This window comes from Oenanthe melanoleuca, chromosome 6, assembly GCF_029582105.1.
Source record: "Oenanthe melanoleuca isolate GR-GAL-2019-014 chromosome 6, OMel1.0, whole genome shotgun sequence".
Lineage (NCBI taxonomy): Eukaryota > Metazoa > Chordata > Aves > Passeriformes > Muscicapidae > Oenanthe > Oenanthe melanoleuca.
The window spans coordinates 5,405,978-5,468,638 of NC_079340.1; the positions used below are offsets into that span (position 1 = coordinate 5,405,978).

The 62,661-nt window shown below is 41.5% G+C and overlaps 1 protein-coding gene across 2 annotated transcripts; it reads left to right on the plus strand.

Annotated features, from left to right (window-relative positions):
• Positions 1-40,783: 40,783 nt before the first annotated feature.
• Positions 40,784-58,589, plus strand: LOC130254968 (solute carrier organic anion transporter family member 1C1-like). 2 transcript variants are annotated; one of them, XM_056495137.1, is made up of 14 exons: positions 40,784-40,927; positions 43,200-43,341; positions 44,143-44,275; positions 44,908-45,029; positions 45,370-45,516; positions 46,631-46,729; positions 47,473-47,718; positions 48,566-48,730; positions 50,339-50,534; positions 51,467-51,632; positions 51,815-51,996; positions 55,172-55,236; positions 56,403-56,520; positions 57,578-58,589. In XM_056495137.1, exons 1-14 carry the CDS (start codon positions 40,799-40,801, stop codon positions 57,798-57,800), a joined length of 2,133 nt encoding a protein of 710 aa, XP_056351112.1. In that variant the 5' UTR covers positions 40,784-40,798; the 3' UTR covers positions 57,801-58,589. The 2 variants fall into 2 exon arrangements, with proteins under 2 accessions (XP_056351112.1, XP_056351113.1); XM_056495138.1 differs by lacking the exon at positions 45,370-45,516 and having other exon boundaries at positions 40,799-40,927; positions 57,578-57,800.
• The last annotated feature ends 4,072 nt before the right edge of the window (positions 58,590-62,661 follow it).

A 62,661-nucleotide genomic window follows, 5' to 3' on the forward strand; every position in this document is an offset into this window, starting at 1 on the left:
TTTTTCAGGCCACGTGCATAAAAGACAATCTCAGCCACATTTGAAACTAGATATGTCTCTGGAACTTCTGATCCATAAGGAGCTTGGAAACACTGGCAATACACACCTGCCAGTTCAGAAAGTATTTTGGAAAAATGATGCATCACTGAGCAGTTTTCTCTTGTTTGTGGTTCTTTCCCAAGAACTGCTGTATGTTTGCAAAGGTTTAAGGCCCAGGTGATGCAAGGAACAGAATTTCATTCTTAAGCACCAGGCCAGTATAAAGAACATGAGGAAATGCTAAGACCCAGCATTTTTTTTGTTCCCAACCAATCCCCATGTCCTTCCTTCAAAGCCATTCAGTCCAAGGAATTAAAACCTCAGTTCTGCTCCTACACACGGGCTCCCACCAACCACACAAAGTGTTCCACTCTGCTGCTTTCTTCTCAGCCTGCTGTAAGTTTAAACAGCCATCAAATAACAGAGGCTGAGTCCTTGCCAGCAGCCACAGCAAGAGCTTGTGCCTGCTACTTGAAGTCAAATTTCTCCCTCCAGCAGGGGTGCCCCAACTTCTCTGCTCTGCTGCATCCTTCCCAAATAGCAGTAAATTGGGGTTATTCTAAGACACTTAAAGCTTTCAAGTAACAAAGCTGAGCTCTGACATTCCCTCTGAGAGCCAGAGATTATCACATAAGGCACTTACCACAGGTCTGTCCAAGCTCATCCCAAAGCAGGAAGCACCAGAGAAACTTCTACTGTGAACTTCCTCAGGACACAGAAATGCACATGATTTTTCTAATCATTACAAGTTTAAAAACCAACAGTTGCCTGATTTCTTGCTGTTTGAAACAGAAGGAGAACTATGTGCACCAAATAAAGTTTTGTGAGCAACCAAATACAGCAGCAGAGTTTAAGAGCGCTCGCTCCTAAGGTGTACAGACAGCACAGGGATCTGATCATCTCTCAGAAATTCTCCTACTCTGCCATCCAGGCCATGAGGTGGCCCTAAAGTTGCCCAACAGGTGCACTTGGGTTCACACATGGATGGACAGAGTTTATGGCTGGTGCAGATACCTCATGAGTTACCCACAACCTCCCTGTGGCTGCAGTGCTGAGCACACATATCACACACAACATCCTGGGGAGCAGCCACACACAGTCCAGACACCAGACAACCCCAGAATCCCACAATTTTGGATGGCTGACCAGGCCCCTTGGTGTAGCTGGGGACAGCCTGCAAAATCAAAAACATTAAATGTATTAAAATGCATCATATGTAACCTGCAGCCATCAGATGACTTTACTTTTATCCTCTATAATCCACAGTAAGAGCAACAAGGATTGAGGTGGTTTTGAAAAAAATGCATTGTTCTATTATGCTACCAAAAACCCCACAAACAGCACAAATCCCAAAATACAGCACTTATTCCCAATATTCCCTGCAAATCCCTGTCTGATCACCTGTTGTCTGCATGATCATAAAGCAGTAAAGAGGAAAAGAGAGATTCCATGTAAATGAGAGAAAGGATGACCTGGCAAACCCTTTCTCATTCATCATACCATTTGTCGATTTTTCAGTTAACAGCCCTTGCCACTGTTGTATTTAAGTTTTTAACCTCTTTTTGTCCTAAAGGTTCCTCCAAGCAACCACTGGATGTTTCATTGGGCCCAGAGTTACAAGGATGTCATCAAGGATGGACTGGGCTGTGCTACACCCAGTGACCAGCTGAAAGGATTTATGTCTGAACAGTGAAATCCTTCAGGCTTTTCCCCTCTGAGCATTTGTAGTTCTCCAACTCTTTCTCCATGCTACAGCCACGTGGGTGGGAAGCAGTGCCTGATCCTTCTCTGCTTTCTCAGCTGTTTTAACTAAATGGACCATGAGGATGCAGTGGTGGCCCTGACAGAGGCATCACAGCCACAGTGTGATGATCACCCTGGGCAATGACCAGGTCTGCTCTCTGGGAGCCCTTTTTGCAGGAGGGACCCAGCAGCACAGACAGACAGGCTGCTGACTGAGAAACGGGGCTGTTTTTTCCCTGTGAATTCATTCTGGTCTTTATTCTGCTGCCTGAAAGCTGGCAAGCTCCATCTCCTGTGCTCAGCTGCCATCTGCAGGCAGCCAGGCTCTGGCTGGGGAGCAGCCTCTCCTGGGGATGGAAAGGAGGATGTGCCTGGCAGAAAGGCTTTTCCTCCCCTTCCACCTCCCTCACCATCTCTCTGCCTCCCATCTGTTAGTCCCTCCTCCCCTCCTGCCCTCTCTGCTTGCTCTGCTAACATCTGTATTCTTCCTCACCTTCCCATATGTCCATCTGCTGATGTGATGGAGCTGCAGTCTAAGCTTCCAGCTACCACCAAGCATCAGAAAGAAATGTAATCCCTAATCCCTCCTTGGATCCTTCAACAGCAGCAAGGAAACCAGCCACCAGTGCTGCCTCTTTAATATTTCACTGGGACACCACCACTTCGCACAAAACCACCAGAAAGACCAAAATCAAAACAGGTGTTTTTCAATTACCTTCCCTCCCTACCACAAAACCCTCCTAAAGAGACATGCAGACCCCAGAGGAAAAGGAGGTATCTCGGCAGGTCATAAAACCAGGGAAATCTTGGCTGTGCTTCATTTCCAACCACCCCCTGCACAACCAGGCACACTGTCTGTGTTTTCATTACACAGCCAGCCTCCCTCCCCAGCAATGTTCAAGCATCAGACAGATCCACAAACCTGCACTGACAACATTTCTCATTTCCTACCAAGCACCTCAAGCCAGCTCTTCTCACAATAAATCCCTGAGAAAAGTGGTGGATGGCAACTTATTGGGAATGAGGAAATAGGAAAACTTTATAAATATGAGTGCTTAGCAAAAGATTTTGAAACTACAAGCAAAATAGAAATGATAGCAGTTTTTGACTGTGGGGCTGAGAGCAGCAAAGTGAATGTTTGAGGCCTTTTTTTTTGTTTAGGGAATGCCAAATGCCACAAATACCAAAGAGCCAGAACATTTTGTTTTAAGTATGGCAGGAAAGGTTTAGAGATCAGGTTTATAGATAAGAAAGCAATAAAACATGGTAATATAGCAATTCCTATAGGCTGCATGCAAAAATTTAAAAGTGTGTATCTTGTAGTAGATTGGTTAGAGAAAATTAAAATATTTAACATAGAAAAAGACTTATTGTATTGCAAATGGGAAAATTGCTCTTTTTCAATTTTTTTTTTTTTTTTACTCTTTCTTTCTTTTTTATTCATACCTCTCTTTGTCCTGCTCTGAGTTGTGGCTGGCAGCTCTTAGCAGGACCCTATATCCACTCCCTAACAATAAACTACAAAACTTAAAACCAGAATATAACGAGCTCCTGAGTTTGTCCTGACGACCATCCCCAACAATAATTCCCACAGCAACTAAACTCAGTTACCTCTGTTTGGTTATGGGAACACCTCTGCTCATCTTCTGGCTTTGAACTGCATTAAGAGCAAAGACTTCTGAGCTGAGGACTGGCAAAGAACAAGAAAGAACATTTTGAAGTGCCTGGTTTTGTACCCAAAACACCACATAACTTGTGTCTTCATTTCCTCTGCCTAAAAATACATTGCTTTAGAGTAACAGAGCTGTTGGTTATTTGTATTAATACATGTGCAGGCTGGAATTGTCAAAGCTACCAAAAAATATTTTAACTCCAGAAAAACAAAGTTGTGATCTTTGATTACAATGAATATTCAGTAGAGGCAATGTAAAACCATGCTCAGAAGTAGCTCTGCTGCTCATACCTTACTCTGTGCATAATTCAAGACTTTCTTCTGATAGCAAAACAAGGCACTGTGTGAGCACTGAGACAAACCTGATACAGCTTGTGAGAGCTAGAAAATCATTACCTAATCTAACCCAGCAGCAGGAAATATTCTTCTTCCTCCTCCTCCATTATCTTAACAACACAAAATCACACAAGGCAAGATCGTGCTGACACAACCACCAAGCAAACAGGGTATCAGAAATGCACCTCTTTGCCATGCCCCCCAGAGGATCCCACCCACAGGAGGATCCAGCAGGCTATAAAAATGAAAAAAGTAAAAACAACCACAGCAGAAAAGGTCCCACAAATCAGCACGGGAAAGGGAGACCCACACAGCTTTAACACCACTCTTTTTAAAGAAAAACACACCAACCATGCTCTGTGCCTTGGCACTGCACTGGGCAAAAGCACCAAAGCTTGGGAGGAGCTCTAATGGAAGAAAATAGAAATTAAGTAAAAAAATATAGACACGTGCTTCCTTAAAACTTCTTTGTAACACAATTCCTGGGGCTCAGCAGCAATTTGGTGAGACACAGGGATACTGGAGCAGAGGGACAGAACGAGCAGAAGTATGAATGGTGCCATTGAATTAAAACAGAAAAGGTACTATATAACAGAGTTAAAAGAAATGACATGTTAAAGCAGGTCAAGTTTGGCAGCTGGGTGCAGTTTTCTTGCATGATCATAGCACTTGTGCATCCATACCTGCATCCTCCAAAAAGCTTAATTCTTCCATGGACAGGGCTCACAAACTGCAGGGAAGCCCTGCAAGGAAGGGAACAGACTTCCACCCTCCTGGCAAAGCATCACCAAGAGGAAATTCCATAGCTGGATTCCCACACAAGCTCATCAAGCCCAGCACAATTAAATGAGCTCCTCGTGGGAAAAGGCTGACAGAGCCAGAGCTGCCAGGAGAGCACTAGAGACAAGTGTCTTCACACATGCAGATCAGGTGAGCCATGCACAGCCTGAACTAACACAGAGAGCTCTAAATAACATGGTGCAGAGCCATAGCTCTTAATATCAAAGCCTCGATGCCTGTTTGCATAATTAAACATTGATCTGCTCTCCCTCTCCACATGTGCCTCTAAGTTTGTGTTAATGATATTAATCCAGTGTCTGCCCCAGGACAGAGGTCCTGCAGGCATGATGTGGTGCCAGTCCCCCATGGAAAAGTCTGTCCATCTTTAGAAAAGCATGCAGAGCTTATTTTGAAACAAAGCCAAGGTGACAGGCCAGGGGCATTTTCCTTTTTATCAGGGAACACAGAAGATAAACAAAGGGACAAGGGGATTAGCTTCCAGTCTGGCACAGAAAAGGGGATATAATTGTGAGACTGCTACTGCAATGCCCATAATCTTCAGCTGTGGCTGTTTGGACAAAACAGCACACCCAGAGCAAGCCACAAAATATAAATGCCAAGCAAGAGCTACTTTTCAAAATGGATTGCAAGCCACTACCAGTGGGCATCACTGAACCCATTTTGTGGCAAGCAGCAATTCAAGAAGTGTAATACTCAAGCAATCCAAAGTGGGTTTTTTTAATGAAGTATTTTGGAGAAATGAGAGGACCCTGTGACAAGAGACCCTGAGACCTGTAACTCAGATATTGGGCTAGTGCTGTCCCCCTGCACACCCTCCATTGGTGACTAAGCCTCAATCAGAACATCAGAGTGAGTCCCCTGCACAAGCAGAACAGGCAGTGGACCCAGAAGATATCTGATATCACCATCAAAATGCAACTGGTCACAGAAGAGAACCTGCAAAATACTGTGGGGGGCACATCCAGTTTTGCATAGGCAGGGTTGGGACAGAGGCTGACTCTCATCCAAAGGAGAATGAGCCTTAGTTTGTCCTTTGGCACAGAAATGACACCAGTGACAAAGCAGTTCCAGTGCTCCTGTAAAAGAGAAGAAATTACAGCCCACTACAGGTGGTGTGAGGAAAACAGCCTAAAAATAGTATTACAGTTAAAACCTGTATGATAGTTCTGCTGCCCAGCCAAAAAGGTTTGCTTTTGCATCCATGCTATTAAAATATTCCAAAGGGAACACACACGCACAGGATTCATGCTGAAAAGACACCTGATGGAGGAAAATTAATGAGAGATCTCTCTAATACATATGGGTGCTCAGGAGAGGCAAAACCAAGGAAATATCCTTGACCAGATTATCTGACAAGGACAGATGCAGGGGAGCACTTGTGGCAATAATACCTGGGCAAATTTTTCTATTCTGGAATAGAGTCATCCCACAGCTGCCAAAGTTTGCCAATATCCATCCTCAGAGGAGCCCTGGCACCCCACTGCAGCAAAGCCTGGCCCCAGCTCAAGTGAATATCCAAGTGCTAAAATTAATGGGAGGCAACCAGTAGATAAATAGCCAATGTGAATAGTTTGAGTCCAAGTTTCTATCTTGGGCTACCATCAGTTATTTTCACATTTAAGTAACAAACTTGTATGTAAGTTAATCAGGGTTTAACAGCTAAGCCACAATTGAAAAATACCAGGGGAATCCTAATTTTGCTGCAAGCACTGATTATTCTGTATTTTCTGAACTGTAATTGGAGGATAGTTTTTTTTTTTTCCCCTCAGTTATCACAGAAGAAAATTGCATTGGGATTTTTTTCTTTCCAAGTCACTTTAGCTGAAATTTTCACTAGGAGATATCAGAATACCTTTTGTCTTCATTAAGTCCTACCTTCCTTGTATGAATAAATACTGAGATCATAACAATTAGTTGGGAGTCTATTCAGCATAACATTGGTAAACATTGTTTTTGCTTTTTGTTTTGGGCCCTTTTTTAAAGGTCAGAAAACATCAACTTAATCTGACTTGTAATTACTCCAGTACACGTGGCTAAACAGATAAATGCCAGCACATTTAAGTGCACTGCTTTCTGTTCCTAATGCACCACATAACAAAAAAAAAAAAAAAAAACACAAGGCAGAACTACAGAACTTTTCCAGAAATGATTTATAAGACAAGGTGAAATGGAGTTGGCATGTCTTTCAATAGGCTTAGATGCCCCTTTTATCCTCCAGAAAATGCTTTGATTATTTCTTCTTCAGGAAATGAAGGACAGAATAAAGCAGCTGTTCTGCACGAAAAAGGAAATAACCTGAGGTGCAACAGGTCAGCCCATAGTGCAATATACCTCCTGTGCCAGCTTCAAGGGCCCACTTGAATTTCATCAGTTCCATTGATCAGGTTACCTGGTGGCAGTGAAATTGGAAGAATTTCAGAAGCTGTGATGGGTGGAGGAAGCCTGGCAAGCCAAGGAAGTGACCAGCATCACATCCAGGACAGAGAGCACAGCCTTGCCCAAGAGCAGGGTGCAACAGGTCCTAGGGAGGGTGCAGCACTCAATAATTTTACTTTTGTGAGTGACAATAAATAAACCAAGGAGTAACTGGAGGTTGTGTGCAGGAAGTGAGACTGCAGAAAGTCAGCAACAGAACATAATCTCTATATTTCAAAATAAGTCTGGCAAAAAGCAGGCAAACCTGACTTCCTCTGTTTTGTGTTTTGGTGGTTTTGTCTGTAATCAACATACAACTTTTCAGCAGCATTTGCATTTCTCCTGTGAGAATGGAGAATAAAAGCAATCCACAGCCCTAACTAAGGGAGCCACAGGTTTCTGAGAAAAACAAATAGCTCTCATTCCACTAAACCCCACAGCTACTGCAAATCACTTGATACAATATTTAACACAAATACCAGACTCCAGTCTCTGACTGTGCCAGGATAAAGAATCTACTCTGAAAAATAACCACCACATATATCACCCCACACATCAATATTAAGTGAAATAACAAAAGAAAAGCATCATTTTCCAGCCACAACTCTTGTCAGAGTACAGCCTAAGAAAATTGTCAGAGTGTATTTGATTAATACATTAAAACATATTTCATTTTAAAACTCTCTTCAGCTGTGTGTGCACTACACCCAACTCATACTTTGTATATAATATGATATTTTCAGATTATTTAAGTTTTCACATATCCATTAGAGCTGAAAAAATTAACACTGATTAATTAGCCATTTACTCATATGCAATTATTTTCTAAATTAATGCATTATTGAAACTTATTCAATAAAATAGCTTCTGGGGTGTTTCCTCTCTGTGTTTATTATAAGTTCTCAAGATCAAACATTCATTATTTGAACTGTGTGACTTTGTAATTGTCAAAGTAAATTACAGGGCAGTCTACTTCTCCCTGGATTTGAGAAGTACAGGACATTCCTGCACACAAGTCAAGCTTGGCACACTGTCAGTAAAGCACTATATGCACACTCCAAGGTTTCCTCAGCCCAAACTATCTGCTGTCTTTCTGGAGCACATCTGAAAAACCACCAACAAAAGCAATCAGCTCCAGAGAAGTGTTTAATTCCCAGCAATACATCCAAGTACTATTGGTTTTTAATTGGGAAATGAACATTCAGAGCAAATTTTGAACTGACCCTGCCTCATCAGCATGCCTCTCTCGGAATTTCACTTATCATGGTATAACACTAACAGCAATTAGTTCTTTTTAAACACTGGTTTGCCTGTACTACACCTCACCTTAGGACTTAGAAATAGCAGTTTTAAAAAAGTTTTTCCAGATTAATCATAAGACAGAACAACTTTACTTAAAACAAACTCACGCACATAACATACCCTGCCACACAGAGCACAATGCCATGTGTCAGTCTGCACAAAAACCAAACTGAGACTGCTAAAATGCCTTAAAATGTATTTAAGTTCTCTGATATATCCAAGGTCTTTCTCTGACATGACTTCAAAGTGCTACAGTTAACTCAGAGCAATTGACCCACTGCTCAAATTCAGAGAGACAATTTTGATTGTGGTAAATGTAAGTAATACACCACTAAGTTAATTTAGTTGGAGCACAGTAAATCACAGCATAGCTCAATGAACATTTATAGAGCACTGCAGATGCTGAGAAATAAACACTAGAAGCTCCTCCACGCTGGGGAAAAGCAGTGCAGGGCATCCCAAAGGGAGCAGGAATTGTCATGCACTCACTGACAGCACTGCACCTGAAAGGCACTGACAGGTCCTTGAAGCCATGGAGTGCTGCCTTTAAGAGGAGGCCCTTGCAGAGACTCCAGTTTTTGCCCTGTGCCAAGTGACTGTGGAGAGCAGCAGATGAAAACGTGTTTTCTGTAAAACTTAGCCTCTAGTGCCACCTGCAGTTTCCACCCCCTGATTTAGTGTTCCCACTTCTGAGCAGAGGCTGCTGCACACCCCTGGGTACCAAACATCTCCAACCAGGCAACAGCAAAGACCATCCTTTCCACAATTAACATACAGCTGCTTTATGTTTAAGTGCAGCTCACATCTGTTCTCACTCACACCAAACTCAGTGGAGATGCAGCCTAGAGTTAAAGCTCTGGACTTGCAGCAGTGTGAGCCAATTGTGCATATTCAAATATATAACCCTCATGGCTAACAGCATCTTGTGGGCTTCTTCCTCTGGCCTTGCCAATCTGGCACGAATTTTGGCAGGGCTGTCATCTCTCTGCTGCAGTTCTCTTCTTCCAGAGGCAGCAAAACACAGATCAAGTCTTCACTAATATGTTCACACTTAAACACCCATTTTATGGTCACTTACTTTGTGTTCTTAATTTTCTTTCATCTTTGAATCAGCCCTTTCTTCAATCATTAAGTGGCTTCACTGGAGTGTCTTCAAGGTTTTCCTGCATTTTCCCATACTTTATTTTTCCTCTCCCTCCACTGTTCTAGTGGACTTTGGGCAAACATGATCTTTAGCTTGCTCCAGCACTGAGCCAGTCCCAGAAACTGGGAAGCCAGTCCCAGAAACTGGGAGGCAAGAGAGCAGTGAGCACCAGCATCCTCACCTTAGCACCAAAGCTTGATAAAACCAGACAGCAGCTTCCCTGGGAGGGAAAGGGGCTGCACACTGTAAACAAGCAGGATATAAAACACCAGCCCAGCTGCCACACACATCACCCAAAGACAAGCCACAAACCTGGGACAGGGAAGAAACCAGGGTGAGGCAGAGCAGGGCTTTCCTTCCCAAAGTAGGGAAGCAGAGCTCAAAGCTGAAGCATGTTTCTAAAGTTTATTTTTTCTCCTCTTCCCATCACATAATCCTTACACAATTTTTCACTGCATTTAATGCAATTAGGGTACAGGGCAAAGCAGACCAAATCCACACTTTGGCAGATGTGCTAATTATAACCCCAAATGACTGCAGCCTGGAGGTGGCAGCCACATCCCCTCTGGAGGCACTGCTGCCAGCACAGCAAGATGGGACCAGCAGCTCAGGGGGAGCACAGAGCCCAGACAGGAAGATCCCTTCCCTCTGGAGCAATTTTTTCCAGGCTAGATAAACAGGCTCCTTGGATGGGTTTTAAAAACTCATGGAGAAAAATCGTGGCTGTCTGGGGAGAGTGTTTTTCTGTGGGGCTTTCAGCAGAGAAAAACCCTCCAAACAAAAACCATCTAATCCTGCTACACACACCAATGCATGTGTATTAACACACATGAAAATCTTGGTGTTGTTAACATCTACAAGTAGTAAACTACCTGAATGCACACAGCCATCCTCACAGCTCAGGGGGGTCATACAAAGGGTCACACTCAGGCTGGGGAGAAGCCCCCACCCACATTACTGACAGAAAAGCAGAAACCACCAGGCTCTTATCTCAGAGCCAGCCAAATCTCCCCTCAGCTGTCCCAAAGCAGAGGTCACCCTTCTCCCTGCCTAGTCTGCTTTAATGTGTCCAGACGTGGGCTGCAGCACTGGGAGAGCCCTGGGGGCCAAAGGGTCCTTTGCATCCCTGGTCATTTGCCAAGAACAAAGTTACAGTGATAGAGTACTTGGTAATAGGGATTAGGAGTTGTTTCTCTTGCAGTTCCATTTAAAGTCTAAGCATTTTAATGCTTCTGCACAAAGCCTTCAAGTTATAGCTCCATATTAACAAGCACAACAAGAGAACCCACCTTTCTGCCCCAACCTCACTCAAATTACCTTCAGCTTTTCTGTAACAAATGCAAGACAAACAGACATCAGCCACTCAAGCAGTAGCCTGAAGACACATAAATACATGAGCTAATGGGCTGTTCACAGCCTGCAATGCTCAATTAAATACAGAGAAAACACCATCCCAGTCATAGCACACCACCCCATCTTAATCCCATCAAGGCGCAGGCAAACAAGTTCTCCACTGCTGGCTTCGAGCCCTGATGTTTTCTTAAAAGCCAGGTAAATTTTTTCCAAGCCCCTCTGAACCAAAAATCTAACATTATTTAGGGCACAAGATTGACTAACTTTCAAGAGCCCTTAAGTAAAAACCAGATACTTAGTCAATATTATTTTGCTTTCCTAAACATGCTAGAGAAAAGAATAAAAACTGCCTGAAAGGCATATGATAAAGCTTCATTTCCATTCTCTCTTATTTCATTGTAGCTTATTATTTACAAAGGACAAAGTAAAAAAATTCAACTCCTGAGTAACCACTACCAACCACCTACAGCTCCCCATAAACACTGACCACAGGGCACCAAAACCCAGAGGAATTTAAGCACCAAACGACCACCAGCTGTTGCCAATCCACACAGGACTCAGACCATTCACTTAAAAACACAGCACATGTGTGGGAAAAAGGCAGTTTCTTACCAGGAGCAGACTTACAAAATCTTACAAAACATTTTAAATACCACATCTATCTTGCATGCTGCATACCATAAAGCCACTATGTGTAATTGCATATAATCAGTTGCATGTTTGTCAACTCAATAGCTTAATCATGTTTAATTAACCAGACTGTAATAGGAACATTTGATAGTTAAAACCTCGTCTTGCTAAACTAATGAACACCTGGAACACACTATTAGTCTCACCATCAATGAATTAACTTTAGCTAAAATCTGTCATTAGTAATTATTTTCCTTCCTTCCTGGTAGACCACTAGGATTAGCAATAATAGCCAAATGAGACCCTTAGCAATTTGTTAAAACCACAACTGCAGGATCCCTCCTGCTGATGCTTTTACTTTTCTCTGGTACATTCTTCAGCATGGATTACCAGCTGTTGCACAGGTCTTTGGTTTTGCTTTGTTTATTTCCAAGCTAAATTCTTACCTGTGTTTGAGTTCTTTTGGTTTTGTTCAGAGGTTTGGTTGTTTTTTGTTTTTTTTTGGCTGTTTGGTTTTAGTTTGGTTTTTTTGGGTGGGGTTTTTTGGTTTTGTTTGTTTGTTTGTGGGTTTTATGGGGGGACAGGGGGCAGAGGGGTATGGCCAGGTAGTTTTTAGTAGCTGCCAGGTTATGTCCAGGTGATGAGCAGGGAGAAGGGATGATTCCCTCACTCTGGCCCCATCCAGAGGCCATGGGTGCTGGTTTATCAGCACAAGTGAAAAGTGTGCACATGCTGAGGGACTTACTCCACCCAGGCACCTGGAGCCACCTGCTTGCCTGTCTCAGGGCACACATGTAATAGTGACAGGCCTTGGAAAAGTGACCACTCAGAAAAATAACTGGTACATTTTCAGAAAATGATAAACCAGCCCATACAAAATACAGAGCATTAACTGCAGGGTGTTTCTGTAGGTCAAGCACTCCTATCCACTGTCATTATTCCCCATCATTGACATCTGCTGTGGAACCAAGAGGTAGCCAATCTAAAAGGATAAAAAGGAAATAAACACAATGAAATGACAGACTGCTGAACTGCCATACCATAGCCTTGAAATCATGGGATCAGGCAGCATTTAAAAAGGCATCTGTACAAACAATACTGTTGTGTAAGGCTTTTTAAAAATGGTTTGAAACAGATGCCACAGCTCTGGAGCTGCAGCAGAAGGCTGGGAGAGGGAGCTGAGTGAACATCACTGCTGCCAGGCTCCTTGCAGCAGCTCTCACTGAATATTGACACCAGCACTTGCAAACCTGGCCAGTCATGAGATTCATAATGGTGAAAAGAAAGAGCGGTTTCTTTCAACCTGGGTATAATGTATGGAGCAGCTTCATTTTGTGCACAAAGGTTCCTTAGCTGAGCTAGAAATAGAAACTGCAGTCCCTTTCTTTTCCTTCACACATTGGTATGCAGGAATGAGAATTCCATCAGGCCCTACATCACTATGGACAGGACAGTAGTGAAAAAAAGGTGCAGGGAGGTAGGAAATGAGGTGAGTGAGGCTGTGACAAAGACATGGGCTCCTGCAAACACAGAATCCTTTTGAGTTTAAAAAAATCCTGCCTACTCACCAGTTTTTCCCAGAGCCTTTCAACACACTGCTGGAAGTACTGCTTCCTAGCAGACAGAGAGGAATTTTCAGTGACTGAAGTTGCTGAGAAAGTCACTTGCAGTCAGCCAGGCTATTCAGCCTTCCTGTTATTAGCATGACAAGGTTGCTGTTCCATGCCTAAGCATTGTTTCGCACACTCCTTCCCAAGATGAAAAAACATAAGCTAGACATTTTCAAGAGTCTTTGGACACTGTAGGAACCCACCCTGCCAAACTGGACCGGGCAGAGCCATACTGTGCTTCCTAAATCTATCAAAATTGCTGCAACATCTTTGTCTTCTGGTTTATTCACCCAGTACCACCTGGTCTCCTAAACCAGGAGACTTCTCAGGGTGTATCAAGTATAGAAAGGACTGTCACTGCTCAATATCAAGAGATAAAAGGGGCCTGACATAATGTAGGATCAAAACACAGGTATGCAGGAGTTTGACTCCCAAATCTCCTCTGCTACTCTTCAACCACATTCTTTTTCTCTCACAAACATCTGCAGCTACTGTGACCCATTAGTCTTGGTGCAAAGCAAGAGGACCACTACAAAATCATCTCAGATTTACATTTTACAGATATGGCCTGTAGCAGAGCATCTGCCCACCATTCCCACAGACTTAACTCTAATGAAAGGCTGGCATCTCCCAAAACCATCTCTAGGAAATTTTACATCTCCAAGTGATACAACGAAAGACAACCTTTCCAGTGAGCTGCTGGTAGCTCACTGCACGAAGAGTTAGATCTCTTGCAAATAACTACACAATAGTTATTTGCCCCAAGCAAACTAAAAACTGAATGTCAGAACTAGCTGCTTACAGATAGAAGTGTGAAAAGTTTGCCTCCTCCTTTCTATACTGCATAGCTGCAAGAGCATTAGTCAACTAAGCAAAGGATTATTTGTACTTCACTCAGATTTAAAAGGATAAAGGCTAAATATGACTCCACAGCCTTCACTTCTAGCAATAACCAAGTGCTCCAACAAAGGAAAAAACAATTCTGATGGAACATCAAATGGGATAATAAAGATCACTGAGATGAGCTTGACATGAATATTAGAAACTGGGGCTTAACCAAGAGTCAAAGGATAAATATTGCCTAATGACAGGCAAGTGACAGTAAAAAGTAGGTGGCCTTAAAGAATGTTGAAGCTTCACCTCTGCTTAGCACCCAAGTCAGGAAAAAGCCAACCCAGCACACCTAAGGGAAAAGGACAGCAATATTAGAGAAGAAACACAGCAAGTGAAAAAGCTGGAATCAGTTCTGACTTCCTTTCTGGACAGTCTGTGAGAACCACAGATGTATTTAATGCAGCCAGGTGTTTTTTGTTTTTTTGGGGGGGTTTTTTTGTTTGTTTGTTTGTTGTTTTTTTAATATATATTTTAAATAACTTTGGATTTTCAGCTGAAACATAAAATCCAGAAAGCAGCAGAATTCTCTCAAATGCTGAAACAAAGACTTCAAACCAGCTTTTAAACAGATTAGGAAAGAAGGGCACTTTCAGAACCAAGTGCTAAAACACTGAAGACATTGTTCTAACACAGAAACAGATGAACAGGGCAGGTGAAACATTGCAATCAAATTTCTACATACACATAAAGCATGGGGAAAGAGCAAGAAGTGATACTTAAGGATGACCTAATGTGTATACTTAAGCCTCACTGAATTGTGAATCAATTCAGCACCCTTTGTTCTTTTCACAGAAAAAAGGAAAGCAATAGGTGATGGTCCCATAGTGAGTAAAGAATTTATTAGGGCATTGCTTTGTCTTCATTAAACCCAGGTGAAGAATAAGTGGCTCTACATGAAGAATTTCCAATTCTACAAAGTCAAAGCTTTAAGAGAAGATACATACTCTGAAAAGCTATTATTTGAATAAACATGCTGCCTCTCCTGATTTTCTGTAACAGACAGCTATGAATGACACACAGTTGTTTTTTAACTTTAGGACCCTTTAAAATTCAGTGCATTGATGACATTACTTCAACTGAAAATATTCCTAATATAGCTGCAAATAATTTCCTTATTTCCAAACTGCAAAAATACTTTCCTCCCCCCAAATACTATTATTTTATACAGCAAGTGCAGCAAGGATATTTAAACAAAAATGCTAAATAATGTGTTAAATGGAATGGAAATCTTAAGAAGCAAAAAAGGGATGTCAATGTTTCTGTCTGTATCTTACTTTTTGTATCTCAGAGATGAAAAAAACAACTTCCATGCTAGCCTAGGCTCATAAAAATAGCTCCAGGTAGCATGAATCATGCCAGGGCTGCTGGGGAGGTTGTTAGCTTCTCTCAGGACACAGAGCTTTCTGGTCATCAATCCACCAAACTCACAAAGTCACCCCAGGCACACAATTCATTCATTGCAGGTCAAATAAAGCAGAAATAAGCATGTTCAAAATACAAATTATATTTGTTTCCCCTTTTTTCACATATTGTTGAGTTAAAGGAAGAGGGAAAATGCACTCCCACTACACAGTGGGATCTTTATGATCCTTCCATTCCAGAGTCTTGTCTCTGCTCTGGGAATACAACTTTATATCATTCTATTTCTTATTAAACTTTATTTCCTGTAATAAAAACCTCGAGTCTACAGTAACAAAACTCAGTCAACCATATCCCCACTGACCCAATTATACCTTTGAAGAGGTGTAATAGTTACTATGGTTATAAATGTTAATGCAAGAGAAGACGTTAATATTAGTCAGGAACAAATGTATCCCAAACTCAGCTCTAATCCTCATGAAACAATAAATGATTAGAAGATAAAAGCTTGCAGCACATTCTGTTGGGTGTCTGTGATCCAGCTTTACAGCTGGAGGTTAAGGACATGCACATATGTAAGAAAACAGAACCTTTTTTTTATCAGTACATTAAAGGACCAAAATCTAAACAATACACAAATTCTTCAAAAACACCTGGGCAAACATCCTAGAAAAAAGCAGTATTCATAACACAGATGTTAAAATTGCTGTTTTGGTTTTTTTTAATAAAATTATGTTGGCCATCAAAAATCTTGTAACCTTTGTGATGCATCTACTCCAACAAAACTTCATTAACTGTTAGTCAAACACTGCTCCCCTTTCAAGAAGAATTTCCAGTTGATTATGTGAAATGTATTGGATGATCCATCACACAATGTATAATTAATGTTCGATTCTTTCTCATTCCAGAGGTACATGTGGAACTTGATAACCTTTCTCTGTAAGGTTACTCATCTCCTTCACATAAACCTCTTCAAGTCCTGCCAGTTTTTCCAATACAATATTATCTCCTGCTCAGGTTTCTTATGCTAGACACAGTAAGGCCAACAATCTCTACAAATCTTTGCTCTCTTTGCAGCATGAGGCATATACTGTAATTTTTGGGCAAAAAGCTGGTAGAGAAAATCAGCATGTACAGGTCACTGTTCCTCTTCACAATCCCAGCACGACACAATATATAAGGCATCTGAATTTTAAATTGCACACATCACTTCAATTACATTATAGCTTCATCTGAAGCTAGCAATTACATTTTGTGAAATAAATTAATACCTCACTTCAAGAAACTGTAGAGAAGTACAAACGTTTGAAGTATGCCTTTGTTAAGTCATTAATGGACAATTTGTCAGCTCTTTTCTCACAAGCTTTGATCCACTTATTCAATCTTTTCCATTTGATTCCACACAAAAACTGTTGAGCATGCTGCAAACAGCTTTATGCTTCAAGCATTTCACACACCTGGGGCAGGATTCTGCCCTTCAGCTTCTCAACACAGGCTTCATTTTCCAGACAGGCATCCTCATACTCCAGTATTTCCTTCCCACTGGTTTGCCTGCCAGACAGAGGAGAAACAATTACTGAGCAATGCCTTGCATGCCATAATTTTTCTTGTCCTATTTTATAGCCTAATATTAAATGTGAAAACCAGAATTCATTGATTCTTTAAGAAATTAGAAGTATAATATTATTTGAAGAAGCTCTGAGGTTTTTTTTTTCCATCTCTGCTGAATGGAGCACTGCTCTGTATTAGACAGAAAAAGAGAGCAGAATAGTGTGTGTAATATGATTAAACTGATTAAGTACAATAACTACCTGATAATTAATAAGATAGCATATCAAGAAAAAAACTTAAGAAAACCACATATTCTTTTATTTCTACATTAAGCCTGCTTAATTCTAAGCTAACAATTCCCTTCTTATAGAAATCCTATCCCTGTTCCTCCTTTTCAAAACAAATTCTGGGAAACCATTCCCAAACTTACAGGGTATGCTTTGCATTTTCTATTCTGTTACCTGTTGAATCAAACAAAAATTTCATTTCCCATTTCCCACTTCAGAAGTTGAATTTAGTGCCTGCCAACAACAGGAAAACACATTAAATGGCTTAAACCCACCTGCCAGCAGTCCTCTGATTCCAAGCACCACAAATGGTACAGATGGACTAAGAGACATTCTAAAATTCAAAATATATAGCAAAAGTGCAGCATTCTTTCCTGCTCTTAAAATACACCAACTGTTATATATGTGATTCATGCTGATTAAATTGTAACAATATTAGCAAAATTGTTGCTTTATACCAATAGAAAAATTGTATTTAATTGTTATCAAGCAAAAAGGATAAAGGAAATGGTTAAACAAAGCAGATGGAATCATCCTCCAGATGTTTGGTGGGAGTGAGGATAGTAAGGGTATAGGTCTAAGAACAGCACCTAGAAATAAAACTTTCAGCCTTGAATTGGGCCAATTGGGAGCCCAAATCCAGATGAGATTCTTTTAAACTTGTCTGAAAATTGATGGAAGCACAGAATTCAGCAGTCTGTGCACAGATGTGGCCAGATGTTTCCCAGCTCCATGTGGACAGATAGTGATTTTCTGTTTGGAGGTGAGCACTGACTTTTCAGCTGTGCACCCTGAGGTGCTGCCTGAGCTGAGGCTGCTCCAGCCTGAGCTGCACACAGCATTCAGCTTCTCTCTGAAAATCCTGCCACATTTTAAAATAATTCCTCATTCAGCACAGAGATATCCAGTTAAATTGCCCTGTGTAGCATCTTGGAAAACCTCTGTGTTCAAACTGCTTTGAAGGGTGGTTTTGTGAGGGTTTGAGCAATTGTGATTTTACCTTAGCTGCAGTCAGTTCAGGAAAACCTTTGGAGGTCTTTAAAACTTCATTTAAATTAGACTACTGACAATTTATCAGCACGTTGGCTCTGACTGTGCCACCCCATGTTCGTGCATGATTCAGCTTTTGTGTGTTCTGGCAGTACAAATCTTTCATCCTTTGCACAAAGCTGAGGAGAAGGTACTTTAAATGGCACAGGAATCTGCTGGGAAATTGCACTTGAGTCAGTGTGGGATCTGTGTCAGGACTGCAGGTGGTAGACAGAGCCCTGTGGGGTGTTCCATGTTCTGTGACATTGCTTACAAATTCCAGAAGAGAAGCAGCTGAGGAGTGGAGATGTTCTCTTCCTGCAAGGGCCCTCTGAGAAGATTGCCAAGTTCATCTCATGGATGGGGACATGGAAGAGATCAGCAGTGATGTACATATATCCTTGTTAGAGTTAATGGAATTTTTCTCAATGCCCACAGTTGGTAGTGCCTTTCTTGTCTTCTCCTTGTCAGGTTGCTCAGAACATTTAATTTCATCTTCCCTTTCTGGAGTCGATTCTGCACAGAATAAATGAAGAGTGGGAGCAGGAGATTAAACAGGCACACAATGAGGTGTCACAGAGTCCAGGGCAATTGCACAACTGTGGCCTGGCTCACGAGGAGAACACACGGATATGCAGAGTGCAGGTAGAACACTGTGATGGGAAGGCTGAAGGGATTGGGAGGGTTTACAACCCTTTCCTTATCCTGTTGCTCTTAAAGCTTCCAGAATTAATACTGACTATACACAGAGTGGGCTCTTCAGAAAACTTGGACCCTCAGGGTAACTTCTCTTTATTTTGTTTGCCATTTGCTTTCTGAGCCTTTGGCTGGCTCAGTTTGTACTTGCTGCTGTGTATTCCCTCGGAAAGGATAAATGCAGTACACACATGGTGCTATTTCTGCTCTGTAGCATTTAAGCCACATCAATGCCAGCTGTCCCTTTAGAACTTGAGGTGAATGACAGGATAGATCCCCCTGGCAGTAGCTCAGAATGCCCCCAGGTACAAGCTGGGCTCCCATATTTGTGTGCCTCTGAGTCCAAGAGCACTAAGAGGCTTTAGCAGCCACAGATCTGTTACTGGATGTGCTGATAGAAAACATGCAAATTAAGAATATGGTTTTCCCTCTGCTAGATAAATATCGTATTATATGAGCAGCAAGCTTTTCAGTAGAGCCAAGTGGCAGAAGATATTTATGTATTTAAGACCGCAGGTGGAATTTTCATTTAAGTTATGAAAAATCCATGCAAGATGATTGAAATCCACTGCCTTCAGGCTGGTGGGTGCTGAGACTGCTTAAGCTTTGAGCTAGTGTTAGAAAAATATAAGTGGAAACCTTTCCAATTGGAGCTGCTCAGCTGTTAGCAATGACAGGGAATTTATCGCTGAAATACCTCGAGAGCAGCAAAGTAAGAACTGACTGAACACTGTTGGGTCCTGAAAGGCATCTCGGTGGTTTTGTAGCTGGAATAAATGATGGTGTGCTTTCCTGTGTTTTCTGTTTGCCGGTTTTTAAAGGGGCTTTGGGGTGTTTGGAGGGGTTTTAAGGTTATTTTAGGGTATTTTGATGGGATTTTTAAAAGTCTTTTCTGGGATTTTTTTAATTATTTTTTTAACTTTGGGGTTTATTAGGGGGTTTTAGGGGGTTTAGCCCAGCGCTGACCCTGTCAGTCACCCTGGGACCCTCCCCCTGCCCCGCCCCAGCCCTGGCTGCGCGCCCGCCGCTCTCAGCCTCGCAGCCCCAACTCGGCGTCACCCTCCCCGCTATTCACACACGCCCCCCGCTCCCAAAAAAACTAAAAAAAACAAAAAACACCCCCAAAACGTCCCCATTTGCTCATGCCTGCCGATCGATTGCTCGGCGATCGATTGCTCGCATCTGCCGATCGATTGCTCGGCGATCGACTGGTGACCCCACGTCCCCTGCTGTATGTAAAATGTCGCCGCTCTGTTTGCGCTGCCATCCAGAGCCCGTGTAATCCAAGCGCCAAGGGAGCCAGAAACAGTCTCTGATCCGCCCCTGGGGATCAGCAGCTGATTTTGGTTACACATTTCTCGTGGTTTTGGTTCAACCAGGCAGAAACACCACTAGAAACTGCACTGATTGGAAACCTAACTGCTCCTTGCAGAAAAAAAAAAATCACTTCCCTGGGTTGTCTTTAGTGCCAAACCAGCACATTTCATTTCTTCAACCAATGTCTCAATGTTTTTCTGCAAGTGATAAACCCCTAAAGATTTCAATAAGCCTCTACATGGAAAAAGGTTCTTTACTCTGTACTTAGAATTTATCAATACTTTTGTTTTTTGCACTAGTGTTATTAACCTCCAGTATATTTTGATGTATGTACAGATCCCCAAAAAACTGACCTCAAGAGTGGTAATTGCATCAGAACTGAAAATAAAACAAACTAAAAACCTGGTTAATATTTTTCTGTCCCAGCAACATTTCTTGAGCATCAGAGTGTATTTCAGGGTATCACTTAACTTTGTCAGTGTTCAATTTTTGTAGGTCTTAAGTTTAAAAGTAGCAGCACATCAGTACTGCATGGAAAGCTCAAGTGAAATCTCTCTATATGGAATTCTCTGCTTCATATACCAAAAGGCTTGTGTGACAAATGCTGTATAATAAATTTTCTTCTGCCTGACAAGCAGCATTGTTGGTAAATAGTCTGCTCAAAGAAATAGGGTCCATCATTGTAGTCCATCAGCTAAGCACTGGTTTTTTGTATCAATAGCCATGTCTGAGCAAGTAGAAATTCTAAAAAAAAAAAAAACTAAAAAAGTCCCCAAAAATCTTTTTTAAATCCCTAAAAAATACCCTAAAACCACCTTATAAACCCTCCAAAAAACCCCAAAACCCTTTTTAAGCCCCCTTTAAAAACCCTTTAAAACCCCCTAAAAAACCCCCCTAAAAAAACCTCAAAAAGTCCCAAAATTCCCCTTTCCAGCCCCCCAAAATGAACTCAAAACCCCTTTAAAAAATCCATAATTCCTCTAAAAAACTCCTTTTGAAAACCCTTTAAAAAAAAACACAACCAAAAAACTCATTTGAAATCCCTTTTAAAAACCCAAAAAAAACTATATAAAATCCCCTTTAAAAAAAATCCTCCAAGAGCCCTAAAATTCTGAAAAAAAAAAAAAAAAACCCAAAAAAAACCAAAAGAAACCCCAGAGGGACCCAAGGGTGCCAGAACATTTACAGGGAGGGCTGGGTGTAGAATACAGGAAAAATATAAATATAAAAAATACCTAAATATAGCTTAAATTAGTGTTTTATTGGTTTTATTTGGTTAGAGAAGGGTTTTTTAAATAGATAATCTAAATATAAAATAAAAATAATATAAAAATAAAAATATATAAATATGAAATATAAACAAATAAAAGTGACAAATTTATATGAAATACATAATAGAAATAATGCAAATATAATGTATAATGTGTGAATATAAATTATAAATATGGGAATGGAAATATAAAAATATTTTCTGTAGTTTAAATATTTTATTGGCTTTATTTGGTAAAGACAGGTTTTTTTATAAATAATATAAGCAAAATAAATATACAAATATACAATAAGTATATAAAGACATATAAAATTAGAAGTATAAATGCATATATAAATATATGCAAGTATATATCTAAATATATAGACGAGTATATATGTAGGATATAAATAATATTATATATATTCTTATGTTATCATATATTCATAATATAGATTTATGAATTACAGATGTAAATATGAAAAATATAAATAAAAACATACATTTAAATATCGTTTAAAATAAAGGGGGTTTTTGTTTGCATTTGGTTAGAGGTGGAGCTTTTAAATAAATAAAATTAAAATAAAAATTAGAACTATACGAATATATACGATATACAGTGCTGCCGCCTTGTGGGCACAGCGCGGTACTGCATGCTGCCCTTCTCAAGATGGCGGAAGCCACCCCGTGCCGGGACCCTGCCATGTGCGACTGCGGCCACGCTCCAGATGGCGCCTACGGCCGCAGCAGGACCCCGAAGCAGAGAAAGGCGACCAGTCGCTGCCTGTCGGCGCCTGCCCGACTCCCGCGCGCCCGCGGCGCCGCTGAGCCCACAGCCCGTGTCCGCACTCTCGGAAACGCCGCAGAAAATCGCGCCGCGGGGATCGGTGTCGGCGTCGCGCGCAGGCAGCCCCCAAAACAGAATGGGGTCCTTGCTTTCCCGCCCTTTCTGCCGCCATTTGTAGAAGGTCAGGCGAGTGGCGGCCGAGCCGCCATCTTGAGAGTGGCAATCCGTAACTTCCGCCCAGCTCTGCTACCTTCTTTAGTACTGGCAGAGGCCACTTCCGGCCCGGCTGCCATCTTTGTTGTGGTACCCTTAAGCCGACGACGCTGAAAAGAGCTCCGACGCTCGGGCGGCGGCAGGCACGGGCGGGGATGCTTGTCTCGGCCGGGCTCCTGCCGCAAGCGGCATCCGCAGAAGGGGGGTCACGTCACTCTGCAGCGTGAACAGACACAAAAAAAAAACCCCAAACGCCCGGCAAAGGAGCGGCCCCTCCTGTCCTGTCCCCCGGAGGATGGGAATAGCGGGGTGGGAGACCAAGGACCGAGGGCAGGGGGCTGCTGGGGTGTGCGGGGAAATGGGACAGGGAAAAGTGCGGTCGGGGGGATGGGGGAGTGGAGGAAGGAGGGGCAGGATTGAAGGGAGGTGGGGGAGAATTGAGGGAGGAAGGGGAGCACGGAGAGGGGAGGGGGGGCTCAGGGTTAGGGGGAAAGAAGGGTGGAAGGAGGAGCAGGAGGAGAAAGGTTAGGGTTATAAATAAGGAACAAAAGTCTCGATATTTAGCAAAATTTCGATTGGTTTATTTTAGACAGAGCAAGCAGCGCTGGGGAAAACGTGAGGGGTCACCGCCCACTCCACACTTCCACCGAACTTGGTTTGCAGCTCCCTTTTTATAGGATGGTTTTCCTTGTAGTAATCAATAATTGTTATTGTAGTATTGTAGTAATTCTGCAAGGTAAGCAGTGGTGGTCAAAGAAGCTTCCAAACTTCGTGGAACAGCTCTTCGGACAATTGGTCATGTAACCATCTGGTCTTGGTAGGCAAAAACAGAAGTGGGCAGTCTGATCTTTAGCAGATAGTCTGTGATTGATCACACAAAGGCAGGAAATCTGATTCTGAAAAAAAACCTTTCAGACTATGGAAAACCACTATTTTTTTTTTTAACAAACTGGTATACACAATATTCATAACGGGGATTTAAACAGAGTGGGTTTAATCATTTCCCTTTATCTAGTCTGTGTTCTTTTCTTATTTTAAGTATTCTGGTTTATACAAACTCCAAAACTTCTATGATTAACACGAATCATTTATCAATTATCACAGAGAGGATGAGGATTAGAATTGCACAGTTAGTTGCTATACAGCCAGTCTTGCACAGATACAAGAGCTAGCAGTGCTGGCAGCTCTCAGTGCCAACCCACAGGGATGCCTGAAAACACCTTTTCAATGGCTGGCCCTGCAACAACCTTTATTTTCATTCAGTAACCTGACACACAGCAAAGGGGCCTGCTGAAGTTTCCCAAGAATCACACATTTCAGAAAATATTGCCAATACACAGAGGATCCAAACACTGCAGGGCTGCATGAGTGTTTGGAGTGTTTCATTTGGAGCAGCAACTCTCCCTGTAAGCAAACTCTGGAGGAGTCAGTCCAGCTGTTAGTGGGGTCTTTGCTCCTCAGCACCAGGTCATACATCTAAGATTAAGGAAAACCCCTCATATTTGGAAATGCCAGAGGGGAAAGAGGTTGTGCCTTCTACCTGAGACCCAGTCTGGGCACCTGGGAGCAGCCAACAGCCCAGACTACAGCTGACGAACAGGGTCTGGGTTAAAACACACACACACACTCAAAATAATAAATACAGCACAGATGTAGTGACAAAGTGAAAAAACACGGCTATGACCTTACCCCACCAAAGGCCTGAGCAGACAAGGCAGTTAAATGGGGTGCAGAATTAAAGGGGTCAGCACTGGCAGCCTCCCCAGACCCCCTTCCCTGCCTGGTCTCTGAGCTAGAGGTGCTGCTCCCTTGGCAATGTTTATCTGGAGTCTGTCTGCAAAAGGAGATCCACCCAGAGCCAGTATTACTAACCATTCAAATTTACCTGATAAATTTTTGGGGGTTTTTAGGTATGCTTAAAAGCTATTTAAGAAATCATTTTGATTCTTCAAAGTGAAGAACTTGTCAGGGTGGAAACCTCCCCAAAGTCCTCTCTGATTCATGGAATATTAACCTACTTAAGCTACATTCTGCTCAAAAGCTGGATGACATGGAACATCCAGAGGGAGCTAGATCAATCAGAAATTAAGACTTCCAGATGCCATTTTATAAATTAATGATTTGGTTTCCCATTTGTACACATGCTGATGTAAACAACAAATCTCAGAAACCTCCTAGTAAAGAAAAAAACAAAGGGCCCAGCAGCATATTTTAGTGTTACAGTAGCTCAATAAGTGCATTTATTGCAGTTCCTTGAGGGGTTGTGCAATATGTATCATAGACAAAAATATGTTTTATGGGCCAAATCCTGCTCTCAAACTTCATTAGAGTCTTTAAACTGGCATAATGGAAAATGAACATGCTTCCTCTGACATCTCCAAATCACTTTTGAAATAAGGACAAAAATAGGAACTAAAAATATTTACAATCTGGAAAACACATATAATCTACAAAAGGAAAAAAAAAGGATGCAAAGTAGCCACCTACTCATTAGAACTGATTACCTCTTCTAGATATAGAAAGCCATCCACCCAAGTTTTCTTCCTTTGGCACACTCTGTCAGAAATTATAACTGTGTTTGACAATGATCAAATGTTGATGCCTTTTTCTTTTTCTTTTTTTTTCCTGAAATCTCATCTAGGTGCTTTATTAAAAAGGAAAGTGCTGTTTGTTTTAATTGTACTAGAAATAAATCAGGTGGTTGAAGAAGTAAGTCAGGTGGTTGCACACCTTGTCTGGCTGTGGTCTCTCCCTTCAGCTCTAGGAATCACACTTATCAAGGTGATTCCTGCTAATTAAAGTTTGTATCTATGTAACTAATATACTTTGATTGTATTCATTTACATACAATTGCTGTTATTAACAAATTGCTGCTAAATTTAACTTTGTTGTTTGATTAATTAGACAAAATCCAAAATCCAAATCCATTTATAATGGAACTCATGCCACTTTTTCTTCATTATTTCCTCTTTTCTTAGTTTCAACTGACTTCCAGTCTTAGCAGCTGTCCCACAAACCTCAAACACATTTTTTCATCTCAACATGAGCACCACAAAAGGAAACTTTCCCAAAAATGCCTTTTAAGGGACCTTGCACTTAAAAATCAATCCAATTCTTGAAAATTTGACTTTATATCTTTTCCCTTTTGAGAGACTATATTCCCCATTAGATGTAAAAAAAGCTGAAATACAAAAAAAACTGGAGTACTCACAAGAATGAAGAGAGCACAGCAACCAACAGCCTCTCTGCTAAGGAATCATTCAAGCTACAGCTGCCCACCTGATCCAAGTTTAAAGGTTTGCCTGGAAGTGGCTTGGGTCAAAGAAATACTCAACCTGTGGAGAGTGTTAAGGAATGTTAAGGAATATAGCTGTAGTATACCTTTACAATATAATTTAAATAGTTCTTATAATTAAGGTTTCTTGATGCTGAAACTAAAAGCATAATGTTTAACATAATTTAAATTCAAAGCTGAAGACAAAAACCTAAAAGTTTTACCTTTCGTGCCTCCAGTTCTCTCCATCCCACCCCAGGGAGGAGGGAGTGGTTTTACTGGGAGAACTGAATTGGAGAATACCTCTCCCAAACCACAACATGACCCTCTTTTTTAAAAAGTGGTGTCTGCAATTCTGCTTTTTCTGTCTGTAGTCAAAGACAAAATGAGCAGAACTGCATTAACTGAGCAGGGTGTGTTTGTTTTTTGTGAAAACTGGTGGTTGCAAAAGCATACAGGTAGTAGGTAGGTAACATGATCAAGCAATATACAGAAAATTTGTCCATGAGTCACAGAATGTTTGCAGAGAGACTGAAAATCAGTTTCAAACAATCCAGTTTTAAAAAGTTGTGGTAATGAGAACCTTGGCACTCAGCACCTGTGAAAGGCAAGTCTTTCTCATCACCTTTTTTTCTCCCAAATTTGCTAATGAAAAAGAATGCTTAGAGAAAAGCAAAACAGCAATTATACCTCCCTTTTTGTTTCTTTTGAAGTTCCAAGATGCCTCCAGAAATGGGTAATTTGACAAGACAGGGAAGTTAAACTTTTAAAAAATGTAGCTCTGTCTAGTCATTGTTCTTATGCTGAGAAAATGTATTTTAATAGAAGCCAGTCTGGCAGCTTGAAAAAGCAGCCCAGGTCAAGGCAGTGGGGGTGGTGGGTGTAGAGGAGAGAAGGTGATCTCACTAATAAAACAAAGCCTGGAGTGAATGGATTATGCTGACAATCAAGTGAAGGATGCACCTGCTGGGATATTTGACCATGGTGCTCTGAGACAAACATTAATAATAAAAATTTAATAATAATAATAATAATAATAATAATAATAATAATAATAATAATAATAATAATAATAATAATAATAATAATTTAATAATAATAATAATAATTTAAGAATAAAAAACGGAGAGAACAGTCAATCCTCCAGAAATGCAGGATTGTGTCCTGCTGCTCCCCACACAATGGCTCCTTTATGGGCTGCCTCCTGCTCTCTGTGCAGAGCCCCAGCTCTGATAGGACAGGTATGACTTGGACCCTGGAAGATTTTTAATGTTGGGTTATTGTTTCCTTTTTTTTTTTTTTAAACAAACTTCAGATCTCCTTAGCAACACAAAGACTTAGCTTGTTCTGAACCCAGGATTTTAAAATTCCCCTCAAATATAAAGAGGAAAAATTAGTACTTTAGTACCTGAAATACAAACAAAGCATCCTTTGACTACAATTATTGAGCCCTGGCAAAATGTTATTTTCAGCTGAGTAATCTGATGCTATTTCCATGCTAAACAGCACTCAAACCCTATGATATTCATGTGTAAACTCACTGGCTGAAGCAGGGGGTGTGTGAGGGAGAATTATTGCTCATGATAAAAGCAAAGGAATACAGTTAAGCAGATCCTCCTTCCTATCTTTTTTGTAAATGGGTGTCACATTGGCCAGTTTCCAATCGTCTAGAACCTCACCAGTGAGCCAGGACTGCTGGTAAATGATGGAGAGTGGCTTCGCAAGCTCATCTGCTAGCTCCCTCATCACCCTGGGATGGATCCCATCTGGTCCCATTGATTTATAAATATCCAAGCATCCCAGCAGTTCTCTGACTGCCTCTTCTTGAATGACAAGAGGAGCATTCTGCTCCCTGGCACCACTTACCAACCCATGAGGACAGTGGTCTTGAGGACCTTACTTACTTACCAGTGGTCGAGCTGTCTTACCATTAAAGACTGAGGCAAAGAAGGCATTAAGCATTTCTGCCTTTTCCTCGTCTTTAGTTACTAGGTTGCCTGCCTCATCCAGTAACGGGCAGAAGTTGGTTATACCCTTCCTTTTACCGTTAATATATTTGTAAAAACTCTTTTTATTATTTTTAACAGTAGTTGCCAAGTTAAGTTCAAACTGGGCTTTGGCGTCCCTAATTTTTTTTCTACATGCCCTAGCAGCTCCCTTAAATATTTCCTGAGAAATCAGTCCCTCCTTCAAAAGATGATACATCTTTCTTTTATTTCTAAGTTCATTCAAAACCTCCTTGCTCATCCAGACTGGACGCTTGCCTCGTCGACACATCTTCCGGCACACAGGGACAGTCTGCTCCTGTGCCCTCAGGAACTCTGCTTTGAAGCACATCCATTTCTCCTGGATTCCTTTGTTTCCAAGAGCTATTTCCCAAGGAACTCTTTGAATAAGTGTCTTAAATAAGCCAAAGTCTGCCCTCCGGAAGTTCAACACAGAGATCATATTGATAGTCCTCCTTATGTCACCAATTATTGAGAATTCTATAATGTCATGATCACTGTGCCCCAAGTGTCCTCCAACCTTCACATCTCCCACTAGCCCATCTCTATTTGTGAACAACAGGTCTAATATAGTCCCTGCCCTGGTGGGCTCCCCCACTAGTTGTGAAAAAAAGTTATCTTCCACACACTCCAAAAACTTTCTAGACTGCAGTTTTTCTGCTCAATTAAGTTCCCAGCAGATGTCTGGTAGGTTGAAGTCACCTACAAGAACAAGAGCTGATGATCCTGAAACATTCTCCAGCTGCTTATAGAATAAGTTGTCCACCTCTTCATCCTGGTTGGGTGGACGATAGCAGACTCCCAGTACAATGTCAGCCTTGTTGGCTTTCCCCTTAATTCTTACCCATAGAGACTCAACTTCATCATCATTAGTTTCAATACCTATGACTTCCAAAACCTCCCTAAAATAAAGGGCCACCCCTCCACCTCTTCTCCCTTTCCTGTCTCTTCTGAAGACTTTGTAGCCATCCAGTACAGTGCTCCAATGATGCGACTCATCCCACCATGTTTCTGTGATGGCAACTATATCATATCTCTGCAGTTGCACCATGGCCTCCAGCTCTTCTTGTTACCCATGCTGCGTGCATTGGTATAAATGCACCTCAGCTGGGCCACTGATTTCTCCCCCAACACAGTCTTATTGCCCTTGGGCCTGCTTCCAGACAGGCCAGATGTATCCCCTTCTCCTTTCAGACCTAGTCTAGAAGGCTATTGTTGTGGCAGAGTGGGAGCTACAGACAAAATCTATTAAAAAAGCCTTTCTGCTGTGTCATAAGGGGCAAACATGACCCCATTGGTTTATAAAATGCTCAGAAGAACCCAGACATTGTCAAAACTTTATGCTTAAAAGATTTTAGACGTCTAATTGGACCTTCATAACATGTTCTCTTTGAGGGTAAAGGTTTGCAAACTCCATATATTCATATACACTTAATTATTTTATGTTAGTAACAAATACACAAAAGGATCTTAATGGGAGTTATTTCCAACACATGACACTCATAATAAAAAGCATTGTATTATACTAAACTGTTTTCAACGAGGAGTGATTACAGTAAAGTTAGCGAAAAAAACCAATTCAGTATAAGTTAACGTAAAATAGCCGTACCAAAAACGGAGGCAAATGCACTCTGCAAATCATTCCGATTGAGCTGAGAAGGGTGTATACACGCAGAGTGACCATTACAAACACCATGGCAAAAAGGACTACCGTGCAAGACCAACTGCTAATGTTTGGAATAGGGTGGTTTGAGATTCAGACTGTGGAGCTCTTGGGTACCAGGCACTGGAGCTGGAGCTTGTCAGGCCTGAGTGCGTCGTCCTCCATTGGCAGGAGCTGAGGGACAGCGGGGCAAGAGCAAGCTGGATGAGCGTCAGCTTCGAGGTCAAGAGTGGAACGGCGAGGCAAGAGCGAGCTGCATTGCATGCCCTCCTGATTGAGCTCTTTTCTTGACAGCATTGTTCTTTCCTATTTATGTTTTCTTTTTTATAATTTGTATAATTTCTTTTTTATATTTTTTTTATCAATATAAATACAATTATAATTTTAATAATTTATATTGGTTTTTTTCTTTTATTTTCCTGGAACATTTTGTATTTTATGGTAACATTCCTAACATGGACCCTCTACAGTAAACCCATATCCAAACCCTCTATACTTTTAGCAGGAGTAAATATTTATCATGTTTTTCAAGCCAGCATTTTATTCAAAGGGTTCCCAACTTGAAGGAATCTTTACTCAAACAACAGTAACAGGCCATTATGATTATTCTTTGCAAGAAAAATAAATTTTGATAGACATACAGTAAAACATATCTCTCTCAATTAGGCTTGGAATTCCCAAATTCATACTGGTACTTGTCTCTTGATGTTTGGTACAATTTTGTACATATGTGTCCTGATTTGAAGGACAGGTGTCTGCGAATAAAGGCAGAAATTTTCCTTTGAAACAGAGACTTTAATTCCACTCCCCCCAAGTATTATAAACGTTTGAATTAAGGATCCTGAGGCAGAGATAAGGGGGTAGGAATAACAGCTCTTTTACTAATATATCTAACCATACAAGCAGAAACAACAGCAGTTGTTAAAATTACCAACAGAACAGAACAGATTACTCGGTTCCAGTCCTTTGTTTAGCTCCGGCGGGAGCGGAGGTGGGAGGGGGCGGCCGCGCCGGTCTCATGGGGGAGCGGCTGGAGCGGGCAGCTCCTCGCTCACCGTATGTGTCTGGGTAATTCACTGTGTCCACAGGGGCAGGAGGCTGCAGTGGGACAGATGCAGGGCAGGTGATGGCAGAGGCTCTGGCTCTCCTGCGTTCGGCCGCGTGGCTCCAAGACCGGGGGATCCTCCCAGCTCGCCGGAAACACGAGTCCCTCCAGAAGCACGAGAGCCCCTCTCGAAGCTGATCCCACCTACCCCTTTTGTCCAGAGTCATCAAAAGGTCCTGGGTGTAACCCGGCCAGCTCCGTTGGCATGATAATGGGGAAAATTCTTTAAATTGACACAGTAATAGAAAAACACTCAGCCCCCAACAGTATGCTTCACTTGCACACCCACATCTTAATCTACTGTGTTTATCAGGTTTAACTCCACAGACACATCCTTGTCTTGGAGTTAGAAATAATCTTCAATTTACATTTTAAATTAATAAAATTGTACTAGAAAGAGAGTGCCAAGGAATAAAATAACTTCTATAGGTTTGCTTCTTGGGCCAATATTGGAACTGGTAATAACATCAAATTCTCCTGATCCCTGGTCTAGCATTATTAACGCAGGCTCAACTTTATTTTAAACCAGAGTTGTTGGCAAGCAGACCAGCACCAAGTCTGAAATGTGTGTGTCTTGCCTGAATGCAAATTTGCAGTCAGACTTTCGGTTTTGTATCACCATCATATAACACCATACAGATTTTTCAGGGTTTATTGTACCCAAATGATAATTGTGATAACTGGAGAATGACAATCTCTTGCCTGAGTCTTAGGGAGCCAAACTGAGCTGAGTACAGATGCACAAAGGCTCCAGCCTGCATCACAGGTATAATCATCCTGACTAGTGGAATAAAAATGATTTAGGTCACACCACAGAAGTATTCAAAAATCAGCACTGCCCTGAATGCAATATGAGGGTGAAACCAATAGCTGGCCTGAACTTTGTTCACAAATTCAAATTTCCAACAGCAGCAATGCCATCTCTCAGTTTCCTTTGGGACTGTTGTGATATTTGTTGTTCTTCTTAAAGTCCTGGCCTGTGGTCAGGGGATTAGGTGTTGACCTCTGCTTTCTTCTGAAATAAAAGTAACTTTTTTAAGTTTGAGGAAATGCTTCCAAATATTGCCTGTGCATGGCAGGCTATGGACTGGTTATTCCTGTGCTGCAGGGCAGCCAGACCCAAAGCAGCTGAAAGTGTTGATAGTAACTCCTGTGGAAGTGCATGTCTGCTATCAAGATTTTTGGAAAGCTGCTTGCTTATCCTCTGCTGATGTAAAGAATAGACAGACCAAATTCATGCTTAATTCTTCAGGTAAAAAGATAGAGAAAGCGAAAGGAAAAACAATTAACATAAGCCCATATTTACCCACAGGATTTGCTCCAATATCATGGTTTTCTTGCCAGGTGTGATGTGTGTGGGATGCAGGATGTTTCTGCAGCCTAAGAGGTTTTGAAGACAAACTTAAATGTGAGAAAGATTTCCAATGCTGTCTTTTCCATGTCCTGCTCCAAGAGGATTGTACAAATTGTTTACATTTTTATATGGTTCTGTTTTCAGTCTTAAAATTTCAACCCACTCCCACCTCTAGTCACTTTCCTAAGCTTAAGAAGCTGTTAGGAAGAGAAAGAAGATTTTGGCTATGATTTGATAGGCACTCTGATCAGGTGCCTATCATAAGCAGCATGATTTATAAAAAAGAAAATAATATTTGTGAGCAGCCCCAAGACAAAATTTTATGTTATTGTTAATTTTGCTAGGATTGGCTAGTAAAAACAAATAATACAGAAATCAAATGGAGATGGCCATTGGGAAGAAGAACAAATAACATTTTCATATATTTTATATTTTGCATGGAGTTTTCCTGGAAGGGCGCATCTGAATCAGAATAGAAATTGTTGTTATGCTTCTAGAGTGAAGAAGTGTGAATTCTCCTGATGAACAGGGTGTCCCCTTACCCAGTAAACACTTCTCATTTCTGATGTTGTTTAAATCCCTCTTTAAAACAAAAGGTTTAAAACAGGAGAAACAGAAGTCAAGGATACAACTTTTTTTGTATCTGTGACTTTCACTTACTCTCTCACAAGAAACATATGACACCAGTGAAATTGTGCTGGGTTTCCACCTCTGTAGGGAGTTCAGCACCAATTCCTGCATGAATGAATAGTGTGTGTAAAATGTGGTCCACCCTGCAAAGCTTTCCTCCGGGATATTTCTGTTCAAGGGACTATTATCGTGCAGACCTATCTCCCAAAGTTCAAATTTCAACTTTCCCAGTATTTGGAAAAACTATCATATTTACCAATTGCCTTCAAATTTGTAAAAATTCTCATATACATATGCATCCTGGCACATAAACAAATATTCCAGATACTTTATTCTTTTTCATAGCTGTTTATTCCAAATGAAATAAACCAGGGCAATACACAGACTAGGATACAGAGGAGATTTTTACCTGCTGCTCTGAGGCCAGGTGTGCACATAACCAACACTGGGAAAGCACACTTATAATTTTGCTGAACCACAGGACTGGAAATTAAATGAGAATTTCCTTTCAGAGAGAGCAGGCTTCCTTTAAGGGCATGAATGGGAGATGCATGAGGTAAGAAAAGTATATTCGGGTATTGTGTGCCATGATTATACCATCTCTTTTGGCTTTTCAGAGGAATAGTAAACTTGCATTTTCAGCAAGTTACTGGAGTGTAATAGCTCCCCCTGCCAGGTTTAGATAATAAGCTCCATTTCCTACATGTGTAGATACCTTCACACACATTCCAGAAATAAATTAACACCTGTGTTACCATTTGCTGTCACTGCTTTAATCTTCACTGATTATTAGATCAAAAGAAAAAAAATAGTGTCCCTGATACCTAATGTGTATTAAAGTAATTTTGTAAAACTTTCAAAGGAGCTGATATTAATATTAATTCGAATTCAGTGTGGGCGAGAGAAATGTAAAATTATTCCAAACAGTAAGGGAGAATTAAACTAAATTTAAAAATTTTAATTTTGTTTTAATTTGCTTTTCAGCCTTCTATCAAATTAACCTATTTTTTAATCTTAGGCAATTAATTTCATGAAAGATAATTGTGGTCTAAAACTGTTGGCTGCTGGCAAGCTGGGACCAAATTCTTTTTGTGTTGCACCTTGTTTGGTCCATTTTTGTCTTCAGTCAAACTGATGAAAAGAGTTCAGAGTTAACAGCCTTAACCTTCATAAACCTACGATTATGAGTGAAGGAAATCCTACAGATGATTCTGAAAGTCAAGCTATTTAAAAAAAAAAAAATTGTACCTGAACAGATAGAATTCAAATCTCTCATAAAGTCCCCAGTCTTAAAAACACTCAGCAACTCTGTGGACACATTAAAATGTCTGAATACATGTCGGTTTTAGAGAGGAGATACAATGGCAATGACTGGGCTGAAGTACTTTTTGTCCGAAAATCATTGCACTCTCTCTGGAGCTCTTCAAAGAGCGAGAGGTTCCCATGGGAAGGGAATAAAGCACAGGGCAGGAACAGTGAATCCACTAATGAGGCCACATGGGAGCCTGCCTCTCCTGGGGTCTGCTGAAACATAAAGGAGCCCATGACGCACAGACCCCAATTAAATGGTGCATTTTTCAGGTGTTCAAATTTTCCCAATTGCTTGGGCAAATCCAGTTGCCTAAAAGCACTTGAAGTTTTCCACTAGCAGCACAATTCTCAGAGAACTCTTGGCACGTTGTTTAGCAATTCTTTCTTCTAATGCGTCTTCAATTATCTCACCAAAATCCTGTGGAAATCAATATAATGCTGCCAGGGACTGCCCAGATACTGTCAGGGATTCCTGTAGGGATGGAAGAGCAAACAGCTCGGGCAGGAGGGTAACCTGCAGGTGCTACCCTGGCTGATGGGGTCTGAAGCTCTGGGGTTGTCATCTCACACCAGCCAAGGGGAAATTTTAACCACTTCACACTGCATTCCCAGAGACCTGACATGCTGCAGTGGAAGTTGTCAAAACAAACCACTTTATTGAACAGCTTCACTGCCAAGAGGTCACAGGAGCCTTGCATTAATTCATGAGAAAATGTGCAAGTTTCAAGTTTAACTGGAAGTTCTGCTGGCTTGTGTCACACCCAATGTGAATTGCTAGTTACAATCACTGGACATCCATGGCCTGCAAGGCCTAGAGGACTAAGAAATTCCTACCTGGATGAGTCTTTCTGTTAGACTGACTTGTGGAATTTTAAAGGGGATCCAGTATTCATTTATTCTGATCATCTTGAAAAGCATTGTAGAGGACATAAGTATGGTCATTTCTGAGGAACTGCTATAATTAGTTCAATAAGGAATGGTGACACTCTTCTGGAGGTGTAAGAAAACTTTCAGCTGTGGAAAATAGCTTTGGGGAAGTTCCAGTTAACATACCATCACCTATAAAGAAGGTTCTGTAACAAGATCTCAGTAAAAGGCCAACTGTGGTTTAACAATGAACCTGGAAAAATGAGAGGATTGCATTATATCTTGTGGCCCTTGTTCTACAAAGCACTGCTGCTTTCTAAAGAACATAAAACCAGTCCATAGGCATTTTTCTGTCAGTGTGGAGGACAAGGCTCTGGTGCTTATCAATACAATTTGTACCATAATGGGGTGTTAGAGGATTATGGGATTAAGGGATTTTTATAACCAATTTATGAATTTGGTAATGAAACTTCACTTATTTGAAAGGACAGTGTGGTAAAAGTTACCAGTGGCAGAATAACTAGAATCTGTGTCAGAAATCTTTGAAAGCCACAATGTCAGCAATGAAGATTAGAAATCTTGCAAAACTAGTACAGATCCCATATTGTATAAGCTCAGTTTTCCTCATAACTGAGGGAAAAAGCCTGGAAGCTGTTCTCTTAAAGAGGCTGAAAGAGCTCACAATCACTAAGTCTCCTAATCACTAATTACTGTGGACTATTAGGCACACTAATATGTCTTAGAAAATGGGAAAATACATTTCCAAGTTTCCAAACCAAAGGATACAAGACACTTTAAGGTACCAAATATGAATTGTGTGTAGTGTAATAAAATTCCGGATGCATTAAGAACCCAAAATGGAGAAATGACAAAGGAAAGGATAATTATTTGTATTAAATCTAGTAAAGCAGAAGCCTACCCTGTGTTTGGCTGTGTGAGTGAGGTTTTAGCTGCCATGGGAACCTGCTGTACTGCAGACGGTGGGAGGGAAAAAGAAGGGAAAAGGAGGAAGAACTTTTAACTTTAATACCTTTTCTGTTTATATAATCAAAGCCTACAGGGTAGCAGAAGCTGATGAGATTTACAGCCTCTCTCAGCTCAACAAACTACGAAGGGAACTAGTCTCCCTCTTCCCCTTTACCCAAACTTTCAAATAAGTATTTTAGCAGCTGTGACCTTGCGGCAGGAAAAAATCGGGGTGGGAATGAAGTCTTCAAAATTTTGTTTCCTTTCCTTGTGGCAAAGGACTTGACTGACCCTCCCATGCAATTCTGTCCTCCCTCTTAGTGGATCCTTTCACTCTGTTGTTTTTGGTTGGTTTTTTTTTCATGTTGACAGGGACATTGCCCTGGGGATTTTGGGGATCGGGGCATACTGGGCACAGCAGGAGGGACCAGGGACTGGATAAGAAGTCTTTGTGAATCACCAGTTCACCCTCCAGACTATCTTCTGTCATGCACTCCCCATTTTTTTTTTTTTCCCCCAAGTCCATTCCCCCTTGAATTATTTTGTTTCCTGGAATTAAGCAATTAATAGGATCACAGTTTTGGGGTTTTTTCCTCTTCACAAAGCTTTGTCACATGTCTCATCAAACTTACAGCAACTTGAAAAGAAAAATACCCCCTGGGAGCCGTTTAGATGCTTTTCAAGATTCCCACCTAGGCACCCAGCATCTTTGCTTTGCTGGTGTGCCCAGTGTCCTGGAATTGATAGGAGGGCACAGGGGAAGAAAAACCTGAGGAGATGGGGGAGGAGGATGGGGGGCAGACAAATAGCAAATGCTCAGGCAAAACAAGAGACAAAACAAGTTTCTCCACCCCCATTCTTTTTTTTTCTCTATCTCCTGTGTAAGATGTACATCTGCAGACAGGGCCATTTCTAAGAGGAGGTTTTCCCCTCTGATTTTTCCCCCTTCTAAGCTGGGACCAGTGCCTGTGCATGCAAGTGTGGGTATGCATAAGCAGTAGAGGAAGCTTACCTGAAAACCAATAGGCACCATCTCTGGAGATTCCTGCCACCAGGTAAGATTTGGCTTTTCTTCTTCTCTTTGCTGCTTCCCTTCTCATAGAGGATCTCTTTTAGCTGGGTTCATGGGTGAACAGTGCTCTGTGTGCACCCAGTGCAGCAAGTGCAGCTGCTGTGCCTGTGGGCTGACACCCAGGCACACACTAAGGAGGCTTACTGCAGACTGGAGGAGTTTGCAGAGGGGGAAGGATGTTTGCTCATTGCCTGGAGTTTGGATGAGTGAAGGGGCACTTCAGGAACTGCCTGGAGGAACTGCATGGTCAGGGACAGGTCTGCCCTGGACCTGCCCGCCAGGCACAGGTCCACATGCCAGCCCTGGGGACAGTGAGTGCCATCGCCACCCCAGCTGTGTCACAGGTGAGCTACCGGGCGTGCTTTGGGTGGCACGGAGAGCAGAGCCACTGGAGAGGGCTCCCACAGCCCAGGCAGCTGGAGGCAAGGATGGCATGAGGGCTCTGAGCCCCAGCTGGGAGCCCAGGAGACAGTCAGGGACAAGGTGTGAGCATGGCCAGCAGCTGCCCTTCAGGCAGTGTCACCCACCTGGACTCAGTTGCTGTAGGTGTGATGAAGCACTCCTGGAGTGCTGCAGTGGATGGCCATCAACTCTTCAGAAGGGACAGGCTCAGAGGGAGAGGCACTGGTCTTACATCAGGGTCCTGCACATTAGGGAGTGTTTTGATTTCTAGAGCTTAATGACAGTGACAACAGGGTAGGAATCAGTGGCAGGGCCAGCAAGGCAGATGTCATGGTGGGAGTCTGCTAGAAATGCAGCACAGCAGAGAAGAATGAGCTCTAGGAGGTCTAGGAGGTTCCTGCTGTGTGTGGAAAGAAACTGTCTGACACATCTGGTGACAGAGCTGAGAAGGACTGGCAAGTGATGTAACATTTGCAGGCTGTCTAGGGAGCAGTGATCATGAAATGAAGGAGATCTAATCCTTGGAGAAGTAAGGAGGGGAGATCAGCAAACTGCAGCTTTGGACTTCTGGAGGGAAGACTTTGCCCTATTTAGGAAACTGGTTGTCAGAGTTCCTCGGGAGAAAGTTCTGAGGGACAAAGGGGTCAAGGAAGGATGGGCACTCTTCAAGAAAGAAATCCTAAAGGTGCAAGAGCAGGCAAATGGGATCATGGCCTGTATCAGCAATAGTGTGGCCAGCAGGACCAAGGCAGTGCAATCCCCCTTGTATTAAGCACTGGTGAAGCCACATCTCAAATCCCGTTCAGTCATGGGCCCCTCACTGCAAGGACATTGAGGGTTGGGATGTGTCCAGAGAAGGGCAGTGGAGCTGGGGAAGGATCTGCAGCCCCGTGAGGAGCTGCTGAGGGAGCTGGAGCTGTTTACATGGAGAAGAAGAGGCTCAGGGAGAACCTCATGGCTCTCTGCCACTCCCTGGAAGGAGGTTGTAGTGAGGGGAGGTCAGGCTCTTCTGAGTAACAAGGACAGGAGAGAACAGATCCAAGTTGCACCAGGGAGGTTTAGATTGCATACCAGGAAAGTCTTTCCTGGAAGGGTTGTCAAGTGCTGAATGGGCTGCCCAGTGAACTGGTTGTCCCACCATCCTTGGAGGTGTTTAAAAGATGGGTGGATGTGTCAGTCAGGGGCAGAGTTTAGTGGTGGACCTCTCAGTGCTGGGTCTACAGATGGACTCAACGATCTTAGGAGTCTTTTCCAACCTCAAAAATTTCTATGATTACATTTTTCTGGCATTCCTGCCATGTTTGGAAAGGAAATGCTTAGACATTCTCTGTCCTCATTTTCTACATCCCTAGAGAAATACGGTATCCCAGATATGGTAACAACCTGAGGCCATCACTCTACCCAATTCAGTAAGAGACCATCCTTTCCAGCCAGGTATTTCCTTGAATAAAACCAGAGATGTCCCTCACCTCCCACTGGAATTGACAGGAATACTCCTAGCATAGCACCAACAGTGCCAAAAGTATTTGAGTGGCAATTTTGTGATTACAGGTAAACAGTGCTGTGTGTTCTGGTGGCACTAAAGAGGAAGGATCACTGATAGTGCAGTTGGCTGTGGTTCCAGTGGGCACATTTCTCTGCCTTGTGTTAAAAGTTTCCATCCTGGGCACTGTCAGGGCACCAAAGTGATGCTCTGGGATAGATGCAGGCGGCTCTGAAAACTGCCAGCCTCCTTAAAGCCATGCCACAGGAGCAGCTGGGGATGTATGTAAACCTGTAGAGCCTGCATGGATATCAGGCCTTCCTTGCACTCTTCTATTTGACAGTCAGACAATAAATGTTAACAATTTTTATACTGTAATAATTTGAGCACACCTTTGGTTTAAGCTCTGCTGTTTATTTCAGATTTGTTTCAGCTCAGTGGAACACAAGCTTGCATGCTGCTGTAAAGCATCAGATTATTAAATTCCACCCCCACATCACCACAGCAATGTTTTTTTTTGTGTTCTGATTCAATCCTGCATGTGTGGTACAGTGGAGGAGACCCTCTAGACCTCTGCTACACTTTCTCTAGCTGGAAGTTGCTTTGCTCAGAGATAAGGACAATTCATTTATCTCTGATGTATCTGTTTTCCTTTTCCAGTTTTTTTTTTTTTGTTTGTTTGTTTGGTTGGTTGGTTTTTTTAATTCCAAAATTGCTGTAAATGTGCATTTCAAACCTTACAATAGAGGCTATTTGATGTGCTTGCATGGCAGCACACCTTATGTGATTGTCATAAAATAATTTATCCTCATGCAAGTGCTGTGAGGTACATGCAGTCTTTCCCCATTGTACAGGTTCAAAAGTGGGATAAAGAGAGACAGTGTGCCTTTTCCCAAGATATCAAGAAAATCAGAAGCAGACCAGGAATAGGTGCAGTAAGTGGTCAGTAAGCGCAAATTAATTTTTTTTAATTGCAAAAAAATCTCTGTACTCCTTAGTGTTGATAAGGAATTACCTTAGAGTTCCTGTCAGGACAGTGTGAAATGCAAATATTTCTCTTGTATGCAGTCATAGTTCTTATTTTAAATGATGGAGAGATCTTGGTGAAAATTCTGGTGCCACAAGCAAAGTTCTTTTGTCTTGTTCGTATGTGAACAGACCTTATGAGCAAATCTTACAATCTAAAGATAAACTTTCATTATTTTCACTTGTATTTCTGGTAAAACAAGTGCATGTTTGGGAAGCCACGAAAATACATTTATTTATCCAGAGGTGTGTATATATACATATATATACATATATATATATATATATATACACACACACACATATGTATTTTTAACTTGTGTAAGATCTGTGTCTTATACATAAAAGAACAGGAACTGTTCCTATCAGTATTTTCAGGCGGCAGTTCTGTAAAACATGGGACTGCCTAAAAATGAACACAGAAGCTGATTTCATAAATATTTTCAGATCTGATTTAGAGATTGAAATTATGAACAAAGTACTGTGGTATGTAACTAGAGATTTAAGAGTTACTGATATCTTTTGTTTTCAAAGTACAGTATTTAGGTTTTGTTTACTTCTTTATATTTACCTGCAAAGAAGCAAATTCACATTTTTTTCCTGAAACAATTGACCACTGGGCCCTAAGACTCCATGTAAAATGGTAAAGGGAACTAAACCTCTTTATTCTTGTGTAACTCATTAGCTAACATCAGACGATTAGTGCTAATGTTTCCATCTAAAACAATTCAAGTGCCTCATTAACAAGGATAGATTTCCTTTGATCTAATTACTTAATGTCCCAGATATATGGGAAATTCAGAGATTAGCACTGAGAAACCTCTGCAGCCTTGGTCACATCTAAAAACGTGAATTTACAAGTAGACTTTAGAAATGTCATTTAAAATTATAATGAGCCTTGTTTACTCTTCTGGCAATGCTTGGCCAAATGTTTAATGAAATCACATTGATGATAGCTGCAGAATGAAAATGATGGCTGTGTGCTGAGTATGATTTAATCTCCATTATCATAGGCAAGTGGATTGCAAATTTCCATAATTAAACATCCAGTGCACTGGTCAGATTCTGTTGTAAAGTTTGGTAATTGCTGTTGTTGGGAAAACAGTCCAGCGGGGTGTTGCTGTCACATGACGAGCTTTTGAGGCTGAGCTAATAGGATGCCCTTTTAAAGTGTTCTCCATGTTTTCTGCTTTAGAGGCAGAGGATACCATCATGGAGATTTCATCAAAAGAAAATACTCACTTTTTCTCAAACAACACAGTCTTGCCCGTGGACAGATCTTCATTCAAATCTGAATCATCTTCATCCAAGGAAAAACAGTCGTGTTGTGGAGGTATAAAGGTAGAGTAAGAGTTTTGGATATTCCACTAGGGACTTAGAAAATCTCTCTCTCTCTCTCTCTCTCTCTCTCTCTCTCTCTCTCTCTCTCTCTCTCTCTCTCTATTTTTTTTTTTTTTTTAATGAATGATCCATTTTAAAGTTGTGATTATATCATGCTGAGTCAGTATGAAATTATTAGAGATACATCTAAGCCACAAGAAAATTTTCTTCAGATCTGTATTTGCCTAAATTTTGGCAGTCATCAAATATAATTTGTTGGCTGAGGCTTTCATATTATGAGATCTTCAAGACCATCCTAAAAAGATTTTCAAGACCATTCCTTATTGGTCCACCTGAAGCTGAGAACACAGCACTGGCAGAGAGGTACCACAGGCAGCTGCCAGCACAGATTGCTTTTTTAGGATAGTAGCCATGGTGGTCTCCTCGACACTCCAAAGTCGTGTTATTATATTATATGGTCCGTGTTATTATATTACTTTGTATTATTGAAGCATTATTGTAATATTCCTCATTTAAGAGACCTCTGCATGAGGTGACTTTGAAACAAAAGTGCAGAAATAAAACTGTATTACCACTTTATCTCTCTCACCCACAAGGAGTTTTTCCTGGCTGTGGTGAGAGGTCCCTGCTCTGAGGCTCACAGTGCAGCTGTGCCTGCCTGCCCTCATTATCAACCTTACTATGTCTTAAAATTGCCTTGATTGACCAGAAAGATGTGGTGAAATATATACTTACAAGCACTGACAAATGGGAGAAGAATGTGAAAATGTGTACCTTTCTGTCCCAGCCCTGGATCAGGAGTGTCTTTTCACCAGTGCAAATCTGGGACAGTTGCAAACCTATTACAAAAAATTGTTCAAAGACATTCAGAAGCATTTCAAGTTGTAGTTTACCTATACAATTTTCCTGTAAAAAAAAAAAAAAAAAAAAAAAGTGCTTTCACATTGCTATTTAAATTCAAAGGGCATAAACATACAGAAATATAAAATACTATGAGAATATTTTTCCTAGAGAGTTCTTTGAAAGCTGCTGGTGTAGGAGAAAGGAATCAGAGAGGGGTTGTGTATGTTTATTTACCCACAACTTTTTCTGAAGGAGGGATAACCAGCCCTGCATAAAGTGTACTGAATGTGACACAGAGATACATTTGACCCTTAACACAAGGATTTGCATTTAGCAGTGATGTTATTGCCAATGTGCCTTGTCAAATGAGATGCTGTAAGGAGTTTGCACTGAAGGTGAGTACATTGCTCAGAGCACCTGCTTACTGAGAGTGCAATTGTCAGAGAGAATTAAGGAGCAGACAAGGCTCTAGACTTCTATAACAATAAAACCTTAACGTGTCTCTTAATTTCTGGGACTGGGTTTTACAGAAATCATCGTATTCATATTCAAACTGAGTCAACAGCACCTGTCTCTGAAGGCAGAGAGCAATGCTGTGGTTTCCATGACCAATTGCACTGTGTGTGAGTATCTGTGGAGCACATAAATTCAATTGGGCTGCATTCAGTGAGGGCAAATTTAGGCAATAGATCTGCAGGAACAAAGAGTTCATGCTCAGGACCCTGTGCTCCCACTACATGAATTTCATACCAGCCCTCATTTTCCAGTTTAGTTTTGTGGGAAAGGGGCTCAGTCTGCACCTTTGGAGTGTATACCAAAGCACTGTGAAGGGAGATAGAGTTTAATTTCCAAGGCCCTCTCATGATTCTGAAGAAGATGCTAAAACAGTGATAGCTAGAGAAAACTACCTCTGAAAAACCAAAGGATGGGAGAAGATTGTCCCCAGCAAAATGCACACTGAGGAAAATGCATGTATTAGAGATTGCAAGGGATTGTAGGGGAAGGATGAGCCTAGCAGAGAATTGCCTGGCAGGTCACTGTTCATCTCGCAGAATATGTAACATATTTAAAAATGTTCAAAACCTCACCTCCCCCCAAGCCACACTTAGCATTTACCCATATGGTTACTGTGTCAGATACTCCCTCCTGAGTTTCTGAGTTTCTGCCTTTCAACAGAGCTGTAGCTTTGGCATCTTCCTGAAATTAGCAATGGTTGAGAGTTGATTCAGTTTTTATCAATATTGCTCATAAGAGATGAACAAACCAGCAATCTAGCATTTAATAAGAGGTAGGAGAAATACTGGTTTGGCTATTTTGCAGAAGGAGAAGTAGGAATGCAGAACTTGTTTCAAAATAATTCATATATCATAATACATATTCATATATCTTCTGTACTGCCTGATTTTAATGGCTGTCTTTTTTTTCACAGATATTTCTTGGTGCATTGTCTTTTGTTTATTTTGCTAAAGCACTGTCAGGAAGCTATCTAAAAAGTACTATCACACAAATAGAAAGAAGATTTGACATCCCTTCCTCTTTGGTTGGTGTTATTGATGGAAGTTTTGAAATTGGTATGTGCTGTAGAAACCCATTTTTATTTTCAGAAAAACAGAGTGATGCAATTTATTGTGAAGAATGATTGTATGAATCTCCCTGAACCATAAAGCTGAGCAAGAACCACCTAGTAAAAATAAGTGGGACTATCAGTATGATTATGTTCAATAGGAGAAGGTTGCTGGCACAGGCAATTCAGCACAGATGTAAAAAAATGTAATTTAGTGAGCTAAGCATATGACTAAGTCATATTAATAGACATTCTGAGTGCTGAATGAGAATTTGCCTGCACAGATTTCTGCAGGCAGAAATCCACCTGCCCCCCACAAGTGTTTGTCCTTTGTGATTTATTAAGCAGCAGGAGGACAAACCTCTACCTGTAATCTATATTTCTTTTCCTGTCCCTCTCCTTCCCTCTCACACTAAGGTTTTCAGCATGTCATTGTGTCTTACAGTTTCAGATTACTGAATTTATCTCATGGGTGCTCAGTGGATTGTGGTACCCACAGTAATGAAATCTTAGCCTAAGTGTATAAAATTCTGTTTAGTTTCTCCTTTTTCTGATTTTCTGGTTATTTGTTCTTTTCAGCTGGCACAGTCTTTCTCCTCTTTTCCAGCTATTTATCCGAAGTTTTATGGTTTTCCTATCACAGAAGGCATTGGGTTCCTCTGGAATGCTTGGAAAGAAGGAGAAAGACCAACCCCATCAGCCCTCTGTCCTTGAAATCAGTGCCTATACTACATACTAGAATTTGTTATTTTAGGGGATCTCTAATGAACAAGCAGTAAAACTCAGTTTTCCTTTTGCACTCTCAAAGGGAACCTCCTAATCATAATTCTAGTGAGCTACTTTGGAGCAAAGCTTCACAGGCCAAGAATAATTGGAGCAGGCTGCTTAATTATGTCAGCTGGAACATTCCTAATCGCTGTGCCCCAGTTCTTCATGGGACGGTGAGTGCAAAGTCATCAGTGTTTTCCAGCTGGGCTGTGCACCCTGAGTGGCAGCTCACTAAAACATTTAGGCATTGGTTATGAAGATGGAAATAGGCATATGGGGATGTGGTTACTTAATTTTTTTTTTTCAGTGAAAAGATTTATTACTGTAAAGCAAATAATTTAACATGTCTACTATTTTCAGTTCTCATCAACTTATTTTTTTTATTGGTCTCTGATCTTGATTTGCCACATTTTGACATGGTTTAGGAATTGTTGAAATGTCAATAAGAAAGTGATGACTATGCTCAGGAAGACAGTCTGAGTACCAGCCACAAGTCAGAGGATACACCAGTTTTTGATAATCTCTTAGTCCAAAGTCATGTATCATAGCAGAGCAAAGTGCTGGTTAAACTGAATGGAATCACTGACACAAAAAGAGCAAAAGGGACAATTTTCATGTACTGCTGCAGTATAAATAGTGCTCTGTTTATCCCCTGTAAACTACCACTGGCTATGGATTCAGGTGGATTTATATGGATGCAGATGAAATTTGCATTTAATTGCTGTAGGCCTACCTGGTAGTTACAGATCTGATTACTTTTTCTTATCAGTATTTATAAATAAATACAACTTTGTTTTTTAAACAGATACCGGTACGAAAGATTCCCTTCCACCATCAATTCAACTGTTAGCCCCTCTCCATGTCTGCAGGATAAAGGCCAAACTACACTCTCAACCTTGGAGAAATCACAAGCAAAAATAAATGCAGGTGAGAATGATCTCTGTTAAATCTTGGGGCTGGTTGTGCTCACTATCATTAATGTTCCCCAAATCTTTCTGTCAGGAGATCTCAGTTTTGGTTAGAAGGAAGTGAGAGAGTTTTCTCAAAAGGGATGTGGTGGAAAATTTATAAAATGAGCATCTTTGCTATAAAATAGCTATAAAATAGCATCTTTGAGGCAGCTCATGCTAAAAATTTGTCTACCTTAAGCTGTTTCACAGTTTTCCTACTGTTTCTCTGAGAACAGATGTATTTTAGAAGCCCTGAGCTTTCAATGTTCCTATACATGTTCCTATAAACACATTGCTGTCTCTTGTTCTGTACACAGGGTGTGAAAAGGAAGCAGGCTCTTCCATGTGGATCTATGTTTTACTTGGGAATCTTCTGCGTGGAATAGGTGAAACCCCTATCCAGCCCCTGGGAATTGCATACATCGATGATTATGCTGTTGAAGAGAATGCTGCCTTATATATTGGTAAAATAAATATTATTTCTTTTTCTAATGGATTTTTCCCAGGGGAAACAGAGTCATTCTGAATAATGGAATGAATGGATGAATGAATGAACTTGCCCTGACTGTTTTGTTTGCATGATTTCCAGTATTAAAGTTTATTTAACAGTCATGTATATTCAAGGGACCAAGTTCCCATTTAATTAGACCAACACAGTTCCATTCTCTTAATTTGGTGGAAGAATTTGACCTTGGGTTCCTGCTGTTGCCCTAATCTTTCTAATTCTTCTGGATGTGGACTGCTGAGTCTCTGTGCACATTCAGTTCTCTGGAAAGTGATAAAAACAGGCACTCTTTTAAGCACTTAAAATAGAATTTCAGTGGGGAGTCAAAACATTCTCTCCAGATTAATGTAGGATTATAAACAATAGTACTGAAACTTTAGAAATTTGGGATCACTGTTTTCTTGTGCTCCTTGTCTGATCACTGCACATTCACCTAAGATATTACCAAAAAGTCCTATCTCATCATCATCTGCTCTTGACAAGTTTCCAGCCAAGCAAAAGGCAAAAAAATCAGATCCTTTCTGTAAAAGATTCAGTCTTCACAGATTTCCAGGTGAATTTTTTTAACTTCAAAGTATTCAAAAGTATTCAAAAGTATTCAAAAGTATTCAAAAGTATTCAAAGTATTCAAAGTATTCAAAGTATGAGGGTGTATTGAAATGTCTTAGCTGTGGAAACCAAAGCAGTGATGTCTCAGCCTATTCAGGGCCTATCTCAACTGAAAGTGGACAGTTAACTTTAAAAAATGGCATTTGCTTTCCAGTCACTTTAATCTTGTCAGCTAAAGTGTTTCTAGCATGTGTAGGCTGGTCCTGCTATTGAGTTTAGGCCATTCAGGTCCCTGACATTTTTTCCTTCAGGCTGAATTAAACTCTTTAATTGGATAACAATAAAAATGTTTCGTTGTAGTGGGGGAAAATTTTATTGATGACTTTTTTGCTTCTTGAAAATATTTCAGTTTGTGTAAGTGCATCTCTTGCTGCCCATCACATGCCATAATCTGCAGTCAGATGCAGAAGCAGCAGTGCCCTTTTTGGCTCAGGACTGTAGCAGTCCCCTGTTTTCTGTTCCAGGCTGTGTCCAGACAGTCGCTGTTATAGGGCCAATATTTGGCTTTCTCCTGGGATCCCTGTGTGCCAAGCTATACGTTGACATTGGCTTTGTAGATCTGGGTAAGTCAGAACACTCAGGCTTTAAAAATCCAGCCAGGTTCCAAAATGCCTATTTTAGGCCAAGAACTCTCTGGTTATCTCCTGGGCATGAGGGGCTAGCAGGGCTAGAGGGGGCACTTGATGAAATGAAAAGGATGACAGCAGTGCATGGTCCATGCAGAATAGGCTGGCAAGAAGGATGAGTGTGGAGGAAGAAGGAGGTCTGACTCTTGCTCAGCCCCAGCAGGTCTGCAGCAGGTGCCTCCAAAAGATGCTCTGGTAAGGAGGTCCTGGGGAGATAATGGGAGCCAGAAGGAAACAGGACTGAGGCTCAGGATACTGCATGTGTCCTTTTTATATCCTGTTGTTGCCTAGAAAAGTGGTTTGGCAGGGGGTACCAAGTCTCCTGATTACTTCTGAGAAGGAAGTTTTCTTCCTTCTGAGAAAACAGGAAGGAAAACAAAAAACAAGAGGAGGAAAACAGTTTTTTTCCTGGGGCTTTTGTGCAGAAGAGCCTGACTGGGAGTGAGTGGCCCACGTGCTGGTCCTTGCAGCACCTCTGGGGATGTGCAGGTGGCACAGCAGTGTCAGGGTTAGGCTGCTGCTGTGCCCCAGCAATCAGTAAATGCTCAGCGTGTCCCCACAGCTGCCCTGTCAAACACCCACAGGGACACAGGGCACAGTCCCTGCAAAAACACCTTCCTTATGAGCAGCAAATATTCTCCAAATGTATTTACCTGTTTCTTCTTTTGCACTTTCTCCAGACAGCGTCAGCATCAGCCCCAAGGACGTGCAGTGGGTGGGAGCGTGGTGGCTGGGGTACCTGATCGCTGGGGTGCTCAGTGTCCTGGCTGGCATCCCCTTCTGGTTCCTGCCCAAGCACCTCCCAAAAGCTGAGGGCAGGAAGGACTCCAGCACCTCTTCTGAGCACTGCAAGTTCATCACTGAGGAGAACAAGGACCAGTGCACATCCGCTTGGCAGCAAGCAAAGCTTGCCGAGATGGCAAAAGGCAAATCACTTGAGTTGTCTTCCTGATTGTTAAGGCTTTCTCTCAAAGGCTTTTAGACTTAAAAATGTTATGCTTTTTGAGTATGTTTTTTCTGTCAAGTTTCACTCTCCAACTCAATAGAACCCAAAAAAACAGGTCTCTTCAATGTTCCCTGGACTTGGTATTGCATGAGAATGTCTTCAGCTGAGATTTGTGAAAATATAATAGTGGCCCAGCACATACTGTGAAGCTCTGCAAAAATTTTTTATTCTCATATAGTGATTGTTGCAGAAGTGGTGCTCAAAAGAAAACCAACCCTTGGTTTGTCCTAATTATTTTTTTTCCTGTAAGTTCAGTCACTAGGAAAGCATGTTCAAGATCTGATTGGAATATAGCTGGGCACAGACCAGCTACAGTGTTAGAGGAGCCTGTCTGGATTTAGACAGGAGATGGTTTGCACAACTGCATTTCCTTGTCCATGCTTTGCCTAAAGCATTTTCCCTCAGAACTTTAATCTGTACCTCAGAATCTCTGTGCTTACTGTCAGCTGGGCTGAGCCCCAAATTCAGCTAAACAGTGCTGCAGCTGTTGAGGACACTAGACACCAAATCATTCCTAGTTTGTGATGGAAAGAAGGTATTCAAAACAAGATACCTCTTCTGGGAAATTGATGCTTAGTGTTTTGCTCCTCTGTTCCTCCATTCAGAAATGGGGGAGCTGTTGGGAGCATCATGGAACTTCATACATTCCCTCTGAAATGTTTTGCAGTATGGGGTTTTTTGGAAGGTGCACACGTGTAACAAAGCATCAGTCACAGAAGTTATCCTCTCTCTGGCCTGCTTGTTATTTCTGCTGTTTTGTCTTACAGACTTCTTGCCATCACTGAAGAACCTCTTTGGGAATCCAGTTTACATTCTGTATTTGTGTGCAAGTATCATTCAGTTCAATTCTTTAATTGGCATGGTGACATATAAGCCAAAGTATATTGAACAACAGTATGGGCAGACATCTTCAAAAACTAACTTTGTTATAGGTAATGCTATATCTGCTTCTTCATATCTTTAAAATGGACATTTTAGGAGTGGCATATACATATAGGAAAAAAATGTATTTTTTTTAGGGTATGTTCATTTCTTCACCTTTCTTCTCTGACTTTAAGAAATAGCTCATAGAAGGTATGTAATTTCTGCTTCAGCACTAATTAACTCTGAGTTTATGCAAGAGTCACTGTAAAAGTTTACATGATTTGCTATCTTAATTCCCATTTTCCTGGAAATTTGAAAAGTAATATATGTACAACACAAGAAAATAACTGAGAAATAATTTTGGAATAGTTCACATAAATTTTTTTGTCAGACAGATCTGCTGCCTTGATGGCTCCCCATTTATTTAAGCAAAATGAAGGTCAGTTCAATGAGTGCTATGGGTGACTCTCCAGAGCAATTGGTGTTAAATAGGAGGAAGTGAAGTCATATCCCAAGCTGTCTCATACAGCACAAGGGAAAGAAGATGCTTCAGCCTTTGGCTACAGAGATCAACATTTTTGTAGCTGGCTTCAGGAGGCTGGACTTGACTGCCCAGTTGCTGAACCTGCATGTGGGGCTCAGCTCCAGAGGTCCAGGGCTTCAATAGCATTAAGCAGCAAAGAGGTTTACATCTGCCCAGCACAGAGGGAACTGCCTTGTTCCAGGGCAGCATTAGTTGCACAGCAACAGAGGTATGTATATGCAGAAAAGCTGTAATGATCCATTGTGCTATGTTAATTCCATTAAAGATAGAAGCTGGAATTTCCTGGCACAAAACTCCTCAAAGCAAGGAGAAATCTTCAAGTATAGCTGATGGCCAAAGAAAGTCCAGAAAACAATCCCTATATTCAGTATAGTACTTCTCATTGTATTTAAAGATTTTCTGGAGCTAAGCTTTCAGCTATGTGCCAAGTGAGTGAGGATTAAGAACCATTTGATTTCTCTGAGCATAGGGACTATATCCAACAGAGAGTGTGTGGTGGTTTGGTTAGGGAAGGATCCGGCTGGGGGGGCTATCCCTGCAGTAAGGTGATTTTTCTTACTCTTTTTCCTTTCTCTCCAAATCCACCCTTCCTAAGAAACCTGAGGGCTGACTCAAACTCAGTGTTTATTTCTCTTTCACATCCTCTTTTAATCTTTCTTCTTTTTTAAAAAACAGTTTCTATCAGAACCTCCGATAGATATCAAAATTGTCAGAGCAATTTGAAGCACTAAAATTTTTTTTTTTAAAGGCAGGTCTTGCTCCGGCTTTCATGACATTAGATAAAACTAAATTTGTCCTCTAGGAATCAGCAGATTACTCCACTGACAAACTAGTTGTGGAAAACACACATATCTTAAGAAATTGGAAGAGCATTATCTATACTTTATCCATAGTCTCTCTGTTAAAGAACCAGCAAAGAAGCATGCCCTTGGGAGTAAGTTTTTCAAAGCTGTCCCAGCACCTTTGTAACACTCCAAGGATCAGTCTAAGTCTGGACAAAATAAAAGGCCCTGAGTGAAGATCTTCTGTGTTTTCTTCCTTCATCTGATTGCTGCAGCTTTCTCTGTCGCTGACAAGGTTAGCCCACAGAGCTTGGGTTTTCATTAATACAGATTTTTCTGTTTGATTTCAGGTCTTATTAACATTCCTGCTGTGGCCTTTGGCATATTCTCTGGAGGACTGATCATGAAAAAACTCGGAATTGGTGTTTTAGGGGCTGCAAAACTTTCCTTGGGCTCATCTTTCTTTGGCTACCTGCTGCTGCTCTCGCTGCTTGCCCTGGGCTGCGAGAACTCGGACGTGGCCGGGCTGACTGTGCCGTACCACGGGTATGCTGGGCAGCCCGTGCTTCAGAGAAAGGGCTGCTTCAAACCAAGCTCCTTCCTCAAAGTATATTCTGGTGAAAAGAGAGGGACTTCCCAGAAATCTGATTCAAATCAGTGGGAACCACTCTGTTCCAGCAGGCCGTGACCCTCTCATGACTACGGCATGAACAGTGGGGTTTATGTCACAAGTGCAGATTATTTCTCTGATTACGTTTGAATTATTATTGCCATGGGACCCATCCTGTGAGCCCAGTGATTCCTGGAACTGTGAGTAGCTCAGCAGGGGGGAAGAGATTCAATTAATTGTTTTCTGGCTATGTGTGCCACTGAACAATGAATGGCATTTAATAGTCTTTGAACTCAAACTTAAGGACTTGTGGATTAACCATGAAGTTAACCATGAGGTACACCTGAGGCTAACGTTTTTGCCCATGCCATTACTCTATAGAACTAACTTTTTGGGAGGAGGGTCCAGCACTCACAGACCCACAGAAGTTCTGGTAGCTGCTCCACTGGTGTCTGATGACTGAATTTGGCAGAAAGCTGTCAGGCAAGGTATCAGACACTCAGTTTGGATGAATCTCATTCTGAATCCCTTGCTAACTTCTGCAGAGACCATTTCCCATGAGTAAATCCATCCCTTCTTTGCTATTTGCCTAATTGGTTAAAACTATCTTAGAAAATCTGAGAAAATGCATGAATATAAATTGTTAGTTGTCCCCCTTAATAAAGTAAATTCTGTCTGACAGTAGGTGGTGTGATAGCCTGAAAACCTTAGGATAACAGAGAAATAAGGATTTACACTGCAGTGTGGGTGTGGAGAGACCACCTTTAATGGGCTGCAGAGAGGAGGTCTGGGCAGAGAGCATCACCCAGGAGGTGGTCGTGGCTTCTGCCACATCTGCTGGGCAACACCAACTTCTCTCTTCCCACAGAACCAGACCCACGACTGATCCTGAGGCAGCCCTGTTTTCAGAGTGCAACTGGGGCTGCTCGTGTTCCAGGGACGAGTGGGACCCCATCTGTGGGGAGGATGGAGTCACCTACATCTCGGCCTGCCTCGCCGGCTGCCGCGCGTCCCGCGGCGCTGGGAGCAGCACCGTAAGCAACCGCGCATTTCCACAGCTACAATTCTCTCTTTCATCGCATAAGCCTTTTCCTTTTGTAAAAAGTTTCCCACTTTGGGACTTAAACCTTCAGCCATACAGAAAAGCATGATGTGCAATTCCTAAAGATCCACTTCTCCACTGTTCAGGTTATCATTTTTGCCAAATCTCTTCCAGGTATTTTTTAACTGCAGCTGCATTGGAACCTCTGAATCTTCACAAAGCTCCTCAGCTGTGGTGGGACCATGTCAAAAAGGAAATGAGTGTCCCAAAATGTTCCTGTATTTTCTAGTAATATCAGTTATCACTTCATACACTTTGTCAGTAGGTGGCACACCTGGATACATACTGCTTCTAAGGTAAGAAATAATTTCTGCTAGCATTGCCAAATGTTTTCAAAGTGTTTTGGCACTTGACTGCTACTCCCTCCCCTCCTGGAATTCCTAGTATTGGGAAATGTTTTGCAGGTCTGCAAGGCAGCATATTCCATGTAATTGTTCTCTCCCAGATTTTTCTCCTTGTTTTAACAATTGTTTTAGCATGAGATTTTTTTTTTCCCTATTGTGATAATCACAGATTTATTGAATGCTTGTCACAATGCATATAACTGCTGGAACTATTTGTCCATCACTGTAAGCTTTAAAGCTAATTTTAGCAAGTGCAAAAGGCATTTAATACTACAAATGGATTTTTGTCAGCTACTTGCAATTTTTGGTTCCAAGTACTTCTCTGCTCTGTTTTGGAAACCTTTCTTTCCCAGTTCCTTTTTCCAAATTATGGAATTTTTCCAAGTTATGGGCACATTCTGCTTCTCAAGCAAAACAACAGTAAATCCAGTCTAACTAATCTTTAGTATTATAAATTTGTTTTCTTGCTCCCAAATTCACTTTGTTTTTGAAATAAATTTTCTGGACCAGGCCCTATCTCATTGCTGGTGTCTTTATACCACACAGACAGTGCCAGTGTTAGAACTGGCTGAACATAAGCCATATGGAAAAACCTAAATAAAGAAACGTGACTGCAGCTACAGTTCCATCACAATCCTTGAACCAGAATAAATATTCACACAGAGACACTGAGAGATGAGTGAGGTGAGGATCCTTCTCCACAAACACTGCCAGTGAGGTGTATACAAGCTGCACAGCTTTCCTCACTCACCTTGCAGTGTTACCTGGAAAACCACACAGCATCTCTCTCTGCCCAGGGGCTCACTCCAAGAACAGCCATACTATAATCCATTTTACACCATTTTTACTGAAGCTTCTGTCCATGGGCCAAGAGGAGGATGATTCACTAGAGGAGAGCTTTCAGCAGAGCCATCAGGATTTAGGCCAGATTGCTCTCTGTGGTTGCTCCTGACACTTGGGATAAATATGGGCATGGAGCTATGCAGGGATACAACTCCTTCCCCTTTCCATCTACATGATGTCTTCCTTCTATCCATAAGACATGTGATGGAAAATGTACAGATCTGGTACTACACAGGGCCTCAAAATTGTGGTAGCCATGCTAAACTCCTGGTTTCTTCTTGTCTCCACTATATAAAAAATGAAGTGTTTGGGAGATGTTCATAACTGAACACGTACAAGCTTAAATCACACAAGTTGCCTGCCCTTCTCAGCCCTAAGGACTTGCTCTTGGAGCTCTTACTGCTTAATTGATTTAGTTAGAAAAACTTAGAAAGGTTTTCAATTACAATGCTAAACCACTTTGTTACAGGAAATCAGCAAAACAGTTTTATTGATCCTGCTCCAATGCTTCTATTGCTGATGAAAATCATTTTAGATTTGAAAGACATTTAACTGAAACTTAGAAGTTATATGTTTTCTTGCTGGATTGAAGGCATCTGCCTTTGATGTGCAGCTAAATAAAACATGTTTTGGTAAATTCAGTCCTTTTTTATTATTTTTTTTCTGCACTGCAAATGACCCATGGGCACAATTCCACTTTAAGCTCACACTTACTTTTGTCTTTTTTGAAATCCATCACTGACTGATTTTCTCCAAAAATCGTGCTGAATTGAGTGTGCTTCTGTTACCAGTAGGAAAATAAATTTTCTTTGAACACAAATAGTCCCAAGGTCAAGTTGCAGGCTTCATTATGTATTTTTTTTCCAATGATCTCTTTTAAAAATTATTCAGCATTCAGTCATCTCTGTTAAGATTCCAGCACTTAAGCAAGCTGATGTTTTCAGATGAGCAGATATTGTTGCACCTGCCATGGAGGACAAATAGAGCTAAATCCCTAGAAGCCTGAAAGATTTAGTGACATTTACTTTGATGGTTTGCACACTGAAGCCATTGAAATATGCTTACAGCTGGTGACCAAGTGATGTGCTGAAATGTCATTTTGGTGGTATTAGTCTCCTTACAGTAGCCAAGGAACTTGGGAAAGCCCTGAAGTTTTAGAGAAAAAAGCCCTGCAGTTCAGATAGCTGTTGTTCAAGCACCAGCTATTAATAGCAGGTGATTAGGCAGTGAAAGGGAAGTCTCAGATCTCCCTAAGAGGTCTGGCTATCACTCAGGATCACAAAGGACTCCTGTTTCCGTGCAAAGACAATACAAAGAATAAAACAATCTTTTTTATCTGAAAGAGATTTTTTTTTTTTTCAGGATATAAACCCTATGAAACACATATCAAATATCCAGCTATTGGTTTAATTTTCCACTTTTTGCTTTCAATGCCCTCAGATTTGTTTAGGAGGGCTCCAGTTTTCCTGATTTATACTGAATACAATGACTGTGACTGAAGTTTTATCAATTACCATATTGATCTACATGATTCCCCACATACCAAAAATGTCCTTATTTAGTCATGTGACTGGTACTACTCACTTGCCAAAATCAAACATGTACCCAGAGTTGTGCTGGGAGTAAGAGCTCGTTCGAGCAGCTGGTGGGGGAGCAGGTGACTCCTGCCAGCCTGAGAGCTCTGTGCACACCCTGCTGACAGCAGGGATGGACAGGCAGCTGCTGTCCTGCCCACCACCTCCCTCCCTCAGGGAGCCAGGAGGATGATCTAAGGCTGGAGCAGGCTCATCTGAAGAACTGGATGTGTGTGGGACTCACCCTCCAAGTGCAGATGGTCTGCTCCTTCAGAGAATGGCTTGGAGCATTTACCTTCACAGGAGGTGTGATCCTGATCCTAGATAGAATGCAGTTAGAAGTGAGTGCCTAAATAGCCTGGGACTTGATCCTGAATTTCAGGGAGTGTCTAACAGAATAAAAGCATCCTATGGATTCATTATTTCACTACCAATTTTCTTGTCTTGTGTTACTATCACCTAAGTGCTGATATCATCTGAAAATCCACAACCATCTTAAAATGTGATGTTGAATATAGATGTTCAGAATTCCTACATGCCATCCTGGTTTTATCACCTTTTTTACACATTTCTCCAATTTGGTCAAAGTCCATGACATTAAGGAGGAAAAGGTCACAATTTTTTCCTTTCTCTTGCTTTCTATTTATGTTCTAATTATATACACTTGATGCTTTATGTCTAGCTAATACCTCTTTTATTATTGTTTTCAGATGCATTAAACCCCACTTGAAATCATTTGCACTTGGTATCTATACTCTGGCAATAAGAGTACTTGGTAAGTCCATTTGTACTCCCAGGTTGGTTTTAATACACTCCTCATTGATCATTTATCTTAGAATTAAGCTTTGATTGTTGGAAAGAACAATGTCTATCTGCAAATAAATATCATATGATTAAAAAAAAAAAAAGGTTGGAAAAAGGAAATTGTTTTGTACCTCATCAACCACATAATTATGTCTTAGGTATAATTAAAATACACAAGGCCAATATTTCTAGAGATGTGATCCTCTAGACTATGAAGTTAACAACAAAATTACACCTTGTCCCCTTACTCAGCAACAAGCATAGTAGAACACCTATGGCTGTGAACTTGTGATTGCTTTTCAGGCATATATTCACTAGTTTCTAAGGGAATTAATCTGACTACAGGTGTGCCTGAGGGCAGGATTCACTGCAGCCTTGTGGCAGAGCCACCTGAAATCAAGGGTAACATGAGATGCCAATGAACTGGAAATTCTAAAATTCTCTAGGTCTTCTTAAAAAAAATAGCAAGAAGCAAGTCACTTATTTACATGAGCAGAGTTAAATGAAGTGGATGAAATGACACCAAAACAAGCTGTTGGCTACTTTCTTACACCTCTGAAGGCCAGAATTTTCTCTCCAGGCTTACTTTCTCACCCAGCAACCATGAGTGTCTTCCCAGGTGACAGAGAGTGCAGGATGTCCCCATCAGCACATGAAAAAAGGTTTTTCCTTTCCATCACCCCCAAGAGCTGCAGTAGGTTTGCCCCTGCCAGGATCTCAAGACACATGGGGGATTCCTGCCAGGCTCCCAGCCTGTCCCTGTCCCTTCTCCTCCCCACCCAGCACAGGGGACACCCCAAGCTGAGCAAGAAGTGTCCCCCTTTTTTTTTTTTTTTTTTTTTTTTTTTTTTCCCAGAGATGTCCTGCAGGGTGAGGAAATCAAACCACGGCCAGCACTGTTTCCATGGACTTCCAGAGGCTTTTTGATGTTTTGTCCTGTTTTCCTGGCTTCCCACAGGGAGGAAAGGGCGGTGTGTGCCTGGGCAGCACGAGGCACGTCTTCCCAAACCAGCAGTGTGGGGTGTTGCTGCTGTCAGAATAAATCATTTAATGCTCCACCTGAATGTGCCTCTAGATCAGAGCTGATCACCCTGGAAGTAAATTTCTTACCTCTCTCTGTTTGTTAAACACACCCAGCGGGGATTCCAGCCCCAGTGTATTTCGGAGTAGCCATAGATACCACTTGCCTGAAATGGGGAAGCAAAAGATGTGGGGGAAGAGGAGCATGCAGACTCTATGACTCCAGTGCATTCAGGTAACAGCTCTTCTCCACTCCTTCCTTAACTTCTGTTCTACCTGGCACTGGTAGAAGAATTTCTGTTAGAAAATTGGAATGAAAGATTTGAAGCTGAATGAAAACTCTGACTAACAACACTAACAATAATGCTCACATTTCACCATTCTCTTTTGATTCAATCTCTTTTGAGGGGGAGGGCAGATCATTTTGTTTCAGTATCAGTTGGCAATAATTATTACTTAATAATTCACAAAAAAAAGGTTGTGTTGAAACCTCAATTTTATGCTGAAGCTCCCTCAGCTTTCAATATCTCTGCTGTCATTTTGTGTGTGTGTGTGTGTGTGTGTGTGTGTGTGTGTGTGTGTGTGTGTAAATAAGTTATTAAAGCTCATTTTTCTCATGTTGGAGCTGGATAAAAAAATGTAAGGCAAAGGTACCAGAAAATATGCTTGACTTATCTAGAGACTAAAGTGCAGAGTTGTGTTTATCAATTTATTGCTAGAGGACAGTAATTGTCTGAACTGCATTTGTGAAAGGCTTCACCAGAAATGAAGAATGGAATAACAGTGGTAAAAGGAAAATGGGAGAACAGGTTGTCCCTTCTCCCACCACTAGGAAAATAAACATGAGAAGAGGGTACATCTTGTTTTGAGAACTTGAAGGAAAGAGCAAAATCTCAGCTGGGACTCTTCTTGCTAATAAAACATTATGATGTTATTGTTGCTGCTGTTGTTGCTGTCATTATGCCTGTAAAGCAAAAATGCCATCCATGGTCTTGATATCACTGGTACTGTTTATGAGATGACTGAAAAATAGACTGACTGCTCTAAAAACGTTAGTGCTGTTCTTACTGAAGCACATTGGGGTGGAGGTCAGTGAATGCCTGAGATGCTTTCTTGACCACAGACCACTCTACACCTGACCTGGGTGAGATGACAAACTCCCCTCTCCAGGGTCATCCCCTTGCTCGAGGTGTCCTTCCCCAGCCTTACCTGATGAAAATATGAATGTCTTTGATGCCTTCTGGTGGTGTGCTGCCTTTGACACAGGCTCTGATCCATCATTTCTCTCCCAGGTATGTGTACCTGGGGCTGACTTTGGTCCTGGGCACGGTGTCAGTTCTCTTCAGCGTTGCTGTCCTTTGGGTTCTCCGGAAAAGGTCTTCTCCACAAGATGAGACCCTCTCAGCCAACGGGGAGAGAGGCACCTGTGGGACAAAGAGCAGAAAAGATAGTTTTGTCAATAGTGACCAGTTGATTCAGTCAACTTACTGGCCAGAAAAGGAGACCAGACTTTAGGAAAACTGAGATCTCCACAGTGATTGTACCCAGTGAGTGGTGTTCCAGGCAAAAATCCATCATCAGTGAAGCAGTACCTTAGTAGCTATGCTGAAAATGTTCACCTCCTTGCAATTTCCACTGTAAACCCCAAAAGCAAAGACCACCACTTTTTGGCACGTGAACAGCTCTGAAAGCACTGCTCACCATTTTCCTGCTGAGTGAGGGGGCTGGTTTCCCATGGCTGGGGAGGTGCAGTCGTGCCCTCCCCATTTTGGAGCCCTCAGCTCCCTCCCTGCTCACAGAGCTGCTCCAGCCCTGCTGCCCTGGTTTCCTGCTGTGTGGGGCAGTGGGGAGGCTGCCTGCAGCTCCTGTGCCAGGGACCAGCCAAGGGCACTCCTCCTGGCCTGGCAGCCTGGGAGCAGAGGGACCTGGGCACAGCAGCGAGGCAAAGGCAGGAGAAAGGTGCTTTGCTGGAAGGAAAAATCAGCCACAGGCTCATGAATTCCATCCACAACTCTTAGGATGTCAAGCGTTGTGGTTAGGAGTCCATTTCCCAGTAGCTTTATTCCAGCACAGCAATCAACTATAGAAATTGTTACAGTCAAACCACAGGAGTACCATCCAAAGGAAACTGGAATGAAAATAGAGCTTTTCTTAGATTTCCAGCAGTTTCTTGCTTCTTGCTAGTACTCAGTGTACTAAATAATTCCATGCACTTTATGATGTAATAACAAAATTATACAAGATACATATGATTTATATTTTAAAAAGTTATGACAAGACAGCTTGGGAAAAATAAAATTATTTAAAAGACCAGGTGACTTGGGGCTTTTCCTTTAATTTATTGTGTTTTCTAGCTGAAAGTAAGATATTTTTGGGTGTTGTCAATATTTGATATTAATTAAATTTGGGGTGGGGAGTGCAAAGCTTGCACTGGAAAAGATAATGGTGGTACCACAGGGATATCCATTAAAGCAGCTAGAATTTCTGAACACATGTTGAAAAGTAGGCTTCATCCTTCACCATGATATTGGCAAACAAAACCCATATCACATCATTTGTGTCCCATCAGTGACTGTAGGTGTCCTGCTGCCTCTCCTGTGGGGTGCATGAGGAGGGGCACACGTGTGAGAGTGGGATTTTCACTGGGCTTTATCAGTGATCAGTGATCAGAGTTTGTCCTGTGCCATTAGGGACCTACCTAACCCACTCAATAGCAGCACCAAAGTTGGTGCTTAAGCACCAAATGTCTGTGGAAGGTAAAGCTTTGAGTGCCAATGTCACCCAGATTTGCCACGTGGGTGAGTGTTCAGGCAGTGGCCTGGAGTCTGGGAGACCCACTGTCCTGCCCCAGGTCTTTGTCCTCCCAAGTGAGGGTCAGATATGGTCAGTGAGTTCTGGACAGCTGTGGCTGTTCACTGGGCCTTGAGAACTGGATACTGAACTAAACAAACTTAATTAAAATAATCTGAGGATTTATGAATATGGGATTTAGTCGAGAGTTGTGGTTGGGGTGGATCACAAAGATTGGCATTCCAGTCCCAGTTCTCATCATCATCATCATAAAAGTAGAAAAAATGTGAAACTGCACCAGCAGCACCAATGCTTGGAGCCTTCAGAGCCTCCTGGAGAGGGCAGTTCCCATGGAAATGAGCTGTCAGATCCCATGAGAGGAAGGAGGAACCCAACTTAAGTGCACCCTGAGACAACAAAGGAGAGATATGTGCACTTCAGTCAGTGCCTGGTGTTGTATGTGTGTCAAAGCAATGGGGATGAGTCCTTCCCTGTGAGTCAGTCCTGGCAAGGACACTGCTCCTCTCAGTCATGGAGCTGGTACTGGCTGCTCTGCTCATGCCTGGCAGCAAGAGGGCCAGGAAAATTCACTGATTTCACCTGGGAGAGAGAACATTTCCTTCATAGTAGCTAGAAGAGTGCTGTGTTTTGGATTCAGTAGGAGAATGATAATGGACAAAAAGTCCATTATTGCTGTAAAAATGATGAGTGACAATTTATATGTGGGGCCCATCAATGGTGGTTTAAAGGGCTCATTACTTAAGCAACATGTGGTTAATGGCAGGAGGTTAGTTAACCAACAGCTCATCCCAGAATTAATACAGTTCATTGAATTTTGAAGAGAGCAAATAAGGAAAGGATTCAGTGGAGAGCACGTGGAGCACATTCTCACAGCTGGATGGGGACCAGGCCAGGAAACTCTGCCTCATGGCTGTTGAGTATGGCAAGTTTGAAAGGCTGTTCTACACAACCTGAACCCTCTTGTTGATCCTGTGATGTTGGCACTTCTAAAATAAGACATGGAAAACATAAACTTGTTTAAATAAAAACCAACCTGTGATAACATTATACACTCAGCAAAATCCTTTTTATTAAACTGTGCTGACAGACTGTTTTCCAGTGTCTGGAAATCAAGCAGGATAAAACTATAATAGAAATAAAATACTTTTTTTTTCTCTGGTATGTTTCAGACATCTGATAGATTTTTCTGTCAGAAAAAATCAAGACTCACCCATTCTAGTAAAGGATCTGCTCTAGTGTAACAAGATAGATGAACAGTTTATTAAAGTGGTTTTGCATATAATACCAAGTATTCAATTACATGAGCCATATTAATTTTTTTGGTCCTGTTACCTCAGTTAATATCCCAGACCATGTGAACGTGATGGGCCTTGCCCTGGGACTTCACTTGAAGTCAGCATGGGATTTTTTTCTGCTGTTCTGTGATGTAGCTCACATTTGGATTGGCCACAAAAAAGTCTGAGCACTCTCACCTGCCAATGACTTCCATTTCAATTCTGTGTCTGTAATAACAGCTCCAGTCCAAGCTGCTGATTAAGACTGAATGCAAAGAGGAGCTGGACAACCAGCATTAATATCTAGCCTTTGTATTTTAAGGAAAAAAAAAAAAAAAAAAAAAAAAAAAAGAAAAAAATCATTAAAACAGCACATCTTTTCCCCAGACAGATGCATGATGTAAATCAATGACAAAATTATCAGGTTCTTTTGAAAGGCAAATGCTCCACTGAGCAGTGGAAGGATCAATTCCCAGACACTGGCTAAGATGGAGACAAAATTCAACCTCTCAGCATGCTCTTCTCTCTTGTCAGCTCTATAGCACCAAACAGAAACTAGACACTCTGGGGCAGAAACACCAAAAAATCCTTTTCTATTGTGGCAAATGCTATTTTCACCCTCTCAGGATTCCTGTAGAATCTTAACTGCAGGAGTATTTGCCTACACTTCCTGTGCACTATCCCTTTTATTTAGTTTGTTAACAAAGGGTTAAATTTTAAAATGCATTGATTTTCTGTATCTAGGGATTAGTGTCCTGAGAATAAGAAGGCTCTAATCGGAGCTGCCTGCTCCAGCTGGCCTCTGCCTGGCCAGCAGCTCCTGCTGCTGCTGCCCTGCCAGCTGAGCCTTGGCTGCCTCTTCTGGTGGGATCTGCTGCCACCTCTGCCTGGAGGAGCCTGCACCCAGCTCCTGTGGCTTCTGTAAGCACTGCTTTTAACCTCAGCAGGAATCACAGATTACCCATGTCTCAGTGCTCTTATTAACGGGGTTTTTACTGCCATTATCCTTTTTAGTTTTTCCATTCAAGTGTGAGTAGTATGGAGGGGGGAGGGATGGAAAAACAGATACATCTCTCTTTTTTGGGTGTGAGAACATAGTCTTTGATTTGACTTCAGTATTTTTCTATTGGGGTAGTTTTATCACCAGTTCTTGGTTCAAGAAGCCAGCTTTGATTGTGAGTGCTTCCACAGACAGTTTGGACAGCAGCAGTCTGAAGATAGAAAAGTTCTTCTCAGCCATACTCAATGCAAAGTACAAAAGATATTTTAATCCTGAAAAGTTATAAATTAATGGTATATACAGGGCTAGGAAAAATTGGGAGAAACTGGTTTGTATTCATTTGTCAGAATGGTGAAAACAAAGAAATTCTGTTTCCCTTATATGCAAAAGAAAGTAGCACCTTTTTCTACAGGTTCTACTACTCCAAAGTAACACAGTAATTTTAGCTCCACCCTTTCCAGATATTTAGGATTAAAAGGCCAAAACCCAACAGTTGGGTAGGTCTGCTAATACATCAGAAGACAACTTGAAAATGAAACCTTGGGAATGCAAAGCTCTACCATAATACTTTGTAAAACACCAGGGAATACTCGTGACACAGCCCTGAAGGAGGATGAGGACACAGGTGTTGGTGTGTCTGTTCTTTGGTGGAACACCAGCAACACAGAGCAGCAGAATGGTTTGGTAGCCTGCAATAAAGAGCAATAACAGGGGCCAAGATGCTTGTCTTGTGACAAGCAAATGTCAAGCATGGTACAAGAAACCTGCTGGAAGTGGGTAGTTGATGTTTTATGCCATGATAGGACATGAAGGATCACTAACTCTGAAAAAAAAAAGGGACCCACATCTGTTATAGGACCATGAGTTTCTGTCTCTTGCACATATTTAAAGCTAAGTAATGCTCTGACTGTGAGGACAGCTCTTTTAGAAAAATTGCAGGGATGACCATGTTGGTTGTTTAGGGTTTTTTTCACTCAGACTTAAATATAATGGATACAATAATAATCTAACACCATGACTTTTCTCTGCAGTGATGAGGGAAGTCCCCCTTGATCACATTATTGATCACTTAGCCATGGAAAACTAAAAACTGTTCTGCACAGAAAGTTACAACCAAAATGAATCAATAAAATAGCAGCAGAGGTTTATGGAAGATTATTGAGCAAGTTAGACCTTGAAGCAGTTACTGGACACAGTGGACTGGAACAGCCAGCATGGATTTGTCAAGGGTACATCAAAGTCTGACTAAGCTGGTTGATTCCTAGGAGGAAATGGCTGGTGAAAGTGGTGG

Coding starts and splice junctions, on each gene's coding strand:
- LOC130254968 (XM_056495137.1), top strand. CDS start 40,799: ATGGAGATTTCATCAAAAGAAAATACTCACTTTTTCTCAAACAACACA. Junction 43,342..44,142: donor TGATGGAAGTTTTGAAATTG/GTATGTGCTGTA, acceptor GCACTCTCAAAG/GGAACCTCCTAATCATAATT. Junction 45,030..45,369: donor ACAAGCAAAAATAAATGCAG/GTGAGAATGATC, acceptor TTCTGTACACAG/GGTGTGAAAAGGAAGCAGGC.